General features: G+C 37.6%; 3 protein-coding genes across 4 annotated transcripts in view; 1 reads left to right on the forward strand and 2 right to left on the reverse strand.

The window, feature by feature from the left end:
* Positions 1–5,764, reverse strand: part of agpat5 (1-acylglycerol-3-phosphate O-acyltransferase 5 (lysophosphatidic acid acyltransferase, epsilon)) — a 14,594-nt gene extending 8,830 nt beyond the window's left edge. The window contains exons 1-3 of the mRNA XM_007238540.4: positions 3,556–5,764; positions 1,537–1,606; positions 66–181 (exon numbers count right to left, since the gene is read on the reverse strand). Coding sequence (XP_007238602.2) covers positions 66–181; positions 1,537–1,606; positions 3,556–3,774 — 405 coding nt within the window. The 5' untranslated portion in view covers positions 3,775–5,764. The remainder of the gene's footprint in view (positions 1–65; positions 182–1,536; positions 1,607–3,555) is intronic.
* A 1,515-nt stretch (positions 5,765–7,279) lies between these two features.
* On the reverse strand, positions 7,280–56,755 carry mcph1 (microcephalin 1). 2 transcript variants are annotated; one of them, XM_049481563.1, is made up of 15 exons: positions 56,401–56,755; positions 55,654–55,719; positions 54,374–54,465; positions 54,140–54,258; positions 53,538–53,625; positions 53,335–53,437; positions 53,112–53,246; positions 52,884–52,967; positions 49,663–51,963; positions 48,998–49,095; positions 41,504–41,538; positions 41,228–41,390; positions 40,615–40,692; positions 8,121–8,358; positions 7,280–7,533 (listed from the first exon to the last, which is right to left on the reverse strand). In XM_049481563.1, the coding sequence occupies exons 2-15, from the start codon at positions 55,688–55,690 to the stop codon at positions 7,481–7,483; spliced, it is 3,624 nt and encodes a 1,207-aa protein (XP_049337520.1). In that variant the 5' UTR covers positions 55,691–55,719; positions 56,401–56,755; the 3' UTR covers positions 7,280–7,480. The 2 variants fall into 2 exon arrangements, with proteins under 2 accessions (XP_049337520.1, XP_049337519.1); XM_049481562.1 differs by having other exon boundaries at positions 41,504–41,541; positions 56,401–56,754.
* On the forward strand, positions 17,364–39,062 carry angpt2a (angiopoietin 2a). Its single transcript, XM_022685211.2, has 9 exons — positions 17,364–17,972; positions 24,107–24,262; positions 28,673–28,794; positions 30,182–30,414; positions 31,669–31,796; positions 32,209–32,310; positions 32,488–32,654; positions 34,110–34,240; positions 37,464–39,062. Exons 1-9 carry the CDS (start codon positions 17,718–17,720, stop codon positions 37,622–37,624), a joined length of 1,455 nt encoding a protein of 484 aa, XP_022540932.2. The 5' UTR covers positions 17,364–17,717; the 3' UTR covers positions 37,625–39,062.
* Positions 56,756–72,089: the final 15,334 nt, after the last annotated feature.

Below are 72,089 nucleotides of genomic sequence, written 5' to 3' on the forward strand. Positions count from 1 at the left end.
GTTTAAAAGAAAGTGATTTTAACGCAGAGTACAAATTAACACAATTAAAAAAAAACACACAGTACCTGTGAGAAATACCAGCCGTACAGAGGAAGCCATTTCAGACCATCCTTTAAGACGTATCGTACATGTCCAAGTGCACTCTGACGGATGGCTAACATATCAGCGATGATCCAATCCGCTGTTTTAAAAAAAATAATAATAATAATAGTAATAATAATAATTAATTCTCATTTTACTTTCTTTAGCAAATCATGAACACATTTTCTCAAGCTAAATAAATAGATAAAAATAAATAAATAAATAAATGTTCTATATTTGGGTAAGCACAAAACACTCGTCTAGCACTCCACATTGGTTTGCAAAAGTATAAATTAAAGTATATATATATATTTTTCCAAATTTTGTCACCTTACAACCACAAACTTTTTATATTGTACTCTATTGAGATTTAAAATAATAGACCAACACAAAGTAGCACATAAGTGTGAAGTGGAAACGAAAATAATACATGGTTTCAGAATATGAATCAATTAAAAATGTGACGTGCAAAATAAATAAAATCCAGTGCAATTATGTGTAATTTAGTCTCAGTATAAATACAGCTGATCTGTGAAGAACTCTTAGAGTTTCTTAGAGAACACCAGTGAACAAACATCATCATGAAGACCAAGGAACTCACCAGACAGGTCAGAGATAAAGTTGTGGAGAAGATGTAAAAAGCAGGGTTAGGTTATAAAAACATATCCCAAGCTTTGAGCATCCCAAGCAGCACTGTTACACAATCCATCATCCAAAAAGGAAGGAAAAAAGAAGTATTCTACAGCTGTTTTCTACAAACCTACCAAGATACGGCCTTAATTCTCCCAAACCGACAGATTAAGAAAGGAGAGAACTGTTCAGAGAAGCAGCCATGGAAGAGACCCATGGTCACTCTGGAGGAACTGCAAAGATCCACAGATCAGTGTGGTGGAAAAGTAACACTGCTTATTGCCTGAACACATCATCCTCACTGTGAAACATGGTGGTGGCAGCTGAATACGTTTGCACGTCAGACTTTTATTTGATTAACATTTTTTAAGTATAATTTTCGTTCCACTTTACAATAATGAACATGTAGTGCATTCTAAAATGCTTTTCTGCTCATTAGAGTTTATAGTATAGAGTGCTTATCTAAGTTACAGTAGCCTTTCTGTCAACTTGAACCACCTTTCTTAATCTAAGTTTTCACTGTGTATTTTTTCTTTATTATTTAGAAGAAACTCTAGAGACTGTTGTGCTGAAATCCCTGTTAATCAGCAGTTTTAGAAGTACTCAACCTAACCCTCTGCAGCAATATTGCATTGCAAAAAAACACCCCTTATTCTGAGTATTAACAGTATCTCTATAATTGAATGCACTGCAGCCACAATACTGGCTGGTGAGATAACTGCATAAATGAGAAAATGCACAAGTCTTCCTTGGAAATCACTCATTGTATAAAACAAAACTTATCTTTATATTTATATATATATATGAGATTGCACCCAGACTCACCTGTGGACTGATGGTTGGAAAGATAGACGACATTCTCCTTTTTCTTTGGTATGTCTCCATAAATGATAATCTGAGCAACAAATAAGAAACACTTTGTTAGAAAATAAAAAATCTACTATCAGACTATCCTAAGGCGACCAGGTACTATAACACAGTGCTAATAGTGATGTTCATAAATGTTATTGTTCTCAAAGTATTCCAAGTATTTTATGTGAACTGTTCATGCCTATGTACACTGTCAAGCAGCTTGTTTCTTTTAATTCCATTCTAAGTTCCTAAGCTTGCAGTCCAAAGTCCAGATGCCTGAACATTTTTCATAAGGCTTTCTGTTTTTTCTGTTAGTGTTTAGTATGTTAAAACAAACAGAATGCATATACCTGAATGTCACATATACTGACGCACAAAAGAGTCTGTCATCGCCTCACACCCACTCCTCTGGTTTGTGAACACGCCCTCGCTGCACCTTATCAAGCAAGTAATTTATTGGAGCACCATATCACTGCCTTTCAGTGACAGAAGGTATTTAGCAACAATAGTCTTGTCAGGCGTGCAGAATACTGAACAAACACCTTTTCAAGTGTGCAAGACTAATACAGATTCATTGTACTTGCTCTGCAGGTCAGCCAGGATAGTCGACATTGCAGCCAGGCAGGCACATTTTGCAACAGTGGGAGTGTGCTAATGAACCGTAGTGTGCTTAAGTAAGGGAAAATGTAAATCAAAGTGGGACTGGGGATTCTTCATAATGCGCAAATTAGGTCTGTGTTAGCCTTTCCAAAGAGGACTGTCCTTAGTCAGGATGTGTGCATGCTAAAGCTTAGTTACTTAATGCAGACTGACCTTTCACAAATGAGGCTCTAGAGAAATTAATAGAGTGACTTATGCATCACAGGCCCTTTAAAAGCTGTGTATTGTTCCACTATTGATGCTGAACATCCTGAAAGCATAATCACTTTCACAGACTTAAAAACAATATTTAACATTAAGTATTTCATGGAACCCAAACACTAAACTGTTAGCAGTCCAGGGCCAATATTGCACAACTCTTATATAGATTTTTTTTTTTACTGATAACCTACTGATCTTTGCAATACTGTGTTGGCCTCACAGTCTTACACTGTGCAACACAAGTGTAAGAGTTTTTCCAGTTGTGGTCCACAGTAATTAGAAAATCATTAACCAATTTTAAGTTCAGATCAGAGCTAAACATAGTTCAGTCCAACTGAAATATTCAATGCAACATGAAGAAATTGCAATCATTTATTAATTCATTATTAAACAACTTATCAGTGCCTCAAATAAACATGTTAAACGTTTTCATTCTGTATATACTGTGTGCTGAAAATGAGTTGCTCTAATGGGAAACTGACTGATGCCACTTTTTATTTACTAGCAACAGGTGCATCTAAAAAAAAACTAGGATATCATTAAAAATAAAGTTATTTATTTCAATAATTTAGTTCGAAATGTCAAACTTATAGTGAACTACTAGCTACTTCACATCTAAACCTATGCCATCAAACCAAGCTGAACTGCACCAGGAGCTAAAAGACATAAGGTTATCCAAAAGCAGTGTGTAAGACAGGTGCAGGAGAACATGATGCCTAGATGCATGAAAACTGTGATTAAAACCCAACCAGGATTATTCCACCAAATATTGATTTCAGAGCTCTTAAAACTTTATGAATATGAACTTTTTGTTTTCTTTGCATTATTTGTGGTCTGAAAGCTCTGCATCTTTATTGTTGTTTCAGCCATTTCTCATGTTCTGCAAATAAATGCTCTAAATGAGTATGAATATTTATATTTGGAATTTGGGAGAAATGTTACTCAAACATGTACCTATAAATAGCAAAATCAGACGAAACACCACTTATATAAAGTTATAACAAGGTGACTGTAACTGGCAAAGTCAACCCAGGATGTAGGACCAACTTCCTGTTTATGAGTTACTCTGATTAACAGCAGCTGCTTTCAAGAGTTTCACTGTATATCTCAGTAACTGTTTAGGTTACTCACCTCGACCCCAGTGTAGTTCTCGAAGAAGAACAGGACCATGCTCTGGTAGACGGTGTAGATGTAATCGTCCACTCTGTGGTAGAGTCTGGTCGGTAGGAGGGAGGACAGGACTCTCCACATGCTCCAGGACAGAAAGTAAGCCGGGGCAGTGCCGAGCATTACCGCGGCTGGAAACCAGTACCGCATCGAGTACGTGTGCACCACCAGGGAGAGCAGCATATTGTTTTTGTACGAAATTCAGAATAAAGAGAAAAATAAAGCGCCTGGAAAATGTAGCTATTAGAGCTGCAGAGTTGCTGAGTGCTGGGAGTTCACGGACGAAGTGCGTTTCAGACTAATGACTGACTGATAGAGTGACTGACAGGCATGGGTGTCTGCAGGCTGGTACTGCAAGTCAGCCAGGAAGGGAGGTAGCTATCTAACCTAGCTAGCTTAGTTAGTTATTTAGCTATGTAGCTACACTTAAGCTAGGTTAGCTAACGAGTTAGCTAATTTCAGCTAACTAGACTTCACTAGCTACTGTTTGTAGACGTTTCTGGTGTTTAAATGTTTAAAAGTTTCCCAAAACACTCAACTCAACACTACACTTAATTAGTTAGTTAACTAACTAGCTAGCTTAGTTAGTTATTTAGCTATGTAGCTACAGTTAAGCTAGGTTAGCTAACTAGTTAGCTAGTTTAGAGTAGAGTAAGAAGAGCTGTGTGTGTGTGTTTTTAGTTAGGTTAACTAAAGTTAAACTAAGCTAACTAGACTTTAGCTAACTAGTTAGCTAGCTTAGAGTAGAGTAAGAAAAGCTGTGTGTGTGTTTAAAAGGGGTGTAAAAGGTCCAGTGTTTATTTGGCCAACTTTAGCTAACTAAACTTTACTGTTTGTCTCAGATTTCTAAATGTTTCTAGTGTTGAGTTCCTTTTGGTTATTCATACATACATGCATACATAATATTGACTAGCAAAACCACTTTAAGACAAGTTCTCCAAAACACTCAGTAAGCGCCTTAACTAGATAGTTAACAATTTAACTAACTGTTTTAAGTAATCAACATGTTAGCTTGTTTTCCTTGGTTAGAATAGTTTATTTAACTACTTAACTAGCTAGAGTTAGCTAACCTAGACTTCACTGAAAGCTACTATTCTTAGCTACAGTTTCTGGACTTTTCTGCTGTTTAATTTCTTCTGGTCATAACTACATACACACATACATACATTAACTAACTAGCAAAATCACTTTAAGACAAGTTTCCCCAAAACACTAGTTAACACTAACACTAGTAGCTTAAGTTAACTTGCTAGGTAGTTAACTTATTAGAGTAGAGAGGGCTGTGTGTGAAAGACCCAGTGTTTATTAAGTTAGTTATCCTAGACTTAACTGTATGTCTTAGTTAATGTTTCTAGAGGTTACTGGTGTTGAGTTTCTCCTGGTTATACATGCATTTATGCATCCATTCACTGACTAGCAAAACCACTTTAAGACAAGTTTCCCAAAACATTCAACACTCAAGTAGTTAACTAGTTAGTTAGGTTAGCTACTTAGAGTAGGGGGGCTGTGTGAAAGGCCCAGTGTTTATTTAGTTAGCTAGCTAGAGTTAGCTAACCTAGATTACACTGCAAGTCTTAGCTGTTTCTGGACTTTTCTGCTGTTTGATTCCTCCTGATCATGACTACAAACATACATCCATTCCCTGACTTGCAAAACCAATTTCAGACAAGTTTTCCAAAACACTCAACACTCAAGTTGTTAGCTAGGTTATTTAACTAGCTAACCTAGCTTACAACTGTTCAACAACAACTTTACAGAAGGGGGTATGTGTGTGTCACCTACGAGCCATTGTTAAGCTGTGCTACACACACCTACACACACACGTACAGGCTGCGGATTAAAGCAGCAGCTAAATAATAACCTAGCCTATCTATCCTGCCTTACTTAAACTTTATTAAGTGAGTCACTGATTGAGTATATGCTGCTCTCCCCCTAAACACTCCTCGTTAACCTGTATTTCAGCAGCCTAGTCCCCTTTAAACCAACAGCCTCGCTCCCTAAACCAACGCTATAAACCTGCACAGCTCGCCTTTAGCAGCCCGAGGCTCCAGCAGCAGCACAACCCCGCCACAGAAGCGCCTAAACCCCCTGAACCTGAGCTCGTCCTCCGTCGCCGCTGCGCCCAACTCACCGCCACACTCGCCTCGCAGACCCCATGTTGCAAGAAGTGACATCAGCCGCATGCCACTATCGCCGGCGCTGATTGGCCCGAGCCTGAGTTTCTGCGGTAACGGTTGCTAGGGCGCCGGCGACGCCTGTCCGATAGGGCGAACACGTGAAGAGAGAACAGCGGGTTCAAACCGAGCAGCTCTGTTATTAAATAAAGCACTATTCTCTACTAACGATACAAACTCCAGCCCTCCATCACCCAGAGAGAGCGGCTTTCACACGATATTACAGATATTAGCGATTGAATGATGTAATATTACAAGGTCAGCGGTTTCTGTGTGTTTTAGAGGAGGGGGGATCATTCCACATGTGACCTTGAGCCTGTTTTCCAACCATCCACCCAGCCAGCCCTCCTCCTCCCCAACACAGCTCAGCTACTGTCCCACCACCACACACACCCACCCACCACTCTGTGTCTGTGTGTGACCAGCCTGAGTGACCAAAACCTGTTTAGTGATCTAAAAAAGTGACTAGAGTAGAAGTGGAAGTGACCTGAGCAACAATTTAAGTGCTCTAAAAAAAAGAAAAAAAAAGAAGTGGCTTGAGTAAAAAATTGAGGTGCTTTATCAAAAAAGCAACTTGAGTAGAAATGGAAGTGACTTGAGTGGAAATTGAAGTGCTCTATCAAAAAGCAATTGAGTAAAAATTGAAGTGCTTTATCAAAAAAAGCAACTTGAGTAGAAATTAAAGTGCTCTGTCAAAAAAGTGACTTTAGTGCTTTATGAAGTGAAGTGCTTTATCTAAAAGCGACTTGAATAGGAATTAAAGTGCTCTATCAAAAAGCAATTGAGTAAAAATTTAAGTGCTTTATCTAAAAGCGACCTGAGTAGGAATTAAAGTGACTTTAGTAGAAATTAAAGTGCTCTATCCAAAATGTGACTTGTATAAATTGAAGTGCTTTATCAAAAAAGCCACTTGAGTAGAAATTAAAGTGACTTGAGTAAAAATTTAAGTGACTTGAGTAGAAATTGAAGAGCTCTATCAAAAAGCAATTGAGTAAAAATTGAAGTGGTTTATCAAAAAAGCAACTCGAGTAGAAATTAAAGTGCTCTATCAAAAAAGTGACGAGTAAAAATTGTGGTTTTTTAAAAAAGCAACAATTAGAAATTAAAGTGGTCTGATTTAATTTTCTATAAAAAAGACCACTTTTTTGATAGAGCACTTTAAATGTAGTGAAAGGTAAAACTGGAGCAATGAGGTTTTCTTATAAGATCAGCTTAATTGTTTGACTCACACAGTAATGAGGAGCTTCTTTAAACCTGATGACAGTGCAGAGCATCTATCTGTGGGTTTGGAATAATTCCTTCCTAATTTTTGTAATTGTAACGAGTAGCGATGCAGCACATAAGAAATGCATCGGAGTAAAAGTATTAAACTTATCCAAAAAATGTAGTGAAGTAAAAGTGGAAGTTAAAATAAAAATAATAATCTAGTAGAGTACGGATACATTAGTTTTTAGAATTTTAGTACAGTAGTGAAGTAGTTCTCTGGCTCTCAGCCACAGCAGTACAGTCCACCATTCCACTGAATATTAGGAGTTTATTTAGGTACCAGTGTGATTACACCAGAACACACACATATAGAAATATGTCACAAACACACAATCATCATGTTTTAATAGCCAGCATTAAAATGAAACGGTTCACAAAAAGACGTAAACAGGTTACAATAAAATAATCATAAAATCACAGTCTAGTTCACAGGCAGTTCACAGTTCACATCATTCTAATACATAGTTGTTGTACGGGAGTAGCACAAGATTCGTCACACAATCTGGAAAAGAAGAAACAAACAAAAAAAAGAAAGTAAATCAACAGATTTGTTACCAGGTTTCACACAGTTCACTCTTACACATCCTTGTGCTGCTCAGTATTAATCAATACATCACACAAATATTTATTTATTTAATATTGATGAGATATCAATACAGTAACTTGTCCTCACAAACATTATGCCTTTTTTTTTTTTTTTTTTTACGATACTATATTGGACCCTGTGGGATCCACTAGAATTTCAGCTGCAAATATGCCCATTGAAAATGAATGTATTTTAGTAGAATGCAAGTTTGTATGGATCACAGTATAAACCAATAGGGTGTCGGAATGATATATATATGTTTATACTTCTCTACATCCAATCACAATCAGATGCACTCTATCTGGATGGAGAGATTTATCTGGATAGGGGTTTTATTGAACGATAAAAACGATCAGATAATTGTGTGAAAATGTAAAAATATAAAAACCTTTAACATTTCTACTTAATTAAGGTAACAAAGTGTTTGTGCTCATTACTTAAGACCTCTGTTGACTTATTATAAATTATATCATAATTATATTATAAATTATAAAAGACCTTACCTAAGATCCACTGTTCTGAAAGACACCTGGTTCCCTCAGGCTTTTTGCCCTTGTACTCTCCGATGCAGAGGCTGGCCTGCCTTACACTCCGGGACACACACCCTCCACACAGCTGAATGAGCTCCACCAGGCTGCGGCAGGGCGGCTGGGAGAGCGGAGACACAAACATCACCGGCTGATCCTGGAACAGGTCCTGTTGGTGTTCCCCAGCCGACAGGTGCTGCTGTAAACGGCAAATCTGCAGCAAACCAGGAGATAATGTTGTTATGACAATAAGTAACAGGTCTGCAGGCCTTTTAGAGCTCACATACTGTGCTGAACTAAGTTCAGGCCATGCTGTGTACAGTAATTTACCACTTTCTCCAAGACTACTGATTTTAGCAGACACCTCTGTATGTAAACTTAAACAAAAAGTAATAGCTTAAATGATAAATAAATAATTATATGTATCCTCTGCATTAATAGCCAAGAAGGCAATTTTTCTTGTAAAAATGTAAAGACCCACAGCCACAAATATTTATTTATAATAAAGAATACATCAAATCACTAACTTGGCATCGCAAACATTCTGCTTTTCTTTTATGATGCTGTTAGGAGTCTGATCTCAATAATATAAGTGCACTGAACATTCAATAACTTAAATTATTTGGCAAAAAAAAAAATATATAATAATTTATACAGAACAATAATATTTTCTTTGAGAAAACAAAACATTTTTTTAGGCTATTTCATTTATGTAACAGAAATAAACACGCTAATTTTAATTTAAGCTGAAAAACTTTCTCCTTGTTCTCTAGTAATTATGCATCACTTAAAATATCAATAATAAGATAAAAAAATCCTTACCAAAAAAAAAACAGCATTACCATTATTTTAGTAAAATATTAATAGCTTTTTTCTCTTTAAGTTAAAATGTTATGTAGCTGAAATTCTGGTACAACCCTATTAATAACATACTAATAATACTATTACTTAGACCTATCTACCCAATATGCAGATATTCACAGATAAATTCTACAGAAAATAAATCTGATTCCTCTTAAATGGATTAAAATGGAGCAGAGTTTCCTACTTTTCTACACAAACAGCTCCCTTTTCAGCAAGGTCAAATTAGAGCCTTACAGTTAACGTTAAATTAAAGTCAAACTCACAAGTAGAACCACAAACTCTAAACCATATCCGTCCTTCTAATCAAATCCTGATCATTCTGATAAAACCTGCCAGAGGTTAAAGGTGAAAACTGATCACTGAACTGTGTCACTACTCTGGTTTTAATGTAGTAACTGCAAAGAAAATTAACCACATGGCTATGATGTTTAGGTCTCTGGCACTTCAGCGCTTTATGTGGTACACATATTTTAAGAGGCCAAGCTTAATTAAAAACTGGGCCAAACCAAAAAGAAATAAAAATGATTGTATTTCTATTACGTATAATCATTTTATTTTCACCACTCTAACCAATACTACCTACAACCTACTGAATAGTGTTTTTAACCCTTATTGACTCCACTCTTGGCTCAAATTTGAAAAAGGCAAAAAAAAATAAAAAATGGGAGGGGTAGTTTGGGAGAGGCACTGTGTGATGTATGGGTTTAGAGGCGGGGTAGGAAGGAGAGCTGATTGGCTGAGCTGCAGCAGCAGCACCAGCAGTGTACCTCTGATGATTGGTGAGACGCAGTCATATATGTCATAATACACCAGCTGAAGATGCTGTGTTCCTATTAATTGGGACTGTGGTGAGGGTGCTCCTTTCAGTTAAATAAGTTTTAAAATATGTTTAAATTACAGAAAGAGAAGCTCAATCATTTCTTTATTACACTGTAAACCCATATGTTGTTTGAACTCAAATGATTTAAGTCTGTTTTACATAAAATTGGAAATTTCTAAACAATACTCAACTATTTTGAGTTAGTTGAACATTTGTGGGCACATATACTGTTCTATTCAAACTGAGATTTTTGATTTGAACCAACTTATTATAATAACTGAGTTTAGTCTGTTGTCATTAATAGCTTCTTTTCCATTGGCTTCCGTCACAATCTATTTGCATATTTGCTGGGTATGTCCAACAGTTTCTGACTAACACTCACCATCAGTGTGTAGTGATTCCCCCTGGGCTACGTTAAAAATAAATTAAGTTTCCCTTTAAATTGTAATAACTTGATGTTTTATTTTATGCTAGTTCAAGTTTTCATTCCCCATTACTTAAAAACAATTTAGTAAACCAGCTGACTTAAAAAAGTTAAGTAAACTCAACTTATCCGGTCTTACAGTAAAAGTTGTAGTAAAAAGTAAAAGTAGTTGTAATAACTTGATGTTTTAAGTTATGCTAACTTTTTACTAAGTTTTCATTACCTATTACACGGTTTCCTCAATTTTTCAAAGTAAATTCAACTTATCCGGGCTTACAGTGTAATAGTAATGTGATAAGACCCAGATTTGATTGATTGGGTTTAGTTCTTTAATATAGAACAAAACAACAACTGTATTTTAAATAAGCATCTATCAAAAATGTATCAGAAAGCTAAATGAAGTTAAGTTGCAGCTTGTTTGCATATATTCAGCTCGGCTAACCCGTCCCGCAGCACAGAGAGCATGATGGGAACTCCATTGTGCTGAGGATGTGCATGACGGAGGTTTTTGTGACACAGCTCTCAGTCTGCAGCTGATCGGGGTAATACATCAAAGATTATACACAATGGCGTCCTCTGCGCCTCGTTTGCGCTCCTTCAGCTCAGAGCGGGAGCGGCTATTCTCCGTGTCTGGGGGCTATGAATAGTGCAGGAGAACACAGGCGGTTTGTGCTGGCACCGCTTGCATTCACACTGCGGCTGAGGGGGCTCGGGGGGCTCGGGGGTGCTGGGATGTGCTCCATGACCATCATGGGTCAGTGACAAGGCTGAAAGGGACAATCTGCTCTGGTTAACAAATACGGCCGGGTGCAGGACTGCATGCACTGCTATGCTATGCTATATTTTAAGCACTGAGGAATTTAGACTGGGTGTTTGGTTTGTGGAGGTTTTTAAACTGTTAAACTCCTTAATCGTTTTTTTTTTTTTGTAGAGGAGAACTGGCCTCAATGTGGAATATAATAAAAATGTCACGTTTATTAAGGTTATCATGAGAGGGGGTATGTTTTGTATTGTTGAGCTTTCATTGTAGTAACTTATACTTAGTTACTGAGTAATTTTACTGATTCATTAGAGCTGATGTTATCTCCATTTGGTAAGGGAGATAGGGTTAATTTAATTTATTTATATTTTCTCCTGCTTTGTTATATTTAGGGAGTTACTGTAGGTTAGACTTTGTATTTGATTTTCCGTTTTTTTATAGGTAAGTTACTTTTCTTTAAAACATTAGTTAGCTTTGTTTTGTTTTTTATTTTCCCCTTCTAAGGAAATAAACTATAACAATATGAACACAAGGGGAATTATCTTTTAGAATTAGACACTGGAAATGAAAAGGCAATTTAGAAGAGAAAAATAAGACAGGAAAATGCATTTTACCTCATTTTACCTGAAACATATAGAGATCTATCTATCTCTACCTGTAGTGGCTACAAATAGGAACATTTGTTGAACATATTGAACAAGACCTCTGGACTTGATGAATGATTTGATGATAAAGGCATGTTAAAAGAATATACAAAATTTCACAAACATACTGTTAAGCACACACTTGGAGAATTGATGTGTTAAATACAATATAAGCACAAATCCTACAGTTAAGAAATAAAATTGCTTCCACAGTAGAAAAATGATCCTAAACACACCCAAAAATCCACAATATACTACCTCAAAATGCAAACGTCTCTCAAAACTTTTTGAATACAAGATACCAGAGCAGTGCGTGCAAGACAATCTACCAATTTCCCAGAACTAGAAACCCCTCAAACAAGAATCTGTGCACTTTTACTGTTCCCGTCCTTCAACGAAAATACAAACCACATTATTACTTCAGCATATATTCATTACAAACCACTCCACTATTACATGTTTCCTCCATTATTGCCGCCTGTCTGTATTGCCTTATACACCTATAAACATTTATTATACTTTGTGGTTGCTTTTTTATGCTCCCACACACACTTTCATAGCAATTTCCATACAGCAACAGAGCCACAAATCTGATATTAATAAGACTAAATTCCAAAAAATGCATGTTTCATTAAGAAACTTTACTCTACAGCCAAAAGCCACCAGAGTGAATGAGCTCAGTGATGGAGCCACACCTTCAGAGAGCCAAATCTTAAGGAAACAAAAACAAAAATAGATTATTGAACCCAACAATGAGAAATTTCCCCATACAGATATCTCACAGGTCAGTGCAGCTTTTCTTAGCTTTAATGGAACATGGCAAATGTCATTAAACACAATACCATCACGTGCATTTCCAGTGCACATCCTTAATTTTCTGTTATATATTCTACCCTTTATTATTATTATTATTATTATTTTGCAAATGAGCAGGCATATATTACTGATTTTATTTTCACTATTGATTTTATACTGGCACTTTTATAATAAAACCACCGATCTATCGATTTATTGACTTATTAATAAGTCTAAATTCCACAAAAATACATGTTTTATTAAGAAACTTAACTTTACTCTACAGCCAAAAGCCACCAGAGTGAATAAGCACAGTAAAGAAGCCACAGCTTCAGAGGGACGAAGTTTTCTGCCAATTTATATATATATATATATATATATAAAAAAAACTAACTAAAGAGTTTCTGAACCCAATAATGACACATTCTGCACATAAATATCCCACAGGTCAGTGCAGCATGACCTTTAGCTTCCATGGAACACGGCAAAAGTTATTAAACACAATACTATTATAATTCTTACTTAGTTTGACATCCTTAATTTTTTTTTGTTATATATTCTGTTTTATTAGCTTTTTTTAAGTGAGCAGGCAGTTATTAATGACTTAATATTTAAATTGGCTTGGAAAAAACAACTTACTGTTCTTCGTAATCTTATTCTCCTTTTTTTATATTATTCTATTCACGATGTTTAAACGCTGCTACTCCTCCTACGGCTTTCGGCGTGGAAACGTCTAATCTTACATCAAACGGTTTTCATACAAAAGGCATTTTTACTAGTTTTTATGGCCACTTTTGATGGGGCAGAGGCAACAGACAGTTTTTATTTTTTTTTTAAGCCAATTTTTTAAGTTTGTTCACGCACTTTCCTCCCCTTGTTCACTATTGTTTTTATTTTGGCTCTTTTATAATAGAGCCACAGATCTGATTTACTTAATAATAAGTCTAAATTCCAAAAAAATGCATGTTTCATTAAGAAACTTTTACTTTACACTCTACAGCCAAAAGCCCCCCGAGTGAATGAGTGCAGTGATGAAGCCACAGCTTCAGAGTGATGAAGTTTCCTGCCAAATCATAAAAAAAAAAAAAAAAAAAAAACTAGATTCCTGAGCCCGGCAATGACAAATTCCCCTTATCCGAATTAAAAGGGATCGAGCTTTGAATGTTAAACTGTTTAAGAAAAAAGGAGGACGTTGTGTCATTTCCTTCCTCGCGCGGCTTCCGTTCACCACGAAGCGGCCGAGGCAAACACAAGCCTCCCACGCGCGGCGCAGGAAGGTGATTCAGGTCAAACACCTGAAGCTCGGCATTCTGGGAGCTCCTGCTTTGATATCAGCATCTCCTCTCCGTGTTTATCCGTCAGTTTCAGCACACTTCCGGGACGCTGCTGCTGCTGCTGCATCAGGGTCTCTGTCTAACCATCTTCCTCTCCTTTCAGAGTCCATATGACGATATGTTGTTATTATTGAAATGAATTACGTCAGTGTACGCTTTCCTGAGCACTGGAGGCATCAACAGGAGGAAATCACAGCATGATTCATAGAAAAACAGATATTTACAATTAGATCCACTGGTGCCATACTGTCAAATTTAAAACTACATAGAGCTTATTGAATTAAATTTTTTCTGTTTTGTTTTTATCTTTCATACCTTTTTTTCTTTTTAATATTTCACTACTGTGTTGATATCATCTGTTTTACGTATATATATATATATATCACATACAGCCTTTTACTATCCAAGCCTATTTGGATGACCATTAAAAAAAAACAAAAACAAAACAAAACAAAACAAAACAAAAAACGTTATGACCCACACTCCCCACACAATATCACAGCCATAAAACAGCAATTCTTTCAAATTAAGAAATCAAAGGAAATAAAACTTCCTGACATGTTTTACTATAGAATTCCTGTTTTTTGTCCCTCAATTATTAGATTTTGCCATGTTTTACACGTTAGGTTGAATCTCACTGTATTTTACATCCTATAAAATGGGTGTCAATGTAGTTCAATGAGTATTTATACTTAAATATGCTTTCATTTTAACACATTTGATAAGCTTCAGACGCTGTTTTACTGAGAATACTCAGTTAAGAGTAACAGGCATTAAGATTTCCAATAACATGGCCTTATAATACAGAAAATTGTGCTTTTTTGGAAGGAAAATGTTTTTAAAAAACAGATTTTTTTAACAATATAAACTTCTCAGAGCCAACGATGGTTCCTGGTTTTTTATCCATAAGTGTCATAATTAAGGAACAACTTGCTTTTTATTTTCTCTATTACTAATCCTTAGGGATTAAAAGTCAGGGAGAATAAGTGTAAAATAAGGAGTTAAATCCATGGAATGCTCAGAAAATTAGTCCTGATATTGTACCTCTATATTATCATTAGAATTATACTCTTTTACACTACAACAAAATGTTTTCAATTTTAACAAAAACACATATTAATCTTTTGTTTAACGCTAAAACTGACTGACTGAGATGCTGCATAAACAATTTATTCAGAGTCTGTTCTAATTTCTCCTTTGTCAGATATATTAAAATCAGGCTGACCTGATCTCCAGACGACAGAACTCAGTTTTTATGGTTATAAATCAAAGAAATGAGCAAGAGGAAAGCAACAGAACAGCTCTTTTTGTTCGGGGAAGAACATGCAAACTTATATACAACAGAAAAACTAACTATATAACAATGCAGACTGTAGAGAAAATATGTTCCGGAGCAGAGCTGAAAGATCTGTGAACTATGGCATCTCTTTCTATAATGATCGCTCATGTGAAGAGGGAAAAATAAAGAGCGCAAAAGGCAGACAGAGAGCAGAGAACAGAAGAAAAAAGAGAAAGAGTATGGGAAATTGTACGAGAGCTATGGAGTTTCTAGCTCAGTTTACAGGGTACAGAATGCAAAAACCATATCTGATGCATCTGGTTGTACTGCATTAAAAGCCTTATACACTTTTCACACCTGAAAACATCATAATTTAGTGTGAAAACTCGTGTCTTTACTGTAAATCCAGCATGCTTATGCCCGAATTCTTCATAACAGCTCTGACGTACATCAAATGGAAAGTGTTGATGCTGATCACAGAGAAATGTCAGGTGTTAATGGAAGTGACGATTAAAGCCACAGGAGCACTGTAGTGATGTCTGTTCTGAAGAGACCCCCAAAGGGGTTAAGGACAAAACATCCTCTAAGCGGAATTATTTCCTCCCTGCAGCACCTGCTTTCCTCATCCGTCATGTCAGTGTTATATACACCACGAGCCATCAGTGCTCATATGAAGGAACTTTCGGCTGGTCTGCTGCCCCTGATTTGATATCCTCTTTAAAAAAAAGTCTTTAGGGGGTTGTAAGTCCTCACAAACACATCTAAAGAGCGTTAAACATGGGAGCACCTTTTTAAAAAATGAGGTTTTAGATCTGGTCCCTTTTACAGCCCTGTTTTACTGACATACAGCTCTTAATTTTACCAAATTAAAAACCTCTGGAATATAATCAAGAGGAAGATGGATGATCGCAAGCCATCAAACCACCAAACTGAACTGCTTGAATTTTTGCGCCAGGAGTAAAGCAGCATAAAGTTATCCAAAAGCAGTGTGTAAGACTGGTGGAGGAGAACATGATGCCAAGATGCATGAAAAAAACTGTGATTAAAAACCAGGGTTATTCCACCAAGTATTACATTTCTGAACTCTTAAAACTTTATGAATATGAACTTGTTTTCTTTGCTTTATTTGAGGTCTGAAAGCTCTGCATCATTTTTTTTGTTATTTCAGCCATTTCTCATTTTCTGTAAATAAATGCTCTAAATGAGAATATTTTTATTTGGAATTTGGGAGAAATGTTGTCTGTAGTTTATAGAATAAAACAACAATGTTCATTTTACTCAAGAATAAACCTAATAATTACTATTATTACCCTGCTGACGACATCCAACCATCTGCATCTCACCCCTACCAGAGGCACACTGCTGCTGCTGCAGCTCAGCCAATCAGCTCTCCCTCCTGCCCCACCCCTAAACCCATACATCATCCAGAGCGCCTTCCAACCTAACCCTCTTATTTTAAGCCTTTTTCAAATTTGAGCTGAGGGTGGAGTCAGCTAAAATCAGGAGGTTTAGATACTCTAAAAAATATGAAGAGAAAACTATTTAGCAATTATTATATAGTTAGTAGACTGAGCGAACAAAAAACTAAAATTGGCCTATATAAACATCCCTTACTGTGCTTAATGTGCAAACATGAAAAAAGGAGAAAAATAAATATTAACGATTTTGAGATGCTTACACAACAGCTGGCAGATGTGACTGCAATAACAGTTATGCGAAATTCAGAGGAATTAAGAGAAAAATATATTTTTAGCTGATGCATTAATAGAGATGGGGAATCTCATTAAGATGACATTAAAAAAAACTTTTATAAATGACTCTTGAATGAAAGCCAGAGGGTTGTCTGCTTTTATAAACACAATGCTTTTTCAGTTCTTTTTTTTTTTTCCTGAAACACGTTTTTAGATATTGCTCTCAAGACAAAAATATGGAAGCATTAGAAACGTTTTCTAAATCTATGATTCTATCTATGATAGTTTCTCACTCCATCACATGTTAAAACAGCCACTGTTGATACTGAAGTTGCTTGAGCAACACAGCTGCATCCTGAGGGGCTTTTTGGAGTAAAAGCCTCGAAGAAAAACACAAATACTGCCATTGTTGTCCTGTCCTCTTCCACCGGCCTGACCCCGAAACCGTTTGGGCTGTTTTTTTTATCTGGAAGCTGAAGGAGCATCCAGCGGGAATTGTTTAATTAGCGCCTCCTGCTCCTGCACCGGCTGAGAAGCTCCTTAGGCTGCTCTGCTCAGTGAAGGGTGTCTGTCGGGTGGTGGGAGGGGCTTCACCCTTACTACCCAGCCACAGGAGCACATCGCCTCAGACAACAGCAGAGTGTGGGAGACCGGTGACTGGGGAGAACACAAGCTGGGAGTGGGGATCTGCCAAGTGACGCTCCGTTACCACACGCTGACATTTGTCTCCACCTCCCGCTTTTGACAGACTTATAAATGAAGCTCACTCACACTGAGGAGGAGAGAATCCTGCCTGGGGAGGTTCATGCAGATGCAGTTCTCGAAGACTCTCAAGACTTGGCAACACACGAGGAGCCTCTGAACTTCTTCTGACACAAGACAACTGGAAGGCAATTCTCTTCATACTTCAGCAATCCAGGGACTTCTCCAAAAAGATAAAGCTAAAAACATTTAGAGGCAAAATGCAGAACGCGGGAATACTCGTCCTCAGCATCGGCTTCATCCTGGCAGACGGGTTCTCAACAGGTAAGAAGCAGTACCAGATCCAGAACGGGGGCTGCAGCTACACCTTCCTGCTTCCCGAGCAAGAGAACTGTCCGCCCAGCAGCTACAGCAACCTGGCGCAAAAAGACGACCCTGCTGATTATGATCAGTCGGTCCAGAGGCTGGAGCAGCTGGAGAGCATCATGGAGAACAACACGCAATGGTTGCAAAAGGTAACGTTTCATTCAATAATGAAGACAGAGACAGATAGAAAGCAGAAAGCTTGTGTATCTTCATTTTTTTACCAATTTTTCCGTTCCTACAAATCAAAGGTTCATAATAAATAGATAGAGAGAGATGCGGCAAATTGACTTAAAATTAAATATTTCTAAAACGACTTTCAGTAAAGGTTAAACTTTTTTTAATGCTTTTTTAAGCATTAATCTGCATTAATAGATGGCTATAACACGTCTTAGAAAAAGATCTTGTGTATATTGTAGTTATCCAGTAAAATCCAAAACTCTGCCAATTTTCTATTTACTACATCATTTTCATTGGATCAGAAGTTTAAAATAAATATACGAAAAAAAAAAGCAGCAAACTGACTTGGACTTAGATCTTTCTAAAGCGACTTACATTAAAAGTTAAACTTTTTTTTTTCCTTTTCATCTTCTAAAGAGTTCTGCGTTCCCAGATTGACTAACACAGGTAACCAGTCTTAAGTGTGTTAGCTTTGAAAAACTTTCTTTTGTTTCAATCAATAGTCACATATGGTCTTAAACCAATATATATTGTATTGTATGTATTTAAAAAAAAAACGCAACTGTTGCATTTTAATGCCAGTACTAAGTTTAAGAAGCCAAAGAAAAAAAAAAATCAATTGTTAATGCTGGACTAATGCCATCACACTTCATTGTGGCTTCTTAATACCAGGAAGGAAGCAAATATATTGCATATGCATATATTTTTATAGAAAAATGACATCAGAAGTACAATCTGTGGAACAGCATTGGGACGATCAGAGCAAGAACCTCAATCTACACACAGTTCTGCATCCTCGGATGGGTTAAATAAGTCTAATATGTGAGCAGAACAGGTGTGTGTAAATTTGGCTGGATTGCTGTTTTTTTTATAGCCTTGATTCCTGTATGCCGCAAACTCTGAACATGGCATACTTTAAAAGTACAAGTAATGCAAATGTAATTAAGTGATACTTCGAATGGTTGCAAATATTTCATTTTATCACCAACATCATGTTACTTATAGCTTGTGCTTGAGATTTAATATATTTAATGTGGATCAATCAAATCTATAAATTGTTGAAATTGTTGGTACATCCAACATAAATCCACATTCAGCGCAGACAGATGTCTTAGATCTACTCTAATTAAGCAATAAAGCATCTCTATAGCTGTGTTGAAACTAATTATTTTATTTGTATGGCATTTTAAAATCAAGTGTTTGACAGAGCATGACTAATATACCCATTGTTAATTTTTTTTTTTAACTTCACATTAAACTAATATAAAGAAAACACATGTTAAAAATACTTGTTTAACATAAAAATACCTTTGTTGATTTACATTTTGATTTCTATAGAAACAGAGCTTCCTACATTACGGTATACTGGGTGTTCAAGCAAGCACAGCAGACTTGTTTTAGCCCACAACAGCCTTGTAAAATATATAAATATATAAATATATATAAAACGTACGAAAAGATTATAAGATGACTGTTGTTTCTGCGTATTGGATGCTCTGAAAATACAGCATCAATCAAGCGCAGCATCATAGACCAAAAATGAGTTTACTGAAAGAATTTTACAGGAAGGCAGATTCTGAAACCATAAAGATGCTTTCTGTGCTTCCAATTGTATGGTTAAATTAGTTAAACCTTACTACTGTTGGGAGTTAATGCTGGTGAAATAAACTGGTCACACACTTCTTCTTATAAAATTATTTCGTTGGACTGCCTTTAAGCCTTGATTGCAGCTTCATGCATTCACTGTGGCATTGTTTCAATAAGCTTCTGCAAAGTTACAAGATTTATTTCAATCCAATGTTTCCGGATTAATTTTTCACCGAGATCTTGCAGCAGCATTGATGATGGTAGAGTCTGACCAACCGCTGCACAAAGTAGCTCTTCTCCATCCAGCACATCCCAAAGATTCTCAGTGAGGTTAAGATCTGGACTCTGTGGTGAACTCTCTCTCAATCCATGTGTAAAAATGATAAATGATGATCTCATGCTCCCTGAACCCTTTGCACTCACTCTTTCACAGTTCCAGCCCCATGAATTCTGGCATTGTTCATCTTGGAATATGAAAAAAATATATATATATCCATTGATAGAAGAATAACCTATTAGTCTATATGAATTAATTATATTCAGGTAGTCAGCTGACCTCATTCTTTCAGCACATACTGTTGCTGAACCTAAACCTGCAGACCAACTGCAGCATCAACCAACCAACACATCATTTACTCACTTAAATACAGGTGGAGACTTTTTTTGTTTTTTGGCCAGGCAGTCTATATGGTTGCAATAGGTCAAAACTGACAAACAGATTTTATCGCATAGCTTCCTCTCTGACAGTAACCGTACCGGCGTATCTGTCCCTGTCGGAATAACTATCTGTAAACTCACAGGAAAGGCTCTTCCTCTGCGCGGCACTTTCGAGGTCAGCGAGTTAAGGTCAGAGGAAAGCATTGGACCTCGACTGGCTGTAGGGTTATGCCACAGTTGGCACATTTGATTCATTAGCAGCCAAGGCGCATTACACGAAGGGCACGAAGGGCCACATATCTTCGTAGTCACGCTTTCGTGTGAATGGACGGAGTAAACAGCCTTTCCTAGAGGAACCCTTGGGGCGCATTTAGAGTAAACAACTGATAAGATCATCAGCCATCAATGGAACGTCCTGCTCGCAGTTCCGATGACACGCCACAACACCCTCCACGTGCCTTTCTGTTCTCCACAAAACAGGCAAGAGAGGAAGACAAACAAAATTAGCACTGATTACTGAATCTGTCCGGCTCGTCATTTGTTAACCGCAGCAGCAGAGCGCTGGGCTTCCGGACTTCGAGGGCATCGATATGAATAAAGTGGACAAACACCACGCGGACGGTAGACAGCGAAGGCCTCTCTGATGCTTTTCCTCCTTGCCGCCGCGGTGCAAATATGTTTTCACTGAGGATGCAACTCGTCACTCATCGTGTCCATCCTGTTTGTTTGAGTGCTGACCCGTCTGCCTTTCAGGAACTCGGAGCAGGAAAGAGAGCACGAGGACTAGACAAGCGCTCATCGCAGTTCTTCCAGCTGCGGAGCAAACAGCAGCCGGCTTAGCGGATCTGTTTTGATGAGCTTGACTCATATGATTTATACCTTAAAGCAGTGGTTCTCAAACATTCTGGACCATGTACCACAAACAATCTAACTAAAACTCAAAATACCACTTAAAATCATCCACAGAAACTTAATTAATACAAAAACAATGGTTTCCTCAGGTTCGAACCCCCGCTCATGCAGCTTGGCCAGCAAGCTGTCGGCGCTCAGAGGGAGCCTGCTCCCTCCGGGTGGGTAGATGGCGCTCTCTCCCCACATCACTCCTAAAGTGATGTCCACAGCACAGGGCGTCTATGAGCTAATGTATTGGAACCGAGCCACTGCGCTTTCCTCCAAGCATTAGCGCTGTGATGCTGCTCAGCAATGCTGCATCGGCAGCAGTTCAAAATCAAGCGATGGCTGACTTCACATGTATCGGAGGAAGCTAGAATCACTAGTGATAGGGGGAGTCCTAATGAGTGGGTTGGGTAACTGACCATGTAAATTGGGGAGGAAATGGGAGAAGAAGAACGCATACTCCAAATTCCAATAGAAACACTGCAAAATGACTTTAATTTTGAAGTTCATGACATTAAAAGAACATTGCTATATCTCCAATTAAACCTAATTTTTAAGACCCATAGATTTGGACATTTCCATGTATAATCTATTGTTTCTAATACATAGGGGGGAAAAAAACCCCCCAAAAAACATGTATTTGGTGGTTCACCACCTTGGCGTGCTTCACGTACCACCAGTTTGAGAACCACTGCCCTATAGAAACGCAACAGAAAACCAATATAGAGCTGTAATGACCTTTAAGCAAGGGGGAAAAAATACCCCAACACCTCTTACACTTAAGTATTAAAATAATTTATGCACTCAAAAGTGCTTATGTGGGATGGGAATGAATGTAGGAATAGTAGTTACTACCTATCTAAAGATCTAACATACTGAAGTATTTATTAATCTTCACCAATTACAGTGAATACACTTCACTGTGTCAAAAACTGCTTCAGAAGCAGAATCGCTAATGCAGAACCTCCATTCACTCTATAATTATTATTTCCTCTGGTTTTAAAAGGTGATACAACTAGGAGATAATCATCTAAATGAAAACAGGTGAAGGCAGCCAGGCTACACTCTAAATGTGTCCCATGATTTGTTGAATGTTGAAGGAACACCGGTTCCTGCTTTTATCATGGGCTGTTATGATAACATACATTAGACAGAAATCTATTTCCACCAAAAACTGTCAGGCAATACTTGAAATATTTATGGTTAACCACAGGCTAACTATCTGAGACACTTACCATAACAAGACCACCTGCGCACATCATGAGAGGCTTATGAAGTTTATATTAAAAGCCTCAACAAACCAGAGGACATTAGATCTCCATCAGCCAAAAAGGAAAGAGGCGTCTGCCAAAAGCACATATTTCTATAGCGCTGAGATTATTATGCATATTGGACGTCGAGATACATTCAGCCCTTCAGGCTGTTTCGAAAGAGGTTATGACCTTTTTATGACACGATCCAATTACAACTTCTCAATGAGCCCTGAAAATTAATTTATCCTGCAGTATATTAAAGCCCTTCGGACCAGAACACACCTGGCACCATCCTCAATCAATCGACCCTACCCTGAACTCTGAACCAGCCAAATTTACAACGTATAAAAACTCATTAATGCTCAAAAGTAACCATGCGTTAATCATGATAATACAACTTCTGACATCCAGACTTGAGCATGGAAAAGGAGGGAGAGGTGGGAAAATTCTCCAGCTCTACAATGATGTAATGCAGAACTGGGGTGGGTGAAAGGACATAAATGTAATATCAAATTAGATCAAAATAACTATAGCATACACAATGTCACTATATCTACACTGGCATACAAACCGTGAAGTATCAGGTGGAATGATCTGCAAAAGGTGTAAAGTTAAAGATAAAAAAAATATATATATTTTTTATTTATACTAAGTAATATTAGTGAATTATTCATTTTTACAATTATAGAGTGGAAACAAAAAGGAAAGGAATACCTTGCAAAAGTATGGGAACCCCTGAAGATTTGATCACAATGGACATCATGCATTTTCTTTATTTTTAAACATTTTGTTGCACATAACACTATTTGAGAGCTGTTTGTATCTATTAAAATAGATTAGAAACCAGTCAATGAACAAGTTTATAAAACGACGAAACCGAAGCTTGGCCCCGCCCACTGCAAAAACACACACAAACAAAACAGTAAGTAGTACTAGAGACATTGAGAGAAAGTAACATCTAATTTGTACTAATTTAATGTGATTTAGAACACTTTTTAATCGTCTTTTTGTACTGTTTAGGGATGGTTTATGAAAGAAAAAAGGTCAATACTAAATATAAAATATTACACACAGGCTTCCAATGCAATGGAACGAACAATAAAAAAATAATATATTTTTTATTTTATTTTTAGATTCACTTGCTGTATAGATTAGATTTTATAGAAGAATATTAGAGTCCTTTTTCTGTGCATTACAGACAGAAAACAGCACTCTTACATTTTCTTTTCATTCCTAGAGATAATTCCGGTCTGAAAGGGATAACCCATGGTGCTTTTCACCAAACCAGCCCACGTTTCCACCAGTTTTAATGGAACTGTCAAACTATAGAAAGTGTATTTAAAAAGTCTGTGCACTTTATTTCTTTAAGGAAACCATTACAGCTGTTATAAGAGCTACGCTGCAGTCATCAGCACAGATGATATCACTGTCGTTTGTATGTTCTTGCCAGATGTTTTACAGTGACCGTGCTTCTATATATGTTCTTGATCCCTTAATTAGTCTCCCTGAGGACCGAACTCCATCTGCTAAACTACAGTTCTGTGACTAAATACAATAACAGGGCTTTATTCACCTTATGTAGAACAATCAAAACGGATCAAGTCAGGCTCACGAAGCAGCCAAACTTCAGCAACATCCCTTACTTCAGAACGTCCACAGCTGTCCTCCTGCATCTGACTGACCACACACTCTGTGTCTGATCCCTTCCACAGCTGGAGAACTACATCCAGGACAGCCTGAGACAAGACATGGCCCAAATTCAGAATAACGCCGTGCACAACCACACGGCCACCATGCTGGAGATCGGCACCAGCTTCCTGACGCAGACGGCGGAACACGCACGGAAGCTTACCAGCGTTGAAGCTCAGGTGAGCATCCTGTGTACACCTGTTCAAGCTCTGTGTATTTATTCCTGTCCTTACACTGATGTAGCTTGTTCATTTAATATAAGCATCTATCAGCTCTTCTAAACACTGTACACTTCTGACTTCTTGGCTTACGATATCCTACTGTGAACAGAAGACAAGGTCGACACTCATTTCTCTATAAGGCGCACCAGATTATTAGGCGCATTTCAAGCAACAATAGTAAGAATCATGTTTCTCTTCTAATGGGAAAGCTGAGGGAAGCACTTAAGTTAACAAAATTGTCATTTTCTATAAATAAAAAAAAACTAACGAGCGTTTAATATTAATCTACAGAGATTTCTCTTCTGAAAACTGTTTATTTGGGTGAGTAAAGTGCTTCCGTTTATTTACAGGAAGCATAGATTTCCAATATTTTTAACAGCATGGTTCTCAGCAGCGCTTAGCGCTAGTAAACGCCGCCCGATAGCACTACACTGAGAAACCCTGTGTTCTGGTAAGCCAGGGCGATTTTTCCCACATAGCTTATTTTAACACGATAAACATGAAGACTACAGTCCGATATACTCGCATCTAAATGGCAAAGGAGCTAATCCTGGAGCTAATACTGCTCCAGCCTTAGTGCTGGAGAAACTTCACTTGTATAACACTGTACTTAAGAGGAGTGGCTTAACTGATCTTTAAAATCTGACTGGTAGAATTTATAAATAAGGAGCACCGGATTATAAGGCGCATTTTATGCGACAATCGTTAGAATCATGTTTCCCTTCTAAAGGAAGCACTTAAGTTAAAAATTGTAATTCTCTATAAAAAAAACAAAAAAAAAATAGCGTTTAATATTAATCTACACAGATTTCTGTGTAGAAAAACGCTTCAGTTTATTTACAGTAAGCTCAGGAGCTAATGCTGGAGCAAATCCTGCTCCAGCCTTAGTGCTGGAGAAACTTCACTGAAAACTCACCTGAATAATGCTGTACTTCAGAGGAGTGGCTTCACTGCTCCTTATATATATATATAACTGATAGATTTTACACATAAGATGCACTGGATTATAGGGAGCACGGTAGATTTTTGGGAAAAATTAAAAGATTTTAAGTGTGCCACGCAGTGCGCAAAAAAAAAAAAAAGGTACTTCTGCAAGTCATCAGTAGGGTGATGTATCAGTCCATTTAAACTGAATGATTTAGACCATAAAGCCATTTTTTTGCAACCAAAGTTGCAGTTTATGAAAAAAGAAGCTACACATAACCATATATATATATATATATATATATACAACCATTTATATATAATTAGTACTGAAACAAGATAATCAAGTAAAGCTTAATCAAAAAAAGTAATCGTCAGATCATTCAACTACAAAATACTGATACTAGTTACTAGTTACGTACTTGTTCAAATACTTTTAATACTTTTTCCTCTGTAAACTGTGATTTAATCAACAATCGATTATAAATAAAGTTACTTTATGACTTCTTGACTTCAGGCACGACCGTATTTGTGCTATATTAAGATGTAACAGGTAAATGCATATTGCTTATAAAAGGGGTTTAGAAGTGCAGCAGCAGCCTGTACTGGTTTCATTCTCTTTTCTAATATAAAATCTAAGCTCTGCTCTACTGGAAAAAACAAAAAGCGACCCACTCGTTCCCATGCTGTGACCGACAATTTGAAAACAAATGCTGTTTGTGCTCAATTCTGGGTCAAAAACATTCTTGAGCCATTGTTCATGTAGAATTATAAATCATACGGAAATGACCTCACACACTAATAATAACAGTCTTCATTATCAGGATTAGAAATGAACTGACAACAGAATTACCACACAACACTGCACACGAGTCTAATGTTATTTAAATCATGTTACAGGATTTTTAGTACAACAGTATTGAAAGATACTGGACAAAGTTTACATTTTCGTCCACATACAGATGCACCATATACTTAAGAGCATTAAAAGTATTTAAAAAAAATAATTAGGTAAAAAAAAAGTACATTTTCAATTGAATATACATTGAATATAAAAAAATACAATTTAAAGGAATATTGTTATTATATTCTACAAACTACAGACAACATTTCTGCCAAATTCCAAATAAAAATATTTTTTTTATTTAGAGCATTTATTTGCAGAAAATGAAAAATGGCTGAAATAACAAAAAAGATGCAGAGCTTTCAGACCATATTCATAAAGTTTTAAGAGTTCAGAAATCAATATTAGGTGGAATAACCCTGTATTTTAATCACAGTTTTTTGTTTTTAATGCATCTTGGCTTCATATTCTCCTCCACCAGTCTTACACGCTGCTTTTGGACAACTTTATGCTACTGACTCCTGGTGCAAAAATTTAAGCAGTTCAGCTTAGTGGTTTTATGGCTTGTGATCATCCATCTTCGTCTAGATCAGGGGTCGGCAACCTATGGCACGCGTGCCACTGCTGGCACGCCAAGGCATAATCACTGGCACGCGACACGCTGAACCAGCATCAGCAAAAAAAAAAAAAAAAAAAATCAGACTGACAGCACGACCCTTCAATCGAATTCGCTCCTCAATGCTCTGCACTCAGCTCCCGCCCACTTTCCCACAGACCCATGTTTAAATTTAGCCTAATCAAAATCAGTTAGCCCACCTAATAGCGTTACAACAGATGACAGAGCTTCCAGCTTAAAAAACAAAGCTAGGGTATTTCAGCCCTCCTGGATGTAAGACTATGGTTTTGTGTATGTCAAAGATCGTGTCGCAGCTCTGATCGACTGGATGGATGTACAGGACGTGGAGATGCAGCTGATAGAGCTGAAGAGCTCACCACTGTAGGTGACGAAGTTTGCAGAGCTCCGAAAGCAGTTAGAATCCACCCCTGTGCAACAGCACGGAGCCTGCATCCTCGCACGCTGGACATCTGCACTAGAAAAGTTCGGCTGTCTCAAGAGCATTGCATTGGCCCTCTTGGCAGTGTTCGGCTCAACATACCTGTGTGAGCAGGTATTTTCGCACATGAAAAGTGTGCTGAGCCCTATCCACAGCCGTTTGACGACGGACAATTTCGAGTCATGTTTACAATTAAAAGGGACAAACTACAACCCCCAGATAAGAAAGCTCAGCCAAGAAAAGCAAGGACAGGGATCACACTGACTGGTAGGCAAGATATATTAATTCAGTGCAAATTACGCTTATCTATAAAGCCACGTTAATCCAGAGCTGGACTCACTGTTATTCTGATTACACAACAACAATAATAATAATAATAATAATAATAATAATAATAATAATAATAATAATAATAATAATAATTTTATTTGTAAAGCACATTTTCTATGTAAAAAAAAATCCAAATTTGTAGAACATATTCCCGTAGTTTGTGTGTGTTTTTTTTACCATTATTGTTGATAGTGGCACACTCATTGACAAGAAATGTTAAAATTGGCACTCCATGTCTCAAAGGTTGCCGACCCCTGGTCTAGATTATATTCCAGAGGTTTTCAATTTGAGGACGTTTTTGTAATTGAAATATACTTAACTTGCTTAAATTATTATTATTATTATTATTATTATTAATAGTACATTTAGCATGTATTTAAGTATATATTTATTGTAATGTTAACAGTATGTACTTTTTCATGTTAAGTATACTTCAAATTTAATACTTAAACACACTTTTTGTTTCTTTACAAGTCTTCCTTAATAGTTAAACCATAAAGAACAAGCCAGGCTAAAAATATTCAATAATGAGGGCTGTGTGCAGACGACCCCGTTCAGTCACAGTACTCCCCCAACACCCCCTCTGTCCTATTTCTTTTCTTTTATTTCCTTTATTTGGATTTTTTGCTCCCTTTTATTTTTTTTTCTGTGGCGAAAACAGGTTTTATCCACACGTCAGACGATCGGACGCTCTGTGCTTTGACACCAAGTGATGTGTGAACAACCTCAGCTCACAATTAACGTCTCTCGCACGTCCCTCATCTTATATAAACGCTCATCACATGGCTTGCTTTCGATCTCTGAAAGCCTAAACCATCATGTTATCCCCTACACGGGCATGCATCATCAGCCAGGGCACACTGCGCTCAGTACTGGAGAAAAAAGTGCAATTGTCAGAACTGATTATGTAATATTGGCTTATTTTGTTGTTGTAACAGAGACTGAGGCGTTACATAACAATGCCAAATCCACCGCAAATTAAACACCTTCCAGACAGCGTCCTATTGAGCTGAGCGAATGTGAACAGAAGTCAAAACAAAAACGAATCCCTAAAGATCTCATGACCTACATTATGTAAGCCTTCAGAAGTGCAGGATCTGCCAAACAGTTGACTTAATAGCACGTCTCTTCAAGGCTCTTACAATTAAAGCTTGGGCTTATCTGGAATACTTTCTGTGGGAAACGCTGAATGTCCTTTTTTGTTTCCATCTTTAGGTTATAAACCAAACGACGCGGCTTGAACGCCAGCTCCTCGAGAACTCCATCTCGACCAACAAACTGGAAAAAGAGATTCTCCTGCAGACCAATCAAATAAGCAAGCTGAATGAAAAAAACGGGTGAGTTAATATTATAAAATGTACTGTTTTTGTTATGGCTGAATACTGTATATGTTACCCATACAGTACTACACTGCATCAATTGCTACAACACCACCCTTGGTTCGGTTAAAACGTACTCTGGAACGGTTCACTTTTAGTGAGAACGTGATCCAAATCTCAATCCGACCCTGCTATTAAATATACTATCCTTTTATTTGAGCTAATCTGATATATTAGCCAGATATCAATAGTTACCACAGCTATGAACAAACACCGTCTCTGATGCTCCATGCTGTCCATACACACTGAGCGCGGTCTGTGCAGCGTGCACTGCTTGCAGCTGCTTACTGCGTCTACAGTACAGGCCAAAAGTTTGGACACACCTTCTTTTTTAATATGTTTTCTTTATTTTCATGACTCTTTACATTGTAGATTCTCACTGAAGCACCAAAACTATGAATGAACACATGTGGAGTTTTATGTACTTAATAAAAAAAAAAAAGGTGACAAAACAAAAAAAATTATATATATATATATTCTAGTTTCTTCAAAATAGCCCCTCTTTGCTCTGATTACTGCTTTGCACACTCTTGGCATCATTCTCTCAATGAGCTTCAAGAGGTGGTCACCTGAAATCTTGAAGGTTTTCCAACAGTCTTGAAGGAAGGAGTTCCCAGAGGTGTTTATTAGCACTTGTTGCTCCTTTGTCTTCTTCACTCTGTGCTCCAGCTCACCCCAAACCATCTGGATTGGGTTCAGGTGCGGTGACTGTGGAGGTTCAGCTCATTTTTTGTTAAGTACATAAAACTCCACATGTGTTCATTCATAGTTTTGATGCTTCAGTGAGAATCTACAATGTAAATAGTCATAAAAATAAAGAAAACGCTTTGAATGAGAAGGTGTGTCCAAACTTTTGGCCTGTACTGTACATCTGCGCTGCGAGTCCCATTAAAAACACTGTGTTTAAAAGTGCAGCAGCACTTTTCAGCGTTCTGTGTTACAGATATAAAGATATACGTGCTGGAACACAGAATCTTTTTACTATATTTATTAATTTCTCGCTTCCTTTGCCAGACCGCTCTGACCAATCAGATGATCAAGACGATGTGCTCGCGTGGTTTATTGGTGCATATTTTTGGTGCGTTTAGGTTTATGCCTGTGTGAAACCAAACCAAACCAAACAAAAAGAGAAGGTTTCTAATAAGAGCCATTGGGCACAAATCCTAATCTTTTCTGTTCGTTTTACTATTGTAAAATGACAATTTATGTTAATTTATGATACATTACAATTATATTTTTTATGATCTGTAAGAGGTAAAGCTCCTCGGTTTCTGGGACCACTACCATATAAAAAGTCCAGTCCAGTGAGAGTTTGCTTATCTGCTCCTGCTTTTGTTTCTCTCAGTTTCTTGGAGAAGCGTGTGGAGGAGATGGAGCTGCAGAGGCAGGCGGAGTTATCGAGCCTCCAGGAGGAGAAGGAGCAACTTAAGCTTCTAGTGGAAAAGCAGACCAACATCATCAAGGAGTTGGAGCAGCAAATGCTGCAAGCTTCCGCCGACAACTCGGCCATGCAGCGGCAGCAGCAGGAGCTGGTGGAGACCGTCAACAGCTTCATCCACACCATATCAGTCCCCACCCGTGAGTGACCACGTCAGCATCACAGCCAACCATCACAAAGGGGAATAGAGGGGAAAAACAAAGTCCCAGAACAATATTATGCCGTTCCATCTGTTCAAACGTTTGGGGGCTGTAAGCTCAAAGTGACATAATTTAGATATGAAAGATAAAAAAACAGGGTTCATACACTTTTTAACTAAAACAATTCCATGATTTTTCTAAGCTTTCACAGCACATTTTCATGAAGAGTGCAAAGTGAGGCAATGGATTTAACCAAACGTTAAATCCAAATTTAAAAGTTTAAAATTTTTAAATTTAAAAGCAAATTAAAATAACTATTAAATTATTTTTCTGGTTATTTTTCTTTTTCCAGAACGTATCCATGCCTGGAAATTGCTATTTCCAGGTTTCTTATGGCCATACAAATGGAGAAATAGAATGTTTGGAGGCTGTAAGCTCAAAATGACAAAATTTAGATATAAAAGATAAAAAAAAAACAGGATTTATACATTTTTTTTTTTATAAAAACATCAGTTCAGACATTCTGCAGTTCGGATCTTTGCTTCCATGTCTTATATCAGTCTCAATTGTCTCAAGCAGCATTAAATCAGCATTTTTCTCCTCACTGTGTGAATTTACATCCAGTTATAGTCCTGTAAAAACTCCAGTCAGAGTAGGACCAGTGTAGCCAGATAGCTACTGCATTTATAGTCACATTTATATTTAAGGTATTTAGGAGATGCTCTTATCCAGAGTGACTTACAAAAGTGCTTCATTGTTTACTTCAAAATATTCATAGCTAGTTTGTAGAGATTAGGATCAATAGCTTTGATAATGTTTAGAACCATAGGGGAATTCTTTACATATATTTTTTTTAAGATTAGTTTAGGAAATCTTTAAAAAAACTCTTTTAGTCTGCGTTTGAAGACTGCGAAGTGACGCAATGGATTTAACCAAATGTTAAAACATTTTAAAAAAACGAAACAGCTTTCCTCAGTTGAAAATATACACGGAAAACCAACATAAGCAGAGCAAATTCAATGACTTTTCAAACAAATTCAGGGTATATTCTTTTTTACAGAACTTATCCATGCCTGCTATTTTCAAATTCTATAATATTTCCAGGTTTCTCATGGCCGTACAAATTTGGAAAAAACTAGACATCAACCACAACATTCAAAGAAATCAAGTAAAATCAAGTCGAAAAACACTTATGTAAACACTTACGGTGCAACTTCAATGTTATTTTAACTGGAATTTTGTTTCTGTTTCTAGCTGGTAAATCAGCAATGATGCAGGACACTCCCACCCAGTACAAAGACTGTGCAGCGGTCTTCAAGTCGGGAAACAAAGAGAGTGGAGTCTACACGCTAACTATACCCGACACCAAGGAGCAAATAAAGGTAATAAAGCTTATTTCTCCATATTTATTTCTTCATCAAATGAAAAGACAGATAGACAGGATAATTCCCAGTTATGTCAGAGACACAGTAGAGAGACGCATTAACAAATATAGGATAAAACGTTTTTTTTTTTTTTTTTTTTTTGTCTTTCATGGAATTTCTTTAACTACACACAGAAATAAGCTAAAGCCTCCGTTAATAGTTAGTTCTGTACATGCCTCAGCAGACTGGGACATCTCCCAAGATACTATTCATGGAAAGTAATTTAAGTTTGGCATTTTAACAGCCTTTTAACAGACATGGCACTGTTCTAAGGAACTAAATAAACAAAGCTGTTTAAAATGTGTAAGAAAAAAAGCGCGTCACCAGATTCGACATTCAACATGCTCCTAATACTGTTTCCATTTTCCAGGCGTATTGCGACATGGAAACAGAGGGAGGTGGATGGACTTTACTGCAGAGGCGATTCAATGGCCTTGTTGACTTTCATCGGACGTGGAAAGAATACAAAATGGTGAGTCCTGAATAAGGGAGGCAGCATTCAATGCAAAAAAAAAAAAAAAAAGAATTGCAGGATAATCGTGATAAAGAAGGCGTCATATTCTGTGTTCTGTGTTGTTTAAGCCAATTTTAGCACGTAACACTTCATTAATATGTAGTAACCATATGACAACAAATTCTCTCCTGACAGGGATTTGGAGATGCTTCAGGTGAACACTGGCTGGGGAACGAATATGTCTCCAAGTTGACCAACAACCAGCAGTACACCCTGCGGATAGAGCTCATGGACTGGGAAGGGAATGCAGCCTTCTCTCACTATGACCAGTTCTCCCTCAGCAATGAAGAGCAGAAGTACAGGTGAGGAACTGGCCTTAAACAAACCTGAGAGCAACTCAGAAGTTGGCAGTCACGTGTGTTTATTACGCACTAAAGCACCGCCATGTTTGAGGTATTGTTACTGTGTAGGGGTGCAGGAAAAAAAAAAGATTCGAGCTCGAATCGCGTTTGTAACATTGAATGACATTGCAGGACAGTAGCTGAACTCCACAGGACAGTAGATGAACTCCGCGAGACAGTTAAAAAGCTCCGCGAGACAGTTAAAAAGCTCCAAGAGACAGTAGTTGAGCTCCGTAAGACAGTAAAATGCTCCACGAGACAGGTAAAAAGCTCAGCGAGACATTTAAAAAGCTCTAAACCTATAGTAAAACTGTTTCTCAGGCATTCACACTCCCTTATTCAATCATCTGGTCTAATAACTTTGTGAGCTGAAGCTGAAACACCAATCAGAGTAGGACTACAAAGCCAGTAAGCTAATGCAAAGTAATGTGTTGGATAAATGAAATCTTTTTTTTTTATTCATTTTTATTTATTTATTTATTTGTGAAGTGAATTTCCATGACTTTTCTCAAACTTTCTGAATTTTAAAGTTTTTACAAAACTTATCCAGGCCTGGAAATTGATCATTTTCAAAATTCCATTTTTTTTTTACTGTACAAACCCTGATATTTACACCCTAACACAGGCCACTTCAATAAAACATGCTGCTCGTAAGCTTTATATTTCATTCCACCTTATTCTGCCATTAAACTCAGAGAGAGGTGGGACACACTTGTCACTGTTCCAAAGAAAATATTTGGGCATATGGGAACAGTTGTCCCTATGAGATACAGAAACAGCACAACAATAGCCCCAAGCCGTCTACTCTCTGCTGCTATCGCTCTGCCCTCTAAAAGCCAACTATCATTATCAAGGAGCTCGCTGTTTGAGCAGATGATAAGTTAATGACAACACTAGATATATATATATATATTTTTTACTTCTGGTGCACTCTCTTCTTTTCTACCGGTCACGAACTTTCTCTCAGTTTTAAAGCTCAGAACAGCAGATGGAACTGAAGAGAGAGCGAGCGTGAATATCTTGGTCATTCTCAATGTGTAAGCTGATTTCATGCATCGCCTGACTCCTTTACTGCAACAAAGGAAATTGCTTTCATCCTTCCAAGGACCAGCAATAATAACCCCAGAAAGGGGCTGACAGGCTTTAAAAACAAAATCTGACAGGATCCTCCACAGATAAAGCAGCAGAGGACGGCACCTATTCTTTTTTTTTTTTTACCCCCAAAAGAATGTTTTTGTATTAGCAAGCCTTCTGTGACAGAATGGATCTCTTAACATGTGTGTACTGACTGCACCTCCACCTCTCAGACCACCCCCCTCCCCCTCCACCACCATCACCCCATCCCCTACCCAAAACCTAACCGTGATTATGAACTTCCTCCTGACATTGTGTATTTCTGCATTTCCAATTACACAGGATACACCTTAAAGGCTACAGTGGAACAGCAGGCAAAATCAGTAGCCTTGCCCAGCCAGGAAGCGATTTTAGCACAAAGGATGCAGACAACGACAAATGTGTTTGCAAGTGCTCGCAACTCACTACAGGAGGTAAGATCACACTGATTTCATATTCATCTGTCCACCAATACAGCGGTCCCTTATACAGCTGGACACTAGGGGTGTGACGAGACACTAATATCACGAGATGAGACGAGACATGATACTGGGTTCACAAGAACGAGGCGAGACGAGATTTAAAACTACAATTTTAAAGAAAACGTCAAAAATGTAAAATGGCTTGAAAACTAGAGTTTTATTTGACAGAATGAGTGTGAGAAAGAAAAGACTGATAGTGAGAGAGAGAGACATAGCAAGAAATAGAGAGAGAGGGGGAATGAGAGAAAGACAGAGTGAGTGAGAGAGAGACAGAGGATGGAGACAGAGTAAATGTAAAAGGGACAGAGGGAATAAGAGAAAGAGAGAAAGAGACAGAGACAAAGTGAATGTGAGAGAGAGAGGTAATAAAAGTGAGAGAGACAGACCAACTAGAGAGACAGAGCGAGTGTTTGAGAGAAAGACAGAATGACTGAGACATAGCAAGAAAGAGAAATATAGAAGAAAATGAGAGAAAGACAGAGTGAGTCAGAGAGAGCAAGTGAGATGGAGACAGATAAACGTGAGAGAGACAGAACGAGTGAGAGGGAGGTAATGAAAGTGAGAGAGAGACAGACCAATTAGAGAGAGATAGAGTGAGTGGGAGAGAGGTAGAGCGAGAGAGAGAGAGAAACAGAGCAAGTTATAGAGAGAGAGAGTTAGAAACAGGTAAAGAGATTTTATGTGGGTTTTATGCAAAATATTGAAAATTAGCTCCATTTTTTTTGTTGTTTTAGATCTTTTGGTCCTCTGTTCACACTCATTCCTTTAAGTTTCCTCCTCTGAACTTTGGCATTTGGCACACCCCCCCAAAAACTCGGCACAGAAGTTGAAAGGCGCCTCGCATTTTTTGTGGCTGGGTCTCGACTCTCAAGCAAAATTAGCTGGGAGTTAATCAGTGATCAGCTCATCTGGGAATTGAGCCCCTGTGAAAGTGGACATTAATAGTCTGGGAACTCCAGGCTGGTGAACTCATGAGTGGAGGAGGTTCTCCTCTCTTTCACTTCGCTGTTTGCTGTTTGCCCCGTGCTCACGGCCGGCTGCTAACTCAGCCTTCCTGTCAGGATTTCTGCAGAGCATCAGGCCTCAGGGAAATCACTGAGCCCTGAGGAGCAGTCCTGCATAAATGTGGTCCAACATTACAAAGTAGGGATATCCCTGATTCGGTCATGTGATCAGAAATCAGGGCTGATCGTGTCATTTTTCCGAAGGATGGGAATCGGAGATATGTAGAGCGCATTATTAGTGCCATGACTTTCTGGATCATTGACTTCTGTTACAAATCTGATAAATGTCTTGTATTTTTTAATATCTCAGTTAGGGGTGTGCCATATCATATGCAATAAGAAAATGTAATATCCATTTTGGTGCAGTAGTGTATTCTTGAAATCATTTTTTTTTTAAATTCAGTATTTTTTATTATATCGTCAAGAGTATCGTTATCGTGAAAATACCATGAAATATCATGATATTATTTTAGGGCCATATCGTCGACCCCTAGTTTATATATATATATATGTGTTTCAGTAATGTAAAAACAAAAACTAAAATGATATTTTGTTTACAGCGGTCTAATGATCTTTAATGTCATTCATTTTTTCTTTAAAAGAGTTACTTTGAAACAATGTCGAGGACGCTTGGAGTAGAATTAAAACTATTACATACTGCACAAGATTCATTAACAGTACTTGAAAGAACGACGAAAAATATACAAATTGATAGAAAATAAATTATTGATTGATTTTGAATAGAAGTGGTGTACTAATAGATATTTGGCTCCAAACAGCAAACAGATATTATTAAAGAGATACAGATATTTTTTAAATGTAAAAGAACAGGATGTTACTGTCTGAGACCGATTCACAGATAAAGGTTTGCATTGTTGTTACAGCGTGTTAGATATGACTTTAATGGGATGCTCAGTTTGTTTTACAGACACATTACGGGGTGAAGATATTAAAAGTGTGCAGGGGCGGGGCATAGTGATGAGCCAGTTAGGTTTTTTCTGCTTTGTGCATCATCATTGCCATGAATAGGGCTGTCAATTATACTGTCCTCCATCTAAATACTGTGTTTTATTGGGCAAATGAAAAAAAAAAAAATAAATCAATGCTGTGGTGAACAGAGTGGCGTGGGCAGGATCTTTGCAGCTATTCGGACAAAACATGTTAAAGACTTTTTATTACGCCAAAAAAAAGAAAAAAGAAACAAAATGGATGTTTTTTTTTTTTAACATAAATTTTTATCCTTCTTTTAGTCAAACATACTGCTAAGGCAGTGGTTCTCAACTCTCAACAGTTCTAAGCAGTCCCTTTCATGAACAGGCACAACTGTTCCCAGCCCAAACTCAGCAGATCGAGCTCATAAAGGGCTTGATACTGTAATTAGCTGGTGATCAGGGATCAGGATATGATGTGCAGAGGCAGGAACAGCTGACACTAATCTGGGCAGGACTGGAGTTGAGAACTTGAGAGCTGGAAACTGTCCAAAAAAAAAAGAAAAAAAGACTCTGTTCCTTCTAGTAACTTTAGAGAACTTGGATGGAAACAAATGACCTCCAGTCGTAAGGTTTTTAAAGTTTCAATAGAAGTGTATTCATGAAATATTTGTTATCGCCAAGAGTATCGATATCGTTAAAATACCATGAAATATCGTGATAATATTTTAGGGTTATATCGCCCACCCCTAATAAAAAGTCTAGTCTAAATCTAGTCTGTCAGGCCTAATAAACCACACTACACTATTGTTACTGTCTCCCTCCCAAACATACAGGGAACTATCAGTATTTAAAAACAAATTTTAATGATCTTTTTGTTCGTTTATTTAAGATAAAATGCATTTATAAATGGAAATTAATTACTTGTTTTTGTATTTTGTAATAAAAATTGGCTTTTTTGATACAGCTGATTCAAAAACAATAAAAAAAATATATATATAAAAAAAACATGGACAACTTGGATGTGTTCTTGTTTTTTTTTTGTTTTTTGTTTTAACTACATTGCCAAAGTATCGTATTGGGACTCGTTATCAGCAGACTCTCAAAATCAAATATCAAATGAATTAGAGTAAAAAAAAAAACAATGTGATAATAAATCAAAGAAATGTTTAAACACAAAGTTCAGTAAATATATAGTTTAGTTTGAATGCCTTTTTGAATTTTATTTTTTGCTCTTCACAGGCTGGTGGTTTGACGCCTGCGGCCCTTCCAACCTCAACGGCATTTACTATCAGCAAGGCCAGAACACCAACCGCTTCAATGGCATTAAATGGTACTACTGGAAAGGTTCGGGATATTCACTCAAAGCAACCACTCTAATGATAAGACCAGTGGACTTCTGATCAACCGACGGAGAGTCGCTAAAGCAAAGAAGCTTTCAACAAATCCATTGAGGGAATCGTGCGCTCTGTAGGAAAATGCTTGACATTTATCCACAGGAAAAAAGTTACTTCTCTTTGGTTTAGAGAAGAAAGCACTTGAGATGTAGAGTATTAAATTGGTGATTAAATAAAAGAAAGTTATGACACAGCACATGGGATTGTGCCATGGAAGGAAGTGTCACAGGCATAAGTTGCCACTTAGCTGCTTTACAATGGACGTGCACTTATGGACTGAACACTTGATAGGGCTTCCATTATTCATCATGCAAAAAAAAAAACTTCAGGTGGATAAAAGCAATACAGAGAGTATCTATATATTTATGAACATACTGTAAATACCACATAGTTACCTACTATGATTTTTGATAGTAGATACAAAAAGGTACAAAAGTAATGGAAAATGAAGCATAAGGGTTCTGGACTTTAGTGTATGTATATATATATATATATATATATATATATATATATATATATATATATATATATATATATATTTGTGTGTGTTTCAGTAATGTAAAAACTAAAACTAAAATGATATTTTGTTTACAGCTGTCTAATGATCTTTAATGTCTTTAATTTTTTGATTAAAAGAGTTACTTTAAAAACAATGTCGAGGACGCTTGGAGTAGAATTAAAACTACTACTTACTGCACAAGATTCATTAACAGTACTTGCAAGAACGACGAAAAAAAAAAAAAATGATATAAAAGAAGTGATTGATTGATTTTGAATAGAAGTGGTGTACTAATAGATATTTGGCTCCAAACAGCAAACAGATATTATTAAAGAGATACAGATATTTTTTAAATGTAAAAGAACAGCATGTTACTGTCTGAGACCGATTCACAGATAAAGGTTTGCATTGTTGTTACAGCGTGTTAGATATGATTTTAATGGGATGCTCAGTTTGTGAGGAGGAGAATTAATCTAACCTGATTATTGAGAATTGATCTTGTCTTCTGTGGATAAACTGATCATCTCTTACAACTCTCTCTCTATACCTATAGATAACTAGTAAAGATAATACCAAAAACAGCAGATCTTCAGCTAGGGTTCCAAAGCTCTATTGCAGACAGGTTAAAATTAGATGAATTTTTGTGCAAGAGCACCAGTAAAATGTGTGATTTTATTTTTTTTTTTGCAGCATATTACTTTGTGCCATCTTCAGCATCTTTCTTTGTGGATTTCAGTTCAAAAACACTTTATGTATCAGCAAAGCTGGCAAATCATTATTATTTTTCTTTTCATAAATTATTTTTATGTTTTAAGTGTCAAAAATGCAAAAATGCAAAACTTCTGACTGATAACTTAAGGTTCACGTAATGCATTAGGAATATTTATTTGTCTGTATTACACATACTCAAAATTGTGTGTATAAAGGTGTAATTTTGTTCAATGTCAAAATGACATTAAAAAGAAATATATGTATATATATATTCATGTGAACGCTTCTGTCTATTATTTAACAATGCATATTTATTAACATGCACCATACAGGAATTAATCTTAAATAACCTTTCACATGCACAATGTTCCTATTTTAAAAATTGGAGATTTTAGAACCCCCCCTATTTCACGGCTAAAAACCTCTTATCTCAATACATTCCAGAGAAATGACATTATAAGATATAGAATAATATAATATTATATGAAGAAACCATAAAAAAAAATCATTTTCACCATGGGTCATATCTTACACTCTGCGCACACTCCATTTTACCTTCATTTTCCTTCATTTTTCTTTATTTTAAGGCCTTAAATATATGAATACCAGGTAAAGGGAGTGAAAAATGTAGGCATGGGTGTGGACAGCTGAGTTTTGAAGTTGAATATAATTCCTGTACTAAATCCTAGGAAGTTCAATGAATACAGATTTTTATTTATTTCCTTATTTAGCATTTAATTTAATTTAATTTGATTTCATATAGACGACAGATGAGACATTGGTTGCATAGCAGAGAGTAACATTAGTGCAAATGGAATGCAGTGGGCCACAATGCATGTCTTTATGACACAAAGCCCACTGGAGTGCCCACATAAACAAACAGGAACCCTACCGGACCCCTTAACTGGCCCTTTACTTTCCTCCAAGCAGGAAGTCAACATTTCAGCCAAGTCTCATTTGAAACCACTCAGCCTTTACTCACACTGCCTCAAAGAGCTGCACGCTTTCCAAACTGTGTCAGGGTTTTTTTTTTCTTTTAAATAATAATAAAAAAAAAAAAAAAAACTCTTCTTCAGTTGTAGTTCATCTATTTAAGAGACCTCTTAAACCCTGCGGCTAATTAAATGGATAATCGCCTCAAACAAAAACAAGATTACAAGCCTGCAGGTTCCTCAGATCCACAAAAGAACAGGAAAAGTCCATATGGACGTTGAGTACAGGAAACAGGAATTAGAGGAATGAAAAACCTAAAGGATTATTTTCCAGCTTGGTCATTCTGTTGACTGTAGCATTGTGTGTCTCCACATTAATTTACAGTAATCTACAATACATTCAATGTATTCTGTATAATGAAAAAAACTCATGATTTACTGCTACTTAAATACCAATGTTCACTTCTGGTCCAGCAAAGTAGTGTGCCGTGCAAGTAATCATTTTCACAATTACATTACAAAATGCAACAGATCCCTAACATTTTGTTGCCTTGTTGATTAGCAGGACTTTGTGTTTTGTGTGTTATTGATTGATTGAAATGTTCATTGAAGAGACAAGGCAAATTAACCATGCTTGAGGAATACAGGATTTTCTCTGCTTTTTTTTTGGGAAAGGAATCAGTAAAACAAGCTGGAAATTATGTTCTGCTACGTAGCTCCTCCCACAAGTGATGGGAAAAAGCTCTTAATTAGCCGCTATACTTCTAATGATGTTTATAATATAAATTAAGTGTATAAAAGCAAAAATCAAAAACACTTGACCCTGTTTTTAGCTTGTCAGTTCATGTGCTTACCGGTGCAGCAGGAAAGTGATCAGACAGTTCATAAGGCTCCTCTGGAATCCACTTCCTTTGCTCCAAACACCACAAGATCTGTGAAGATATGAATACCAATCATTACAATCATTACAACACGAAACTTCAATATTGTTGAATGCCTCATATGTGCTTATACAGGTAATACTGGACAATATATCTGTTTTTATTGTATTAAATAAATTAACGCACAAAATCCAAATCCAATTTTTTTTAGTTATCTAATTAAAGCATCTTATCAATTGTCCAACGACTCTAATAACACTATTAAGTGTACTTTGATACACAAACATATGCATATATGCATACACAATATGCAAATCAGTCTATCAATAATACACACCTATGCGTTTCACTGCAATCAGAGGCACACTGCAGCTGCTGCTGCTCAGCCAATAAGCCCTCCCTCCTGCCCCGCCTCTAAACCCATACATTACCCAGTGCCTCTACCAAACTACTCCTCCCATTTTTTTAAATTGAGCTAAGGGTGGAGGCAGCTAAAAGCAGAAAACATACATACATACATACATACATACATACATACATACACACATGTATATATATATATACATATACATACATACATACATACCCACTCAAAGGAGAGAATCCAACAGCCTCGAGCGATGCCCAGGAGAATGTTGAGGGTACGCCGTGGACTACCAGATACCACGTGTGTCGTACTCTCACACACACTGTCCACCACAGTAAAGCTACCCAAGCTGTTCACCACTTGGAGCACCGTCTGCTGCTTACTAAAAAAAAATAAAAAAAAAATCTTCAAGCATGCTAATGATGCAAACTTAATAATAATAGCTGCTGATAAGCAAATTAAAAATATTAGTGTTAAATAGCTGGTAATACTTACTCTGTAGGCATGCTCGTCATTACTAATGTTCTGTTCTTCTGAAGAGAGAGAAAAAAAAAAAAAAAAAGTATTGGCATTGAGGTTACAGGTATTTACCGCTTTATTATGACACATGGATAACTTATGTAATGAACCTTCTCGTTTCCAATGCGTTTTCTTTATTTTTATGACTATTTACATTGTAGATTCTCACTGAAGCATCAAAACTATGAATGAACACATGTGGAGTTTTATGTACTTAACAAAAAAAATTAGCTTAACCTCCACAGTCACCGGACCTGAACCCAATCCAGATTTGAGGTTTGGGGTGAGCTGGAGCACAGAGTGGAGAAGGCAAAGGAGCAAAAAGTGCTAATAAACACCTCTGGGAACTCCTTCCTTCCTTCAAGACTGTTGGAAAACCTTGAAAATTTCATGTGACCACCTCTTGAAGAAGCTCATTGAGAGAATGAGAGAATTGCCAAGATTGTGCAAAGCAGTAATCAGAGCAAAGGGGGGCTATTTTGAAGAAACTAGAATATAAAACATGTTTTTTAGTTAAGTACATGAAACTCCACATGTGTTCATTCATAGTTTTGATGCTTCAGTGAGAATCTACAATGTAAATAGTCATGAAAAATAAAGAAAACGCATTGAAAAAGAGAAGGTGTGTGCAAACTTTTGGCCTGTACTGTAAATAAGGAAGCCGCAGTTCACACCTTTCCACCCCACTGCACTGTTTGAACCCACCACTTTTTAAAGTGTAAATAACACTCTGATGAAGGACACAGTGGTAAGCAGCGCAGCAGACAACACGGCAGGCTGCGGCCGTGCATGAGAAACACATGCCGGATGTATCTGCATATTTGGTGAGCGTAGAGGAAACACAAGTCCAAGGCCATGAAGAGGGAAAAGTGGTTAGAGTGCCGTTTGAGCAGAGCAACATGTCCCAGCGCTCCATCCGTCCCCTGTACTCTGGCCCCAGGACAGCAGGTCCTCCGCACAAGCACACGAGCACCAGTGGCTTGCTTACACACACACACAGCACTTCCTCTCTGCTCCCACCACAGGAAGTTGGGGGTTCAGGTCCATCAGCACACCGAGAAGCCAAAACAACCCCACAGTACATAACATGTTTATAGATATGCTTATTGGTAACTGTGACAGGGTGCAGCCAGGTGTGCCCTCTTAGCTGCGCATGGGGGCAAAGCTGAAGAAGCTGTTTGCAAATCCATAACCATGAAAGGCATTGATATTTCCTAATAAACATGGCTAAATCTGATAAAAATATACAGTACAGGCCAAAAGTTTGAACACACCTTCTCTTTTTCAATGCATTTCTTTATTTTTTATGACTATTTACATTGTAGATTCTCAATGAAGCATCAAAACTATGAATGAACACATGTGGAGTTTTATGTACTTAACAAAAAATGAGCTGAACCTCCACAGTCACCGGACCTGAACCCAATCCAGATTTGAGGTTTGGGGTGAGCTGGAGCACAGAGTGAAGAAGACAAAGGAGCAACAAGTGCTAATAAACACCTCTGGGAACTCCTTCCTTCAACACTGTTGGAAAACCTTCAAAATTTCAGGTGGCCACCTCTTGAAGCTCATTGAGAGAATGATGCCGAGAGTGTGCAAAGCAGTAATCAGAGCAAAGTTTTGTCACCTTTTTTTGTTAAGTACATAAAACTCCACGTGTTCATTCATAGTTTTGATGTCTTCAGTGAGAATCTACCATCTTTTTTTCCCCAGAAAGTACCAAACTGTTGATTTGGCCACTACTAAAGTCTCCACTGTCTCTCTGATTGAACTCTTCTTTTTTTTTTTTTTACAGTTTAATGATGATCCGTTTCACTTCCATTGAGAACTTCTTTAACTGCATGTTGTTGGTTCATAGAAACAGCTTCCAAATGCAAATGCCTCACCTGGAATCATCTCTAGACCGTTTATCTGCATACCTGATGATGGATTAATGAAGGAATAGCCAATGAAGCTCATAAAATAGCTTATGAGATCATGTATCCAAGCATCTAATTATGAGGATGCTTTGTATACAAATGGTTGTTATTTCTAAAAGCTTCATTGGGAAATTTTAATTTAACCACTTGAATTAAAATTTAAAGCTCCACTAGGTAGGATTGAGATTTTGTGCTTGTGGGCTCCCCTACAGTTGTAGAGTGTAATAAATGTTTCAGGTCGATTCGTTTCTCTCTCGTTTTCTGGCTTTCACAGACATATTCGGTCTCATTCCAGCTTCTGCCAGAGTGTCTGTATGTTAGTTTGTAAAGAATGAACCAGTAGTCCTTGTAGAACTGTTAGAACTAAAGGTCGGAAAGCAGGTCGCAGTTCTCGCGAGCGTTGGTTGCGGCCGCCTCGGAAAACTTACAGAGTCTGGTTTGAGCTCAGAGGAGCTCCGGCACAGACACGAGAGCACCGCTATTCCTCCTATTACACCTCAATGCAGCGCTGCAGTGAGTTTCAAGCTGTAATTTTACATCTTTAAAAATATCAAAAATCAAGGAAATCCTACCTAGTGGGCCTTTAGGAAAGTCTACACTTCAATTTCATCTCATTTGTTTCATTTTAAATCCAGGTTGACGGCTTGCAGAGCCCAAATCATGCAGATTGTGTCACTGTCCGAATATTTTCGAGCCTAACTGTATATACCCAATGAAATGCTGAAGGTCATCTTTTGCTAATATCCTGCACTAAGCAGAGTCTGTATCAGACGTAACACAAAGCTATTCACCCATGCTACTTTCACCGGAGCTTACAACACAAGGACATGAAAAGAACCTATTCATCTACCAATTCCTAAACCCCATCCTCCAACACCTTTCCAGACTACTGGTCCATTTACTAATCGTCAGCTCAGCCAGAAACTCTCTCTTACCAAAACACACAGTTACTGAATGTTGGTCTATTGTTCAGACCTGATTCACACCTTCAGGTGTTGTGACTGAGAATAGCTTTAGCTCCTTTAGCTTCTTTAGCTTCTGGGCTTCTAGTCAATCTGTTCATCATTCATCGGAAGGGGTTGCCCTCATCACATTCAACTCTCAACTAATCCTTTTGCTTTTTATCGGTGAACCCAGAACACCTTTAGAGAGCTGAGTGCGTGATGAAGGCTTTATCGTGAAGGCTTGATCGAGTTCTGCAGGAATTCTCACGAAAAGATTTCTAGTCTTTTTTTTCTTCCTACAACCGGAAAAATTCCACTGTGGCCCTGAATGTTTAAGGTTAAGCTTGAGAAGAAAACTGAGGCATTCGAAAAAAAGTGTGAATTGTAGAGCAAAACTTGTAAAGTCTGGTAAAAAAACCACAGCAGGATTTTTTAAGATTGTATGAGATTTAAAATCTAAAATCTGAACGAAGCATACATTTCAGGAAAGCAAAATTAATCATAAATGAAAAATCGAAAACATGGATGCCGAAATGATGCACCTGGCTGCCCTTTTCTTCAAGGCTTTTCTATTTTCTGAAAAAGTCTGAAAAAATATGAAGAATATGAATCCAAGAAAGCAATCCAGTGCAGTCCTAGCTATATGAATTAGAGAAAACAAAGGGAGATTCTCTGAAATCAGCATTTAAACAATAATAACTCTTAGAAGTTTCATTGCCAGCAACAAAAATATGGTGTTCTTGCCAAAAAATGTCTTAAAAGTCCACAGGTAGAATGGGAGATATTTAATGGCATCAATGCAATATCTTAGAGATATCTTAGGATACAAAACTTAGAACACAGTCAAAAAGTGCAGGAACATCTACAACTCCAGAAAAACATGCGACAGTATGAAAACTGTTGTCTATTCCGGCATTTTAGTCTTGCAATACATCCCCCCAAAAAAGAGATTTAAGGTTAATGTACTAAAAACAGACTTCAAATCAAAACAATGATGTGATTTCATACTGTATAAAACAATAGCCTATCCATGTTAACCATCCAGAAACGTTCTTAAAGCAACATATGGTGCCTTTAAGACAACCCCTAGATCTTTTCCAGGTATGTCTGTCCTTTTTTAAACAAAATGTGGAGCATCTTTAGCTGGAGTGGAGAGTATACACAGCTGGTCTGAAGTTCATGCTCAGGTCGAGGAGGTTACAAAAAGGCCAGGCAGTTTGCTTTTGCTGTTTTTGCAACTAGAGCTGCACAGCTGCACCAATAAATGTGTGGGTAGGAGACAGAAGCACATAGCAACGTAGCACTAATGCTAATGCGTAAAAACAGCAAAAAAGATGCATGAAATCCGATGTCTGTGGATTGGATATGTATCTGATTTAGGACCACATATGAAAGTGACTCGGAAAAAAAATATATATAGATTTGTCACGTTCACACAGCCATTCAGTCTGGTAATGAGAACGTAGCCAAAATTACACATTCAACATCATTTTCATGTTTTTTATAGTATTGTTGAGAGAAATTATAAAATGATAAATGTTTAACCTTCCCCTTATGCTACAGAAAACAAGCTTTATTTTATATATTGGGTTCATACCCTCATACAAAGTAAAATGTAAGATACATAGCAATTGTTTTGATAATGGCATTTTCCATACTGTATCAACTTTTTCTGATTTGGGGTTGTTTTCACTGCGGTTAAAAGTCCAAAAAAAGAAAGAAATCATATTTCATAAAATACAAATACATTTAAAAAACCCTTTGCATATAAGATATAAAATAGCTCTGCCTTGAAACAAGTCCTAACTACTCTTTAAGTGCTCTATTAGAGAGGTTCTCTAGCAACAGTGCTGAAAAACAGGCTGCGAACAAGAGAACGAAAGCAATGGTGTGAACTGCTTGAAGCTCTTGTTTCCAATACACCCAGCACAAATAAAGGAAATTCTTTGGGGTATGACACACCAAGGTTGGTGGGCAGTTCATGCACTTTGATACAAGGCTTCTATTCACCCAGAGACAGGGTGTTTAACAAGGACATAGGCAACAATAAAAAATATTTTAAGCACTGAGCAGATTGTCTCATATAGAGATTCGATCTAAATGCATCACTAATTGGCGTGTGCTTGCTTGTTTTTACTCGTTTAACATCTTTCGGTTCTTTTAAATGAGGCGTGTTTTGACACTCTGGATTTTACTCTACTGTCACAGCTGTGGTTCAGTTACTCATCCAACGTATGAGCGCAGCTTTGTGTCTGGAACTGTCAGGATGTGACCAATCAGCAGCACCTGCACGGCCCGTCGCACTCGAAGAACCTTCAAGAATCAAACGAAGAGACCCAAATAGGATCTCGGGGGGAAGAGAGATGCTTGGTGGTTCCAAAATCCAGTCCTAATTCATATTCCAGGAGGAAAACTATGACAAAGTGGTTCAAAAACATTGGTCATTAGCGAAGCGAGAAGGTGGATGGATCCAAGTGAACGAGACTCATCTAAAAGCTCACTGCTGTTTCCAATAAACCTCGTGTTGTGTGATCTTCAATGTCTTCTAACAAGTCCCACAGGAGAAGTTTCATCCACGTAGGAAGAGATTTCAACCTTCACATCACTTATCACACCTGACATCAGGGCCCAGTGTGAGGTCACCCAGTCCATCTCTTTGATCTTAGCTAATAGAAAGCAACAGAATGGCTGCTTTTGTACATAAACCCATTTAGTGCTGCTCTTCTGGAGGCGAGGTGAAGAACGTACATGACAACATACGCCCATCTCTCAAGATCTCCACACAATGGAATGATCTCAAACAGGCAGGCGCTGTGTCGGCTTACGACGAGGCCGTAATGCGCTTTGGGACACAGGTCGCATACAAGTGAAATGAAACAGAGACGGTTGAGAGATGAAAGCCTGCTGCGCCACTCAACAGCAGAAGAAGAAGAAGAAGGAGGGAGTTCCGTCAAGGCTGAAGGAGAGCAAAAAGGCGCCTCGGCCAGGTGCGAAGTTACAGACGCGAAAAAACGACTTGCACAGGAAGCCAGGAAGACAACAAAAAAAACCCTGAGCAAACAGCAACTCCTTCAACTGTGTTAAGTCATTCTTAGGAGTGTCCCAATCACATTTTTTGTCCCAGAGTCTGAGTCAATTGATTTTGAGTATCTGCCGATTACAGTCCTGATCCAATACTTTTTGGTGATGCAGTATATATATATATAAAAAAAATATATATATATATATATATATTAGGGGTGGGCGATATGGCCCTAAAATAATATCATGATATTTCATGGTATTATCGCGATAACGATATCTTGGCAATATGACAAAAAAAAATACACTACTGCAACAAATCAAAACGTACGTTCATTATTGTATACAATATGATATGGCACACCTCTAGCTGAGATAAAAAAAAAATACAAGAATTTTTGCAGATTTGTAACAGAAGTCAATGATTCAGAATGTCATGATACTAATAATAATAATGCACTCCAAATATCTCCAGATATCCAGGATTAAGGAAAAGTTAATGATACTGGACAGATATAACCTGTCTCTAGTAGATATATAATAGGACATGAGAAAAGTGTGAATTTTTCTTTTACTTAAAACAGCAAGAAAAGTAGTACCCTGATTTGATAATTAGGGGTGAGTGTTATGGCACGATATTTCAGGATATAATATCGTTCACGATATTTGAAACGTTTGGCGATATTATCGCGTACGATATGATATGGCACACCCCTAATATATATATATATATATATATATATTGAAAAAAAAAAAAAAAAAAATTAAATCACCAGTGCAACAGTGCACGTATATGTAAACCATGTAACCTACTAGCTCTCAATAATTAGTATTTAAATGTAAATAAAATAATTAGTGTTACATTGACAAAAATTTAATTACATATTTATATTGTGTTGTGTTGTCAGAGTTGATGGGAAGATGGATGGAGATACAGTAAAAACAGGGCAATTCTGAAAGAAAACCTTTTGGAAGCTCTAAAAGACCTGAGACTGGGAAGGAGAGTCACCTTCCAGCAAGACAATGACCCTAAACATACAGCCAGAGATATAGAGTATTCGTATTATTTCATATAAACTGAGGGGTCTTTTTTTCTCTCTAAAACCAAAGAGCATTACCCAGTTTCCATTTTTTTTTATAATTTACAGTTCAAATAACTTAGCAAGCTTACAAAAAGGCAAAAATAGAGGCAAAATAGATCATTAAGGCCAACCTTTTCAGTACAAATCATGAAACCCTTCAGTCTTCGCCACAGCTTGACGCAAGACAGCTCCCTTTCACAGCACACTACATTTCTCTCCTCATTAAAACAACCAACTAATGGAGCTCTGCCAAGATCTAAACTCCCTCCACTGACTGCATCAGATAACGCTCCCTTTACTTCTTCATTGTTTAGATAAGGCACGTCAAATAACCTGCTAACAATTTAATGAAATGTTTTTCGTCAGTCAGCACGCTCAAACAAACTAACCATAAACAATGGGAGCTGCATTCACGTAGCTCTGAGAAGGAGAATAAACAAATAAATAAGCTACAGTATAAATGATCATCATAAATTACGAGGAAAAGTTTTGTGTTGACTTTACCTTCATGTATTTGTCCGTTTTCATACTCCCTTGCTTGCTACACATTTCAGAGCATCTGTCAGTGAGCCCATCTGAGGTGCTGCTTTTATTGTCTTTGCCTACGAATGAAAATAGGCAAAGCAAAAAAAAAAAAAAGTTCAGACTAGAGACTAGAGCAGCACACCACAGATGTGTCTATGCAGCTGAGCTCTTTTTTTAAACGTTATACCATGCTTATGACTTATGACACAAGATACAAAAGACATAAAAGCATGAAAAACTATTTATTTAGACGTGTAAAACTGAAGATTTTTTTTTCATCCTTATCAGAACATAAACATTTAAAAATCTTCAATCTACATACAGTGTACAATTAGTACAATTTATTTAAATTTTCACATTGTTAAAAAGCAGCAAACCATCTAAGAACCTTTGATCGGATGAAAACACCCACAAAAGGGAAACCCATAGGTTTTTTTTTGTTTGTTTTGTTTTTTTTTATAAAGCATTGATTGCAGATATGCAGCCAGTAATAACCATGAACACTGATCATTTCTTGTTTCTGTTATACTCTTATAATCTGACAATCTGAAAACTATTTCTTAAAATAGTATTTAACTTCTAAATAGGCCCTAAATGTTTTTTTAAACAGTCATTTAGTCGGGAGGGCTTTTACCAGTCCTTACTTGTGTCCAGGTTCTGCTGGGTTCTTCTCCTCTGTCTCTTTGCAGCAGGCTCTTGCTTTGGCTCCTCATGATTGGACACACTGGATTCGCAGCCTGGTCCACCAGTCTTTGTAATTGGTCCATTAGATACTGTATCAGACACTTGTTTAGAGAGCGAAGTTTCAGAGCTGTGCTGAGGTTTGCTATGGACATTCTTTTCAAGTTTGCTGTTTGCTGAGAAAGTCTCCAGAGAGCTGTTCTTACGTCGATTTCGGTTTTGAGGGACGAGGTCAAAGGTTGGTAAATCCACTGATTTCGAAGAGTCCACAAAGCTGCCCTTATGCCCTGGTGTGTTCTTGACTGTCTTTGTGAAAGGTCCATTAGACACTTTATCACACATTTGTGCTGAGAATGATTTCTGAGTTTCTGAGACGTATTTGCTTTCGACAGTCTTTTCCATTATTGTCTTTTCTGGGAGAGTCTCCAGAGAGTTTTTCTTACTTCTATTTCGGTTTTGAGGGACGAAATCAAAGGTTGGTAAATCCAATGATTTCGAAGAGTCCACAACGCTGCCCCTATCAACAGTCTTTTCAGGTTTGGCGTTTGCTTTGAAAGTCTCCTGAGAGCTGCTCTTGCGTCCATTACGGTTTTGAGGCACGAGGTCAAAGGTAGGTAAATCCAGGGATTTTGAAGAGTCCACAAAGCTGACCCTACACCCCGGTGTGTTCTTTGCTGTCTTTGTGGATGGTTCATTAGATACTTTATCAAACATTTGCGTTGAGAATGATACATCCGAGATGTGGCGAGATTTGCTTTCGACAGTCTTTTCAGGTTTGGTGTTTGCTGGAAGGGTCATCTGGGAGCTGCTCTTGCGTCTATTACGGTTTTGAGGGACGAGGTCAAAGGTAGGTAAATCCAATGATTTCGAAGAGTCCACAACGCTGCCCCTATCGACAGTCTTTTCTACGGCATTACGGTGTTGAGGCAAGAGGTCAAAGGTAGGTAAATCCAGGGATTTTGAAGAGTCCACAAAGCTGCCCTTATGCCCAGGTGTGTTTTTAACTGTCTTTGTGGATGGTTCATTAGATACTTTATCAAACATTTGCGTTGAGAATGATGCATCCGAGATGTGGCGAGATTTGCTAATGACAGTCTTTTCAGGTTTGGTGTTTGCTGGAAGGGTCATCTGGGAGCTGCTCTTGCGTCTATTACGGTTTTGAGGCACAAGGTCAAAGGTTGGAAAATCCAGTGATTTCGAAGAGTCCACAACGCTGACCCTATCGACAGTCTTTTCAGGTTTGGCGTTTGCTTTGAAAGTCTCCTGAGAGCTGCTCTTGCGTCCATTTCGGTGTTGAGGCACGAGGTCAAAGGTAGGTAAATCCAGGGATTTTGAAGAGTCCACAAAGCTGCCCTTATGCCCCGGTGTGTTTTTGACTGTCTTTGTGAGTGGTTCATTAGATACTTTATCAAACACTTGTGTTGAGAATGATGCATCCGAGATGTGTCGAGATTTGCTATTGACAGTCTTTTCAGGTTTGGTGTTTGCTGGAAGGGTCATCTGGGAGCTGCTCTTGCGTCTATTACGGTTTTGAGGGACGAGGTCAAAGGTTGGTAAATCCAATGATTTCGAAGAGTCCACAAAGCTGACCCCACGCCCTGGTGTGTTCTTGGCTGAACTGAAGTAGTCCTCAAACACGCTGTCGTCATCATCCCCACCACTTGGCTTTAAGACCTCTTTGCAGTCAGTCACTACGGCAGCTTGTTTTTTCTTCTTTAACACTTTCTGTTTTTTTTCTTCAGATTTTAGGGAATCCTGCTCTTTACTTTGAGCTTTAGTACTACGGTTTGAAAGAGAAGGACGTCTCCCAGAGTCAGATACATTAATGTCAGCTGTGGTCTCTTTCAGGCACAGTGGATTCTGGCTTACTCTTGAGGTCACACTGCTAAGAGGTGAACTAATTTCGGATTTCTTACTATTATATGACGACCTTCTGGATTCATCAGGCACTTCTTCTTCTTCAGGTTCAGGGTCCAACGTTAAGCTTTTTGAAGATGTTTTATGAACAAAGGAGTCTAGAAAGGATTGTTTTGCCAATCCAGAACGAGATCTCCTTGGTCTTTTAGTTTTTGGTGATGCTGGAACTTTAACTGTTTCTTTAGTCTTGTTTAAAGACGAAAACGTAACACCTGAATCGAGCGATTCTTTCTTAGAACGGACAGATAGTGTCTTCTTGACTGATGGAAGGTCATGGTATTGTTGCTCTCCTTCATCACTGTTGGAGCTTCGACGGGCGTCTGACAAACCAGTCTCCTCTTCCTCATCTGAATAAAAAATAAAGAAATATTGCCAACCAATCACTTTCACTACCTTCTTCAAATGTTCAATACTCTAGAGGTAGGAGAATTCTCATCACAACAAGAGATTAGAGTAGATTAGAGTATTAGAGTAGATCAGTCACAGCAGTGCTGCTGGAAGTTTTAAACACCTCAGTGTCACTGCTGGACTGAGCATAGTCCACCAACCAGAAATGTCCGTCCAAAAACCTCCTGTGGGCAGCATGCTGTGATCACTGATAAAAGACTAGAGGATGACCAGTAAAAAAAAAAAAAAAAACTGTGCATCAACTGATTCAGAGCTTCTGTCTATGACTTTACTTTCTACAAGTTGCTTCAGCTGTAGGTAGGAGTGTGTAATAGAGTGGAGGACAGTAAGTGATGATTAAACACTGTGTTTAAAAACTCCAGCAGCACAGCTGTATCTGATCCACTCACATTGGTCAGTGAAGGTGATAAAAAGGACAATGAGTGCAAAAACAAAGATTTGGGGTTTGGGGTTCCGAGTGGTCCAGCAGGCTAAGCACTGCAGCTATGATCAGGAGATCGGTGTGTACAAATCCCGGTTATGCAGCTTGCCATCACCTGCCAGAGCCCTCACAGAGTACAGCTGGCCTTGCTCTCTCTGGGTGGGTACAGTAGATGGCTCTCTTTCCCCTCATCACTCCTAGGGTGATGTGGATCATCAGCACAAGGCTGCGTCTGTGAGCTGATGTATCAGAACCGAGTTGCTGCTTTTTCTCCAAGCGGTAGCGCTGTGATGCTACTCGGAAATGCTACAGCATCAGAAGCAGTTCAAAAAGAGGCAGAGTCTGACTTGACATGTTTTGGAGGAGGTGTGCGCTAGTCTTTAAACTCCATCTGTTTAATCTTAGTACTAGTCTTGAAATCAATATGCAGGTCCTTACCCAGTTGTTTGGAAAGGTCAGTGGGAGTGTTCCCAAGAGAGGGCCTTGGGGAATCATCCAGTTCCGAGTCCTGAATCTGTGAAGCTAAAACACATTTTTTTTTTAAGTTTTATAAGTCTATTAAGGTCATTTATTCACTAAACATTGGAGATAAAAAAAGAATAAGCATCTCATAAAATTGTTCAAGCATCTGTGAAGATATAGAATACGTAGGTTAAGAATACGTACCAGTGGGTGAGAGATTTTCCCGCTGTGCTCTCATCTCCCTCAGCCTCTGAGCCATGGTGTCTGCTCTTCTTGATGAGGGACTGTACACTATACCGTGCTCCTCATCAATAATGAAAGGTGACGTATCTGAAACTACTACAAACGCACACACACAAACATCATATAACAGCCACACAAAAGAGGAGATTAAATGAGACGAGGAAATGATGAGATGATGACTTGCCTACAGGAGATGAACGGGCCAGATCTTCCATCATTTTATCCAGCTTTCTCTTCAATTGCTTAGGTGTGCTTACAGGAGCATTCCTTGGCTGCATGCAACGATGCTATAAATACAAGTCATTAAAGTAATTAATGGGTCTTCTGTACCAACAAGCATTAAAAAAATCAGCTTTTTGTTAAAAAAAAACAGAGAAAACAGTTTACCGTTCTTTTTTTCAGTTGACTAAGCTTTGATTCTTCATGATGAGCAGGGTACAGAGCCTCCTCAGCATGCTCAACTGTTTCTTTGCACCTGCACAGACCAGTGGAGACGTAATCATATTCTACTCAAGCAATGTAAGAGCAGAGCCATCTAATGGCCAACATGAGAAACAAACACAAAGACTAATGAATTGAAGCCAATATTAATCTCAAATTGGACAAAAGTGGCTTTAAACATAAATTAAAACAGCCCATGGTTACATACTGTATGTGTCACAGTTCCTTTAAAAGATTAAGTTAACTTATTAAGTTTCTAAGTGACACATATTGAACATCCGGAGAGAATCACAGCACAGCATGCAAACATGTGTTTGTTCATATGACCTCATTTACAGAATATAGGAGTGCTAGGTTAGTCCCTAATTTAAAAGTAGTTAGTAATTAAATAGTAATTAAATGTTTTACATTCCACAGATTTGTATTTGTATTATTTATTACTATTTTTTATATAATGAATTTCCAATAAGGACAGGTTACACAACCACCACTTTGTTATAACCCTGATAAACCCTACAGTAAACTACACAATTTCATTATAAGCGTACCTGGCAACCCAATGGACCGATACAATCTTCACACCCATTTTCTTCGCTTTATTCCACGTGGACTGATGGCCATGTTTGAATACTACATGGGTGACTTGTTTGTTGAACGTTTTAGATACCTGTAATTAAAAGGCAAAGAACATGGCATATACATAAACAACTTATAACAAACAGAACAAAGTTTTAATTAAAAAATACATTAAAAAATACGTTTTCCATAAGTTATTTCATTACCTTAGCGCCCAGTTCTTGAAGCTGCTGAATAAAGGGATCAGAATAATTTTCTGTCTTACTTGCAGACCACACATCCACATACGCCACAACATCTGTACAAAGGAAGGGGAACAACATAGTGAATAAAAACAGGGTGCGACAAAGTGCCTTACAGTTAGCCAGTCAGCACTGCACTGTGGCTTTAGCAGCAGAATGACAGCCTGTTCTCACATATTTACCTCAACATAAACACACCGACTACCAGACTACTGCAGCTAGACAATCATCCCTCACCTATAAACCTAAAAGAGGCTCGGCTATGGTGCACTGGCACAGTACCAGTACCAAAACTATTTCTGAGACTGCATTATTACCACCCCAACAATAGCTGAAGCTGAGAGATTTTTCTCAACCTTAAAAAGAGAACAAAGACATTCCTGTAAAATGCAATGTCCATGCTTTCCATTGACTATATCCAATTTCCATCAGAGAGTGATTAATAACTTTGCTGCTTTAAAAGACCGATGAATAATGGAAAGTGCATTGACCAAGCTCTGATACATCAGCAAACAGATGCCTGAGCTGACAGACATCAACTTGGAAGTGATGTGAGCAGAGATGCGGGGCCAATTGTGCTCTCTCGGGCTCCGGTTGCTGAGGTGACTGTCATTTTTGAGATGTTGCACTTGGTATCTCATTTTTTGTTTACCTGTACGCCTTTCACTCATTCAATGGCAATCTTTATTCTGTATCTGCTGCACCGAACATAAAATACTGTCTGATTAAGACAGACAAAAATAGCTACTGTGAAGGCTTAACTCAGTTATATGATCAATGGGTCCTTCACCATGTTTAGAGCTATTTGTGAGAGCAAATTTGCAATGTATGATTTGAACAGGGCACTTTGGCCATAATTGCAACAGTTTCTCAACTAAAATGTCAGGCAGCAGCTGCTAATAGTGGTATGTTGATGTACAGGAGATGCACAGAACGTTATATGCATATTGAAAAAAATCATTTCATTTTGGCCATGCACTATAGGACTCTAGATCACTATAGCTTTTGTCCTCAATGACTCCCCCCCCCCCCCCCCTTACATTAATTTTACACTTCTAGTAGTTTTGAAATCAGTACATTTATTTAAAGAGAAACAGCTTGAGTTGATACTTTAACTTCTAGATATGTATTTTAAACCCTAGCATCTATACTTCTACCTACAGAGTAATGAATGTCAACACTTTTGGCCTCTTTGAAAATCCCAAACAAAATCTGCTACAGGTCATTAAAACACAGAGACGTACCTTTGAGGACCGATGGAGAAATCCTGCTTGTTGTCATGGCTGAATGGAGGAGACGTATTTTCTGTTCTGAAACACGTCACCAACAAGGATTTAGTTAGTTGCAGAGGACAACATGAGAAAAGCACATCTAACAATTATAATGGCTCTTCTTATGTTAAATATATCTAACTAGCTAGAATTTCCCTCTGGGATCAACAAAGTAACTATCTATCTATCTATCTATCTATCTATCTATCTGTCTAGATCTAACTATGTATCTGTATATATCTATCTAATTACATCTTAGCTATGTTATTCAGCTTGTGTACAGACTAAGTACACTGTGCCTCTGTTGCATGTATCTTTACCTTTTAGGTCAGCCTTGTTTCTTAAAGCTTAAAATGTGAAATAACATTAATTTAGCATCGTTTACTGTTTAGTCAGCTTATATATCTTATTTAAAAGTTCAGTTAATGATACATATTTGAAAGTTAGCTAGGTTAACTTGGCAGTAAATGTCAAACTAACTAGTTAACTAGCTAAAACACGTTTCAGCTATGTTGGCTAACTTTAGCTAGTTAGCATTTGGTTGCTATGAACTGGCTAGTTGAACCAAAGCGTTAGCTTTGTAAGCTAACTAATTTAACTATTAAAATAATACAACATGTCAGAACATTCAGACTATCGATCACTAATAAAGCAGCGAGGTGAGAAACCTCGGTGTCAGTTCCTTAAAAATCATTTATTTATCTTAAAAATGTAGCTTACCTAATAATAACCAGCTACAGCAGCTCGGCTAACTAGTTAACTAGCTACCCAGCTAGTTAGTTAGTCGGCTAGCAGGCTCACTTTAGCTAGTAAGCTAAAGCTAAGCTAAGCTAAGTGGAAGTTGGGGTGGACCCGAGTGTTCCGGTTGTCGCTGCTAAAATCTCCAACATCTGATCCCGCAGTTCAGTCCAAACACCGCGGGCTGTGGTTTAAACTGCAGATAATGTTAAAATACCATTAAAAACTAACGAGTTACTCCATCTACTCTTTTCTCGTGGCTTATTTTCGCGGCAGAGTTCGTATTTCCTCTTCTTCAGCTCTACGAGAAGCCCCAAGACTCAATACTACCACCTACTGAACCTGCTCTACCACCAGACACAGAGAGAGAGAGTGGACAGTCAGTATTAAATATATATTAAATATATATTAAATTATTGTTTAGAAATATTATATATATATACAGCTGTGGAAAAATGAGAGATCAGTTTCTGAATCAGTTTATCTGATTTTGCTATTTATAGGTATAAGTTTGATTAAAATTTGCATAGAAAAATGATGCAGAGCTTTAAGAGCTTAAATAATGCAAAAAATAAGTTAATATTCATAAACCTTGTGGAGTTCAGAAATCATTATTAGGCAGAATAACCCTGTTTTTTTTATCACAGTTTTCATGCATCTTGGCATCATGTTGTCCTCCACCAGTCTTACACACTGCTTTTGGATAACTTTATGCTGCTTTACTCCTGGTGCAAAAATTCAAGCAGTTCAGTTTGGTGGTTTGATGGTTTGTGATCATCCATCTTCCTCTTGATTATATTCCAGAGTTTTGAATTTTGTTTCAATGCATTGGTGATGGATTAACGTAAAAAAAATTCTGCAATCGGGATACATAAGGTGATTACTGTAATCACAATGTGCATTATATGCATAATATAAGCTATATATGAGAAAATGCATATTGTAAAACTGAGAGCATGCCTACAAATCTCCGATCTTCGTATTCGAGGTGCTGGAAGACAGTCTGCAGTGTTTCTCGAGCTCTAAACCATGTTTTTACAATTACTCTGCTTCATGACAACTCTGATCTTTTTTATCAGGATGTCTGGCAGACCTTTCCCTGAGAACAAAGCAGATTTGAAGGGCTAATTCCCACTGCTTTGGTGTTCTGTTTCCCGTTCTTCAGTCGGGAAAGCTCATTCCCTCTCTTCCTTCCGGCGCAATTTAAAAATTCATGTCTTCAGACACTACTCCTCATGTCTTATACTTTCACAACAAAGAACCTGTGCAGTTTTGAAATGTTTCAGTGATATTTTTTCTCCTGTTTATTTTTTTATACAGTCACTGTGCAGGTTTCTTTCAGTATATAGACTCTTCTATATTCTATATAATTGTGTTCTTGTGCCCTCTGCTGACAGGAGCTTCTATTAAGTGATTGTGAAAAAGTGCTGATTGAATAAAGGTGAGTGTTTCAGAGAACAGGCAGAGTCTTTCTCCAGTAGAGGTCTCTGTTCGCTTGTTTTATTTTTTTAGAGACAGGTTTCTATTTTGTTTACAGTCATAAGAGTCAATTAACTTTTGCTCATGAATATTCATACATGCAAATATATCACCTCTGATTGGCTAACAGCACTGCAGCAGAGAACACCTACCAGCCTCCCCCCACAGTAAATTTTACAGCTCTAAAAATATAATGACATAATTTATAAATGATAATACATTAAATAATATTAACCATTTAAAGAACATTGTTTTAAGAACAGTGAGTTACAGTTGTGGTCAAAAGTTTACATACACTTGTAAAAAAACATAATGTTATGGCTGTCTTGAGTTTTCAATAAGTTCTACAACTCTTATTTTTCTGTGATAGAGTGATCGGAACACATACATGTTTGTCACAAAAAACAGTCATAAAATTTGGTTCTTTCATAAATTTATTATGGGTCTGCTGAAAATGTCACCAAATCTGCTGGGTCAAAAATATACATACAGCAACATTAGTATTTGGTTACATGTCCCTTGGCCATTTTCACGGCAACTAGGCGCTTTTGGTAGCCATCCACAAGCTCCTGGCAAGCTTCAGGTCGAATGTTTGACCACTCTTCTTGACAGAATTGGTGCAGTTCAGCTAAATGTGATGGTTTTCTTGCATGAACCCGTTTCTTTAGCACTGTCCACATGTTCTCAATGGGGTTTAAGTCAGGACTTTGGGAAGGCCATTCTAAAACCTTAATTCTAGCCTGGTTTAGCCATTCCTTTACCACTTTTGATGTGTGTTTTGGGTCATTGTCTTGTTGGAACACCCAACTGCGCCCAAGACCCAACCTTCGGGCTGATGGTTTTAAGTTTTCCTGCAGAATTTGGAGGTAATCCTCCTTCTTCATTATCCCATTTACTTTCTGCAAAGAACCAGTTCCACTGGCAGCAAAACATCCCCAGAGCATAATACTACCACCACCATGCTTGACAGTAGGCATGGTGTTCCTGGGATTAAAGGCCTCACCTTTTCTCCTCCAAACATATTGCTGGGTGTTGTGGCCAAACAGCTCAATTTTTGTTTCGTCTGACCAGAGAACTTTCCTCCAGAAGGTTTTATCTTTGTCCATGTGATCAGCAGCAAACTTCAGCCGAGTCTTAAGGTGCCTTTTCTGGAGCAAGGGCTTCTTTCTTGCACGGCAGCCTCTCAGTCCATGGCGATGTAAAACACGCTTGACTGTGGAGACTGACACCTGTGTTCCATCAGCTTCCAAATCCTTGCAGACCTGCTTCTTGGTGATTCTTGGTTGACTCTTGACCATCCTGACCAATCTCCTCTCGGCAGCATGTGATAGCTTGCGTTTTCTTCCTGATCGTGGCAGTGACACAACTGTTCCATGCACTTTATACTTGCGTATAATTGTCTGCACAGTTGCTCTTGGGACCTGTAGCTGCTTTGAAATGGCTCCAAGTGACTTCCCTGACTTGTTCAAGTCAATAATTCGCTTTTTCAGATCCACACTGAGTTCCTTTGACTTTCCCATTGTAGCTTTTGTAGCTGAGTCTAATCACTGGGTCAAATGAGCCCTATTTAAATGGGCTCATGAGAAGTCAACAGCTGTAGTCAATCAGAATCACTTACAAGAAGTGAAGAGGCCATGACATGAAGCTAATTTGATTGACACAACTCGCTACATCACCAAAATTGACAAATTTTGTTGCTGTATGTATATTTTTGACCCAGCAGATTTGGTGACATTTTCAGCAGACCCATAATAAATTTATGAAAGAACCAAATTTTATGACTGTTTTTTGTGACAAACATGTATGTGTTCCGATCACTCTATCACAGAAAAATAAGAGTTGTAGAACTTATTGAAAACTCAAGACAGCCATAACATTATGTTTTTTTACAAGTGTATGTAAACTTTTGACCACAACTGTATATATATATATTTATAACTCCTGCTGATCAGACAGGATAAAAACAAATATTAATAACATTTTTATAGCTGAACAGTGAATCACATAGACTTTCCATCACATATACTGTTTGATTATCACTGTGTGTGTGTGTTTATTTTGCTTTTTAAGCTGAATATGATTTATCTACACTTCTAAATGATCAGGAGGCACAGAGCACTTACTCTGTCTTCATGTGATGTCTAACCCCCACCAGGAGAAGATGAAGCGCTCCAACATGGGAAGAACTGAGAGCTTCAGTCAGACGCCTGCAGCCTGATGCTCAGCATTCAGGATCCACACAGAGCAGGTCGAAAGAGAATCGCTTAAACAAGAAAACAACAGAAAAACAAAAACTGATGTAATCAGTCAGTCTCTCAGTCACCTTCAGTTATAGATGCTGAAAGATTAGCAGTGCGCTGTCCCACTGCGATTGCGTCTAAATATCCATTAAAGTACGTCCAAATTTATCAGAAAACACTGCGTCCACTGAGTGAATGCGCTGCTGGAGGTGCTGGACCAGACCTGGAGGAGGAGGAGGCGGCAGCAGGAGAGGACTGTATGGGTCAGGCCTTGGATTGTACGCCGGGTGGAGTTTGGACTGTATGACCGGCTGATGGTAAAGCGATGGACGCCAGAAAAATATTTTTATGGACGTCGACGTCCACCTGTACGTGCCGTCCAAATATCCACTAAATTACGTCCGTACTATGTCTAAATATCCACTAAATTACGTCCGTACTACGTCTAAATATCCACTAAATTACGTCCATATTAGTCGCCGTCTATTCCGAAAATTTTGGGAGGTACCAAAACCACTTTTGCGTCTAAAGTGGACGGCAACGTCTAAACTACGTCCACTTGGGCGTACTTTAGTGGATATTTAGACGCAATCGCAGTGGGACAGGGCCTTGAGGGGGGAGATAAGGCACAGGCTTTTGTCATATCAGAGAGTCAGTGAGTTTATGAGGGACCAGGCCATGATTATATATTGAAATTTAACCCCCCATTGGTAAATTTTAATGATAAACACTTTGTGAGTTGAGTATTGGTTGGTTTAGGAGGGTTTTTTTAAAGGAATATTTTGCTGTGCAGTTGCTGATGCATGTTGGCGAGCTCTGTTACTCCTGAAATTCACTGAAAAATAAAATGTGTGATAAAGTTAAAAGTTCAGTTCGGACAAGTGGAGTGTGCACTGCACACTTGCGCAACTTTTTGAAAACCCAGTTTGATTTGTTACTTTGCTATATTGTGATTATCATGCCATAGCTTTATGAAAAAATAAAAATAGCATAAAAAACAGACGCCAAAGTTATAGACTATTTTCTTGAGCCCGACCCGACCCGAGCCCTATGCGAGGAAAGTAGTGGGAAATCTCGGCCTGACCCAGCCTGAGTTCTGGGCGGGCCTCGGGTCTAAGAATCTAAGCTCTACTGCCAACATGTAGCTACGCATTTTGCGTAAAGTCCACGCACTCGTATTTTAATCTCCTAGTACGTTTAGTTTGCATTTCGCCACTTTTGAGGCAAGTTGAGTAAGTAAAGTTGATTCCACCTCTGATCTTTAAGCAAAGTGGTTTCAGCCAATTAGAGCGCTTCTTTTTAACCCAACCACTTCCCCCCGCCTCGTCCCGTCTAGCTTCGCGCTTCAGTCAGTAACCTTACTAAAGATGGGAATGATGAGTTTTTCTGTGTGAGAGTGACACGCTGTTTATCGCATGTCAGGTTAGCACTGATGCTAATCCAGCAAGCTTCCTTTAAAGCCATCCGCCACTTTCCTCCACGCTTCATTTTCCCAGAACTTTCAATGTACCGTCACTGTGCTGAAGACTCTCAGTTGCTCTCGCACTCTCACACTCTTTGTCTCTCTCTCGCACACCCACACAAACATACATACATTCCTAAATCTATCTATCTATCTATCTATCTATCTATCTATCTATCTATCTATCTATCTATCTATCTATCTATCTATCTATCTATCTATCTATCTATCTATCTGTACATAGCTGATGGCACATTTTCAGGTTGTTGAAGGTGTGGAATATGGAGCTAAACTAGCATTTATTTCCTTTATTAAAGCACTAAAGTTAAACTCAGTATCTCAGCACATTGCAATATTCTCATTTAAAAATCATCAGAAAAGGATTTTGAGATGTTTGAGATGGGGGGGGGGGTTCATTCAAAGTGTGGCCTAGGGCTCCAATCACCTTAATCCACCACTGATGAAAACTGTGTAAGGCAAGGACACACAAAAAAGTGGGCATCTGGTTTCTCCTGCCCGTATCGGTGTGTACTGGCATCTACCTGTAATCCAATTAAGCCTGGTGAGAGGTGAGCTATCACTGTTCAAGAGCAGATGCACTGGGAGTCCAGCTGCTCAGAGTCAGTCTGACACAATGGTACTTAGGTGCATGGCATGCGGTGTGAGGAGATCTGCAGGAGTGGATTCATCTTTAGCTTTTCTTCTTTTTTTCCCTCCCCTCCACCGCAGTTTACAGAGGGGAGAAAAAAGCCAAACACGTGTGAGTGAACATCGAACAAAGCAGCTCGAGAAAGCTCTCGCCATCTGCCCGAAGCTCCCATCCGCACCTGCACCTCTCTGTATTTGAGCCGGAGCCACTTTGTCTTTGTTTTCAAGAGTGAGGAGTGGATCAGCATCTCAAAATGTCCCAGCTCAGGCTTTTGAGAGCAGAAAAACTCTCAAAATCAAAAATAAAACAAAAATCACACTACTGTCAGATATTTTCTAGGTGGTGTTTTCTTTGTGCTGGATTTCTTTAGGCACAGTGTATTTAGTGTAAAGTGTAGGCCTGTTACAATAATTGCAATATCAATATAATTTATCGTACAATAAATGAACATTACCTCAATAATTTTTGATAATCCTGATATCGCCTGTTGTGTTTATTTGTATGTTTGTTCACACACATAACAGTAAACAGTATTTTAGGGTGTCATGATTCACAGTGTGGACTAAAGTAAATTAATAAATAAGTATATAATTCCCAAACTAATTATAATAAATTATTTATGATTTTTTTTGCTGTCTTTAAAACTTGTATAAATGCTTTTTTATGCTATTCTGTTATCATTATGTCAATGGCATTTAATAGTCTTAAAATTACAAAAATATCGTGTATCGTAATAATTTCGTCCACAAAAAACTCTTATCGTGACAGGTCTAGTAAAGGGATATCATTTTTGCATACTATATATACTATATACTATATATAATAAACCAAAAAAAAAAAAGAACAAGTCAGCCAAAACTACAATATATTGAATTAGTAAGGCCATTTATTATAATTGTTATTTTTACTATATGCATAATTCATTGACCATTGGAGGTAGTAGCAAGTGGTAGACTATGGGCCCTAACATGAGTTGTGATGCTCATTAAGTTGAGGCCCTGACTAAATTATATCATATTTTGTTCATGCATTAGGATCTTGTTTCCACGCTTTAATAAGTCATGGCCACGTAATATATATATATTTTTAACATAATGTCGTCACCTTAGCGGCTCCGTATGTCCCTCTGTATGTAGGGCCCTATACTGTAGGTAGCTATTTTGCACTGGAATTTTGCACTCTTTTTTGTTGCATGAGAAGAAATGAAATTATGCTTTCATATTTATAATTATCTGTTTATATAAAAGGTAGGAAAAACATTATTGCTTAGATATTCTGACCCGTGGTTCTGAGCTCTGAAAGATACACTCTGCACCAGCTGGAAGAGTCGCGCTCATGATCTTGAAGAACCCCTGACATCTTGACGTTATTGTGCGGTTGTAGGCTGAAGTCATCCGGAATGTTGAATCGGGGTTAAAGGTTGAGTTATTACCAGAGGAAAGGGAGGAAGTGGACACTGAGGGCAGCAGGGTTACACCCGAACAGAGTGACGGATCATTTCTTCTCTTTTTTATTGTTGTTTTTGGGGTCAGGCTCTGTCTGCCATCCCCGCACAGCTGTCTCGAATTCTTCCGCTGAATATGCATGACAATTAATTATTGATATGCTGGACCACTGACTGTCCGAGCTTCTGACTTAATGAGGGAGAAAAGAAGAGGAAAGACTTCGCCACGAGCCGCACTTCTCTTCTTCACGTGTCAACGCAAATCAGCTCAGCTTAACCCACCGGAGGATCCTTTAATGTAAATAAAAAAGAAGTATCTTAATTTTAGCGTGCTGTATTAGAATGCAAAAAGCCTCATAACCTTTTTTTAAATGATCGCATTTCATTATTACTGAATTTTTCTCTCTCTCTTGTCTAGATTAGGATCGTGAGACATTTCAAAGTTAATGAGGTGATTTCTGTGCGTACATTAATCCCCTCATTAGCATGCACAGAGCACATTCATCACCAGCATCTTAAATAAATAAAACATAAAATGCCAAGCAGAATAATTAAAATATACTAAGCGGAGCCGTTTAAACTATCCTACTGTGTGCTACTGAATTTTATTGGAGAGCAATTACAACCGTGTGAGCCGTGGAGGTGAATCACAAGTCAAAGTTCCCGCAGTATCACAGAAAACTACAACTTTGTGGAGGCGAGACAACCTTCAGATTCCTAATGATATCCAGGACTCACACAAACTTTGGAAGCTGTATGAATTATGACAGGAAAGCTGAATGAAATATGAACTTATATGAACTTTTTCCTTCTTCTACTTATCTCTACAACTTTGCCCCCCCCCCCCTATATATATATATATGTACAGTATTTATATAAATATATTATAAAAGCTGATGCATTTCTGAATACTGAGTAGCCACTTCCTAAGCTTGAGTCCTGAACTTTGTCCTGAACAACTTTAAACATATTGTCTACAGATAAGCACCAAAATAAAAACAAAATGTTTTTTTCACTATTGCATTTTATTAAAAGCAATTACAAAACTCAAATAAAATAATATAATAATATAACCTTTACAGTAGAATATCCCAGCCTACAAACCAAGAAAGAAAGCACAGTATATTTCCCTAAGCCGTGCACTTCTAATTATGAATTTACTTCAGTAGTGCTATTCCAGTCATAAATGTACCTCAGCAGTGCTACTCAGTGCTGAGTTAAATTTACACAGAGAAAGGCAGCCAGTCCTAGTGAACAAACAGATAACCTGGTCTTTTATTTACTCATTCTGTGGCCAGACTGAACAATGCTGAATTATTGCAAATACATATATAATTAGGCGTTTACAGCAGATTTCCCGATGTGGGCGTCTTTAGAATTATTAAAGGAATAATATGGGTGGCAAAGTGGCTTTGGTGGAAATGCACTGATTTATCATCTAGACAACATTTGTAGAGTATTTTAGTATTTGTATCTGTATTTTATAATGTATCCAGTTCTGTATGAAACAGACAATATATTTTTATTATTATGCATAAAATATAATGTAATATAATGTAACTATGAGGCTACTTCAGTGTACAGGATATAGCGCTGAATCATAATGCATAATAATACATAATACATTGTGCATTATGATGTTCCAGACCTTGGCTTGAGAGAAAATTCTCTAAATGGACCCTGTTTTAATTAAATACTACTCTAATAAGAAGAATGATGTGTATTTTCTCCCAATTACTTAAATATCAGTGACACCTGTGGGTGACAAATTATTTTTCTTCTTCTTCCCAATTTCCTCCATGATTAATCACAGTGACGCACACTTTCTGTTGGTGCGAACAGCCAAGCAAGCAGAAGATTATCTGAACTCTAAAAGGTTTAAAGAGATAATTTTTTTAAATATATTTTAAACACAATATTAGACATAATATTTTTTGGAAAAAAATTGAGACAAGAGAAAGCAAGAATACATTGTTGATTCATTTTTGCACCCTGATTTGTCACAATATGAATTAACATAATTTACGATGTGTTTGAGAACAATTATATTTATACATTTGCATACAGATACTGTCTGTCCTGTCGCTGACTGTCTGTCTGCCTGTCCTTGACTCTAGTTCTCATGCTAAAGACTGCATTTCCCACAATGCACCAGTCTTTACCCTTCTGGATAAGCCAGATCATGTGACTTTCTAGATTGTCAAATTTCCCCCTTGTATAAATACCTCTCTGTTTCTGTTCCCCTTTGCCGAGTATTATCGTTATATCCCTATCTCTCTTATTCTGCTTTTCTTTTGTTTTTTGGGGATTTTTTGGCCTGTTTTCTCCTGTATGTTGTAACTTGCTGCCCTATTTATCGTGCCTGTCCCACTTAACTCTTGAAAATTTTAACCATTTTATTAATAAATTTTATGTTAAGGACCTGCGCATGTCTAAGTTGCTTCTGGCCCACGTGACAGATACAGGCCAGTTAACCTCTTAACCTGCAGATTTATATATATATATCTACAGGGGTTGGACAATGAAACTGAAACACCTGGTTTTAGAGAACAATAATTTATTTCACACAGTTCTGGTGGAAACAGGAGAGTTGAGGTGCACATTGAATTCTGCGTGATTTGAGCAGCCGTGGTTTTATGTTTTTTGGATATAATCCGGGTTAGCACCTGAACATCCCTTTCAGACAGCTTCCTCTTACAGCGTCCACAGTTAATCCTTTTGGATGTGGTTGGTTCTTCTTGGTGGTATTGGTGCTGACATTACCCTGGATACCGTGGCTCTTGATGCATTGCAACTTTTTTTGGAATGGAATGTGGTGCAGGCCTAAAATGCAGGAGTTGATGTATATTAATAAACAAAAAGTTGACCAGACAAAACAAACATGAAAAAAAAATCAAGGTAAATGTAAAGCAGTGTTGTTTTTTTTACAATCGCATTTTCCATAATGCCTAAACCTTTTTTTCTGATTGGTGGTTATATTTTGCTTGGCTCTCTGAATTGTCAGGGACTCAATGTGACACATGATAAGTCCATAATAAGTCCATCACAGTCACAGTGTCCTTCCTTAATTTCCGAATTTCGGCATCTTCCGCACTTTAAATCCTGTGAAGGAGCAGCACGAGTCAATGTCACGTCAGAACAAGTTTCAAAGTCGATTTTGGTTAAACGAGCGTCCGGAGTTAAGAGTAATGAACACGGTTCTCAGCCGCTGAGACACATCCGCTTAAATTTCTCCTAAAGCTCCAGAGTTGGTTTTCGGGAAGTGTACATGGCTTTTATTGAATCTGGAGGATGTGACCCATAGCGTGTGCTCTATCAGAAATCCATTACAAAAGTTCTCCTTCTCACAGACAGATCGCATCTCCAGAACTTATTACTTAATAGCCTTAAGTACAGAGCCCTCCCCTTCTCAAGGTTACTGGTGAATAAAAACAAGGTAATTAAACTTAACCTAATTTCCACTTGCCTCCTCCCACAGTTTGAGAGCAGGATAATCACTTTCAGCCCAGCACATCTTAGATCTCATAATGCAATCTCCTCTCCTGCTTATTATAAAACATTCCTGAGGGTCTCCAGTCTCTCCGACACCAGAAGTAGAAGATGAATAAGGTAAAAAAATAAAAAATTCACGGTCATGGAGATGGGCTGAGCGAATGGTAGCAATAGTAAGACGTGTCCCACTTCATAGCACCTTTGAATGTGGAATAACTTTGGAAAGTTGGGATCAATAGTGCATTCCTTACTCTGCTTGGCAAGTTTGAGCAGACAACACATCTCTCCAGCATCTCCCCGGCTGAGATCCGCTGTCAGGAGCCTCCCTCGGCCTCGGCCGGCCTGCCCCGGCTCTTATTTCCCAGAGGACTCGGACCGCTGCGTTGGCTGCACCGGCCTGCTGGAGGAGAGCGTGCTGAGATCAATACGCCAGCACGTTTTATCAGCCATTTTAACTGTGCTGAAAAATACTCCAGGTTTCTTTGTGCTGCTCGCTCTCTCTCTTGCATTCATTTTGGAATCTCAGGTGATCCAATCGATTCGCTCTTTAAACTCCAGTCTAAAAAAGTCACTAAACTCGGTTTATTCATTATTCATTTGAGAAAACGTTTTGTTTTCGGAGGTTATCGCACCTTTGTAACATTTACAGTATATGCCCAAAGGTATGCTACCAACCCTTGTTGCAGTCTTTGCTGAAACATGCAATTGCACTCGTATGCAGCTAAAAGCAGCTCAAATAATCGCCTTAAAAAAATTATAAACAGCCTGAAAAAAGGAAGCAGCCAATGTAAGCAGGTCCAGAGGGGTACAATATAAAGCCCTCCAGCAGTAAAGCTGTGGAGCAGTGAAACTGTGTTCTCTGGAGAGATGGAGCTCCATCCAGTACTTTTTAAATATATGAGTTACAGTGAATAAGTTTGTACCTGACCTCACTATTGTATGCACTATTGTGGCTGAATGCAATCAAATCCTCACAACAGTCAAACAGTCGACACAAAAAAATATTCATGAGCTTTTTTTTCTCCAATTATATCAGTAATTTAAATTACAGCTCTGGAAAACATCTGCTTTGATTTTACCTAATTGAAAACCTCTGGAATATAATCAAGAGGAAGATGAATGATCAAACAAGCCATTAAACCAAGCTGAACTGCTGTGGCATAAAGTTATTCAAAAGCAGTGTGTAAGACTGGTGGAGGAGAACATGATGCCAAGATGCATGATTGAAACTGTGATTATAAACCAGGGATATTCCACTAAATATTGATTTCTGAACTCTTAAAACTTTATGAATATGAACTTGTTTGCATTTCTTTGCATTATTTGAGGTCTGAAATCTGTTTCTCATTTTCATGCAAATAAATGCTCTAAATGACAATATTTTTATTTTGAATTTGGTAGAAATGTTGTTCGTAGTTTGTAGAATAAAACAATGTTCATTTTACTCAAACATATACCTAAAAAAATAACAGAAATATACATGAATATATATATATATATATATATATATATATATATATATATATATATATATATATATAAACACAAATGCTTCCTCTTGAATGAGAGAAGGTCTCATCTTATCATATAACGTCTGATTACTGGGCTTTTACCTCTGTGTTTTTAGGGAAATAATCTTTTTTTAGAAACCCTGATCCTAAATAAAGCTGTTTATTAAGTGAAGTTATTGATGACACAAGGCAAAGACGATATTTACTTGAGGATAGACAATGCATCATACGCTGGGCCAGAAACGCTAAAAGGGTATTATGAAATATTAATGGCTAATACTGAATATATAAAGTTGCAGTACCTGCTTTGATCTTTTCAAAGGTAGGAACGTTGACAGATTTGAGAGTGGGTTTCCAGTGAAGTCGGGGGGAGAGATGCTATTTTCAAGAAAGAGCAAAGAGACATGAAAAGAAAATAAGTAAGAGTCTGAAAATGGTACACTAGACTTCACATGGAGCTTTTGTTAATGGATCGGCACTAAAGCTCCTGATACAACAAACAGAACGGAAGCTGCAGTAATGCACTGAATCTGTTTAGCTGGAATTCTGTATAATATTATCACGGGAATGAGGGAAAATTAGCTAAATACATTCGATTAAAATACAATATTTCTACAGCTGCTTAAAGAGGCGTTAAAGCCTAAACCACATTTTGTTCTAAACATTTCCTTTAAACCTTTAAAAGAACGCTTTTATTGTGGTAATTTCCTCCTCCGCAGCGCCCCCACAGGTTCAGCTGTGCTATAGGCGTGGATAATGTTTTTCGTTTAGTTTGGTATGCAGATATTCACAATATGGAAATCTGACGACGTCCAACCATCTGCGTCCTACCGCTATCAGAGGCACACTGCTGCTGCTGCAGCTCAGCCAATCAGCTCTCCCTCTTCCCCGCTTCTAAACCCATACATCACCCAGTTCCTCTCCCAAACTAATTTGAGCTGAGGCTGGAGTCAACTAAAATGAGCTAAAAACCCTTAAACAGCTGGCAGAACATGTTTAAAGGCATCAATACATCAATATGAGCCATCAAAAAAAAATAAAAATAAATAAAAATAATATATATATATATATATATATATATATATATATATATATATATATATATATATATATATATATATATATATAAATCTAAAGTCTAATTCTAAGTTCTAATTCTTACTGATCTATTATATGTAAAGCTATTATACTTATAGTCCTCTAACATAAATAAAAGCTGTGTTTGTTAAGTACAAGTACAGATGCAGTATTGCTGTAGCTCAGTGTTTGGTTGGAGAATCCACAAGTATGGCAACCAAAGCAGAAGATGTTGCGTTTTTTCCTCAGATCTCCCTTCAGCTCTTTGCTTTTCTTCGTTTGAAGTCAGGGCTTGTTTGCTCAGACAGAGTTAATGTTTATGAGAGGCGTTTCTCTCAGCCACTGGCTGCAGACAGAGATGAGCTGGAAATTCCTTGCGCAGTCCTGCTCTTCCGGCTTGAAGTTCCAGACTGACTGTATGATCAAAGATGCATCAGTCTAGCCCAAGCTGCCATGATGCAACTGAAAAATATATGTCCCATGGAACAAGGTGAGCACATCTTACCATTCTTGTATGAAAGATTACAGAATAGACTATAGAGAAAGTGCCGAAACCAAGCTGCTTAATTAAAAAAAAAAAAAAAAAAAAAACTTTTTCATGTATTTCTTATCATGACCATGCATTTTTTTTACAAATATATAAAAAAAATTAAACAGGTGCAACAAACACAACATTTTTTGTTATGCTTTTGCCCTGTTCTACAGCACTAATAAAAAAAAAAATAAGAGACCGTTCAGATTCTAAATCATTTTCTCTAATTTTGCTATTTATAGTTATATTTATTTATCTGCATTTATTTGCAGAAAATGAGAAATGGCTGAAATAATAAAAAAGATGCAGAGCTTTCAAACCTCAAATAATGCAAAGAAAACAACAAGATCATATTCACAAAGTTTTAAGAGTTCAGAAATCAATCAATATTTGGTGGAATAACCCTGGTGGTTTTTAATCACAGTTTTTTTCATGCGTCTTGGCATCATGTTCTCCTCCACCAGTCTTACACACTGCTTTATGCTGCTTTACTCCTGGTGCAAGAATTTAAGCAGTTCAGCTTGGTGGTTTGATGGCTTGTGATCATCCATCTTCCTCTTGATTATATATTTATTTATTATTTTCAATTTGGTCTCTTATGTTTTCCAGAGCTGTATATATTGTTACGTTAGTACATTCTTTGAATTAATTTTATTTTGCCAAGAATATTGCTATTGCATAAATACCTTAAAATATTGTGATATCATTTTAGGACCAAATCGCTCACCCCTACTTTCTACAAAAAACATTAACTAGCTGTCAGATAGTACATTTTAAAAAAAGAGGTTTTACTAAGTAAAACTTATATAAAATACTTATATAAAGATACTGTTCAGTTTTTCCACTGTTTTTATGGCCATCGAACAGAAAGTAAGTGTGCGCTCAATTTGCTTTAAAAAATCATTATTTCCTTCATTTTCATTTTCAGCTAAAGCCATTCATGGAGCTGATTAAACACCTCTCATCCCGACTCAAGCCCTGAGCTAAATTAAAAACTATTTGCTGAGACTTTGTGGTTAATCCTACAAAATTTAAGGATTGCGCTCTAAGACTGCATTATTATCACGGCTTGTGCACTCGGAGAGGGGCTGGTCATGTGATGTACCTAAATTAGGATGATGGAGGATGATTCTCTTGCTGTTTTTAACAGGTACTTAGTGATGTATTGGTGTTTTGTCAGGTTAAATAATTTGGTAACACTTTCTATGAATGTCATCTCTATTAGACTCTATAGCCACATTCATAACATATTATAATGCATTCATAAAGCATTATAAACATGGCTATAAATATTTATAAAAATGCATAACCCATTATAGCCATGTTTATTAAGCATTATAACTTGTGATCATTATAAGCTGTGTGTATAATATATATGTTAAAAATAGTATATAGCTATCGTTTCGTTAATAATATAGTCCCACAATGAAAGTCTGGCACTTTACTTACAGCGCACAAATACCTGTTATAACACATTATAATTGACTATAATCAATATTATATTCAAGACAAGAATAATTAATGAGTATATAAAAATATATTTATAGGATTATTGAAGAAGTGTTTATAAGTTAAAGGTTTATAACTTTTTCAGTCATAATACAGTCTGTAAGCTGGGATTGAGTTTCTTGGTATCGATGTATATAACATGTTATAAACACTACAGCTATTAATGCATTATAATCACAGTTCATGATGCATAATAAACATGGCTATGATGAATTATATGTTTTTTATAAGTATGTATAGCCATGTTTATAATGCCTTATGAATGCATTATCATGT

Source organism: Astyanax mexicanus, chromosome 7 (genome assembly GCF_023375975.1).
Source record: "Astyanax mexicanus isolate ESR-SI-001 chromosome 7, AstMex3_surface, whole genome shotgun sequence".
NCBI classification, from domain to species: domain Eukaryota; kingdom Metazoa; phylum Chordata; class Actinopteri; order Characiformes; family Acestrorhamphidae; genus Astyanax; species Astyanax mexicanus.

Excerpts from the sequence above, each read along its gene's own strand:
- angpt2a (XM_022685211.2), top strand. The coding sequence starts at position 17,718 with ATGCAGAACGCGGGAATACTCGTCCTCAGCATCGGCTTCATCCTGGCA. Across the intron at positions 24,263-28,672 it reads TTACCAGCGTTGAAGCTCAG|GTTATAAACCAAACGACGCG; the intron begins GTGAGCATCCTG and ends TTCCATCTTTAG. Across the intron at positions 31,797-32,208 it reads ACACCAAGGAGCAAATAAAG|GCGTATTGCGACATGGAAAC; the intron begins GTAATAAAGCTT and ends TCCATTTTCCAG.
- mcph1 (XM_049481562.1), bottom strand. The coding sequence starts at position 55,690 with ATGACAACAAGCAGGATTTCTCCATCGGTCCTCAAAG. Across the intron at positions 54,466-55,653 it reads TTCTCCATCGGTCCTCAAAG|ATGTTGTGGCGTATGTGGAT; the intron begins GTACGTCTCTGT and ends TCCTTTGTACAG. Across the intron at positions 53,438-53,537 it reads GTCAACTGAAAAAAAGAACG|CATCGTTGCATGCAGCCAAG; the intron begins GTAAACTGTTTT and ends TTGTATTTATAG.